Genomic DNA, 70948 nt, shown 5'->3' on the forward strand with positions numbered 1-70948 from the left:
GCTCTCAGAAGCCAAGATGCTAGTCTGGAAGCTATTGCAGGAATCTACAGCTTCCTGGAACTGTAAAGTCAAGTCTGCCTCCACAGACGGAGTAGACAAAGCAAAACCAAACCAAAACAAACCCCACCTATCCCTGCTGCGGCCAGGAAGTCCTCCCTATTCTAGGACCATGAAGACCCAGGTCTGTTTCCTTTTCTCCTAGGGTCAAAGGCCTCAGCTTTCTTAGAGGGCTCTTTGTTCTTTGGGGGCAGACATTCTATAGACAGGAAGTAACTGCCTGACTTGGGTTGTAGGGTAAGAAATGCTCTCCTAGGCGGGCCTCCTGCTCCTCTCGGCCTCTCCCAGGGTCTCCATGTTGAGCCTTTGTGAGCATATGACTCACGCATCCTGACATTTCCCCAGGCTGTGGTATCAGCTTTGTGGTGTCAGCTTGAAGTTTGAGTTAATGCCAGCAGACTGTTTTCTGCTGCCAGAGTTTAACCTCACATTGCTTTTAGGACGGGTAGGTTCCTGGGGTATGACTCAGTCTTTGCAGGTTCTACTTCCTTTTCATAGTTAAAGGTGAAGTGGATAGAGTGATGGGCCACAGAGGCAGGTCTCTGAAGACTACACTGAAGTCCCAAAGCTTCCCAAATAGTGCAGACAGGTTGGTGGCCCTAGCCTTTAATCCCAGCTCTTGGGAGGCAGAGGCAGGTGGATCTCTAAGTTCGAGGCCAGCCTGGTCTACATAGTGAGATCCAGGAAAGCCAGGGCTAAACAGGGGAACCCTGCCTTGAAAAATCAAAAGAACTAAAGAAAACCCCCACAAACTCACAGTAAAATTAGCCTTAGAGCCGGGCGGTGGTGGCGCACATCTTTAATCCCAGCACTTGGGAGGCAGAGGCACGCGGATCTCTGTGAGTTCGAGACCAGCCTGGTCTACAAGAGCTAGTTCCAGGACAGGCTCCAAAGCCACAGAGAAACCCTGTCTCGAAAAACAAAAAATAAATAAATAAATAAATTAGCTTTAGAACGGACAGCAAAGAAAATGATGGCGAACTTGCTCATAAGCCTCACCAACCTCTTTGAGTTTTAGTTCAGAGACTAAAATTGGGCTGTTAGAAAACTCAGGAGAAAAACGTCTTTCAGTGCCATAACCACTTTTTATGACTTTCTTAGTTTTATACGCCACTCTAAACAGTCAGTTGCATCATGAAACTGAGTCGCTCTGGCTGGTTGTGAAGCCTTTCTCAATTTCAATCTCCCTCCGTCTCTGGAGTGCCAGATTTCAGGTATGTCCCACCATGCCCAGCTACGACGTCGTGTAATGTAAACAGTGATAATAATACATCAGAGAAACCGGGGCTCATGAGAGGGCCCAGAGTCAAACTCTTTTCAATAGGACACCTAGTCACTCGGCCAATTCTCAACTCCTGGATGTCTTCATTCAGAAACTGAAGAGCTGCCTGCGGATGCTGTTTCTTATCTTAACTGCTTCATATACCCGCCAGCAATGTGAGGAACGGTGACCTGTTCATTCTGCTCTAATTCATTTTCCTCAGCAGGAACAGCTAAAGGCACAGGGACATTTTCAGGATCCAGTCAACTATGCCATTCACCTTAAATTTTGGGTTATTTCAACACTACCTTCTAATGTGCCTTTTTTTTTTTTTTTTTTTTTTTTTAGACAGTGTCTTACTATGTAACCCTGTCTGGCCTACAACTTGCTTGCCTCTGCCTCCTGAGTGTTGGGGTTAAAGACAAGGGCTACCACACCTAGCATACTTATTCTTTTTGGATGTCTGGAAATTTTATAGATTTATAATTTTATAGATTTTATATATATTATATAATTTACACATAATTTTATAGATTTTGTATAATTTTACAGATTATCACTGAGAGCAGCAACCATTATCACAAATGTGTCAGCGTAGGAAAATGTCAGACGTTAGATGACTCTTCAAACTTGTGATCAGCTGTTCTCAGCAGTTCCGGACACACCCAACCTGCAGACTTCCTGCACCACAAAATAAGGAATTTGCTTGCTGTTAATGGAAAATAAGAGCCTCCCCCTCACACTCCCCAGTGGCTGTGATTCCTACTAAGGAAATGCTTCTCCTTCATGCCCTCTAAGTTAAAGCTTGAGCACGGCCAATATCCCCAGCTGTCACACGCTCAGGAGAGAGAAAGAAGGAGGCTGTGGCTAGGTCATGAAGATATTTCTAGCGGCTTATTTCCAGCTCAAAGCCAACATTATTTATGAATTCTACCCTGCAGGCTAACTCTCGCTCCTTATTATTTCCCAAGCCCTCTGCCAAATAAAGATCTTTTCTCTTCCTGCTGGGCAAGATGTGGGCTTTGGCAAACCAACAGGCTTTCCCTTTCTAGCCTGAGGCTCAAGAGACCTCAAGGGACTGGGTTATCTGGAACTTTATTTTTGATCTCCAGTACTTGAAAGGCAATAAGCAGCTGCTTGGGGAGGCAGTGAGGGAAAAGACAGGAAGGCAACTTGATAGCTGGGCGGTGGTAGCACACGTCTTTAATCCCTGCACTCGGGAGGCAGAGGCAGGCAGCTCTCTGTGAGTTCAAGTCCAGCCTGGTCTACAGAGCAAATTCCAGGACAGGCTCCAAAACTACAGAGAAACCCTGTCTTGAGAAACAACACAAAACAAACAACAATAACAACAACAACAACAAAAACAAAAAACCCCACAGAAACGAAAGACTAATGGAAATTAAAGAAGAGGAGGTAAGATCTGCTTAGCATCAAGGTCAGTGTGACCTTGCACTGGTGACCATTTTACTGCTGCGCTGTAAGGCAACAGGTTACGGTAATTGCCTTTAGCATCCTAGACCATTAAATCCCTGACCAGATAGTTTCTGGAATGCGACCCAGATGACGCCAAACTCAGCCCTTCTTATAGTTTCCAGCTCTGGTTCTTTTTTTAATACTGGCTAAGACAGTGGCCTTGGACACTCTCTTCTGGTCGTAAGCCAGGCCCAGGGCAGCCATGCAGTCGATGAAGAATGTCGTGAAGTTGACGTGCCAGCGGTACTCACTGGCAGAGTAGTCGTAGGGGAAGGCGTGATGGTAGTTGTGGAAACCCTCGCCTAGAAGAGAAGCAGGGGGAGCAGTTAGGGGGCTCGGTGACTGCAGCTTCCTGATCTTCGCATTCCTCTGACCTGTTGTGTACCTCAAACCTTGGAAAATCCTGATGTTGGTGAGTAGACCCGGTACTTTCTACTCTAGAATAATGAGTTGCCATCCCATAAACAAGGATTTCAGAGACCCTGGTTACCCATGACCTGTCCTGGATCCTCGTGAGACGAAAGAAAGTTTCTATCAAAATATAAAGGTGTAAAGGAGAGATTGGTTCCGCTAGAAGAGCTAAGGCACTGGAAGAATCAGGGAGGAGGCAGATCAGAAGAGAAATTATGGGTAAAACTCAGAGAGCTGCCTGCCTCTGCCTCCTGAGTGCCACCTGTGCCACCACCTCCTGCTTTTTTTGGTTTTTCGAGACAGGGTTTCTCTGTAGATTTGGTGCCTGTCCTGGAACTAGCTCTTGTAGACCAGGCTGGCTTCGAACTCATAGAGATCCACCTGCCTCTGCCTCCCGAGTGCTGGGATTAAAGGCGTGTGCCACCACCGCCCAGCAAAAGCAACTTATTTTCCCATAGCACTGGTGTTCCCTGTAAGATCTCCAAGAGAACGCACGGGCAGCACCAGCAGAGAGTCAGAAAAAAAGGCAGCTGTCCAGTGGCCAAGGAGCCCCTTCAGCCGCTGCAGGTTCATTGAGGGCTGCTCCAGCTACTGAGTCTCTCAGCCTTGACCCTTTGATGGGGGAAGTGACGTTAACCAAAAGCACTCTGGGCGCAAGTGGTGGAGTACTCGCCTTCATGGCCAGCACACACCCACGAAGCCCTGTATTCATCCCTAGGTTGTATGGATAGGACCTTGTGCACACCTCTAGTCTGAGCACTCGGGAGGTAGAAGTGAAAAGAAGGTCTTCAGTTACGTGGCCAACTTAGAGGCGTTCCTGAAGTAGAAAAGACCCTGTTTTCTAAACGGAAACAAAAACCCAGAACCACTCTCAGAAGTCTTAAAAATTCCCTCTAACTGCGAAATTCTGAGAATTCTCAAAGTGAACTCTTCTCTCCGCTGAAAGGTAAATAAAGTTGTTCTTGCCTCAAGACAGTTGGCACCACCGGGGACAAACGCGGAAACTCCCCACAGGCTTGCCAATGATTGGCAGCATTGCTCTCCTTGAACCTATTCCAACACCAACAATGCTCAAGGCTTCTCAGCTTAGGGTAATCAGCAGATAATGAGACAGATAGTGAAACAAAGATACCCCCAGCTAGAGGAGCAAATACAGAAGTCAATAAGGAAGAGAAAGAAATCTCTTTCTAGTTTCTAGAGGAAACTCTAGCCAGGGCTTCTCAAGGTCTATACTTCTGGTTTTCCTTGTGAGGGCTGTATGACGTAAGAACATGCAAAATGGGGGAAGGTGTCAGAAGCTAGAGAGGAGAGTCATAAAACAATGACAAGATGAAAATTATTCCAGAGTGGCATGCTTAAAGAGTCTTGAAGTATGTCTTAATTATTTTCTCGATACACTTTAAAGCTTAGATCAGTAGGAAACACCAGAATGGGGTACTCTCTAGCTGATCCTGCTGTCCTATTCATCCACCTCCTTCCCCCAATAAGGCAGCAGCCCAGGTGACAAGAGAGTGGCATTTCAGAGGCTAATGTAAGTAGCATCTGATGATCGGTCAAGCCCTGGACTTGTCCTCGTAGAAGCACTGGTTCTGGCTTCCCTAGCTCACTCTATCCCTTTTGACCTCTGTCCCTGCTTCCCCATACTAAGGAAAGTCTAACCCTGGGTGAGTGCTTCATTCAGAAACCCTTTCTTTCCTATCTGCACTGGGCAGTCTCTCTACCCAGTGACCTCTCAGGCAGACAGCCTTGTCCACTGTACTGTGGCTGGTTTCTTTGCCCACCTTCTCACACACGGTACACTCCTGAAGGGAAGGAGACAGTGACCTTCACCACAGTGTCTGTGTCCTTCCTAGTGAGGGAGGAGGAGTTAGATTCCTTGATAAGCAACTAATGGGGTAGAAGGGCCAGGATAAGGTAATGAAGGCAGAAGACTTTCAAGCTCTCTAGCTTAGCTTCTTTATAACCTGACTTGAGACAAAGGTTTTCTATGTAGCTTTGGAGCAAAATTATTTATTTATTTATTTGTTTGTTTGTTTGTTTGTCTGTTTGTTTGTTTATTTTGAGACAGGGTTTCTCTGTGTAGCTTTTGGTGCCTGTCCTCGAACCAGCTCCGGTAGACCAGGCTGGCCTCGAACTCACAGAGATCTGCCTGCCCCTGCCTCCCGAGTACTGGGAATAAAGGCGTGCACCACCACCCCACCACTGACAGGTTCCAGGATGTGTTTTCACAACAGTTATGGGTTAATCAGCCAGCGTGTCTTTGTTTAAACTGACCAACCCTAATTAGGGGAGGAGGACCCTTCAAAGACTTAGCCCTAGCTGCCAGAGGAGACTGGATTTCCAGACTCCGAGACCCCTATCTGCTTGGCAAAGGTCTCTCTCCCCATGCTTGTGGTGCCCTCTCACCCCTAATAAGAACCTTTCCTCACTTGTTCACTGCTGACTCTGTTTGTGTTGGAGAATTTCCCTGCTGCTCCTGTCTCACCTGAGGCTTTTCCTGTCTTTTAATTCTTTAGCTGGCAGAGAATACAAACTTGATTAAGAGCCCTAAATGGGGACACCAGGTCAGTGCATATTTATGACATTTAATTCATTAAAATAGCTTAGAAAAGAACAGAGCAATAATCCACAAGCCATGAATCTGTTCTCTCTCTCTCTCTCTCTCTCTCTCTCTCTCTCTCTCTCTCTCAGAAAGTTTGAAAGGATGATTTTTGGACCAGTGAGCTAAATAAATCACTCAGCTATTGTTTTGTAATTTCTGAGAGGAAAAGCAAAGACTGCAAACCTCTGGCTCCCTCTTCCTTCACTCTTCTCCGTGGAACAGCGCCAGTTTTTCAGCTTTCTGGTCAACCGTGTTCCAGCAGCCAATTCGTGTGAGGGCAGGGAGGGGGTGGGGTCAGAGCATACACAGTCTTTTCTCCCACCAGTAGGACCCCCCTATCCCATCCTCACCCCCTCCACACCCCACCCCCACCCCAGTGCGTTGGCTCAGCGGGTAAACGCTCTTGTCATCAAGCTTAAATGAGCTTGATTTGATCCCTAGGATCTGTAACACCCGATTCTGTGTTACCTCCTCGGTACAGTTCGCGCGCCACTGTACCATAACGCGAGTCGGGCAAGGGCCTGGAGATTGAAAGAACACACAAAGAGACCTGGATCATTTGAAAGGAGATCAGCCGAATGCCCTTTATTCAACTTTGGGGAAATCCTTATATACCTCTCTGCTGCACAAGAATTTCCGTCCAAGCGGGCGGTGGTGACGCACGCCTTTAATCCCCACCCAGCACTTGGGAGGCAGAGGCAGGCGGATCTCTGTGAGTTCGAGACCAGCCTGGTCTACAAGAGCTAGTTCCAGGACAGGCTCCAAAACCACAGAGAAACCCTGTCTCGAAAAACCAAAAAAAAAAAAAAAAAATTCCGTCCAGGCAGGTGGGAAATTACCACACCAAAGATGGAGTCAACAATGCCCTACAGCTAATCACCAGGAGGGGCAGAGGGAGCACAGGAACAAACAGAATGTTTTAGCTGGCTGACCAGAAACTGTCCTCAAGATGAACCCCAAGAACAAGGGTAGACCCGGGCCCTACAGGATCTACCCAGTAGGAGGGCGCTATCCCCCATGAAATGTCCTCTGACCCCCACATGCACTCTGTGACATGTGTTCCCCCACAAATAAATAAATAGATGGAATTTTTAAAATTAAAGGGCCGGGCGGTGGTGGCACAGGCCTTTAATCCCAGCAGTCAAGAAGCAGAGGCAGGTGGATCTCTGTGCATTCAAGGCCAGCCTGGTTTACAGAGTGAGTTCCAGGACAACCAGGGCTGTCACACAGAGAAATCCTGTCTCAAAAAAGCAAAACAAAATTAAAGCAGAGGAGGCCAGGACAATAGTTTAACAGTTAAGAACACTGGCTGCTCTTCTAGAAGATCCAGGTTTAATTGGCAGGACTCATAAGGTGTAACCTCGCCGTCTATAACTCCTGGAGGATCCGTTGCCTTCTGACCCCCAAGGGCACCAGGCACACACCTGGCATACACACACACTCGCAGGAAAAACAGTCACACACATGAAAATAAGGAAATCTAAAGAAAAGAAAAGAAATTTTGAAAAGAAAAATATACGACAGGAACTGTGTTTCTGTGGTGGACACAGTGTTCTTAGGTCCACTCATAAACACTTTTCTGGAGAGACCGAGAAGAGCGGAAATGCTTTCCTGGGAGAATCCAAGACGTTTGCGAGGCCTAGGCCTCCCATCTCCACTACAGACAGTCCCTGAGACTCTGGATCCAAAAGAGGCTTGTGGTGGGGCTGCCTACCTACTCACTTGTCCCTGAGGGTTGTGGAGAAAAGCAACCTAAAGTTCCAGAGCAAGGGAATAGCTTTGCTACTTCAAGAGACTGCATGGTGGGAGGAGAGTCACAGCTCTCAGACAGTTCTTTAAACAAGAAGGTGGAACTGTGTCCGAGGGCACTTACTAAGCCCTGAGCAGATAAGGTTCTTGCCACCTGAATGTTGCCTGTTCTTTCTAGTGGATTCCCTTGGGAGTCACAGAGTAGGTATTTAAACAAGGGAAGCTCTGTCTCCATTCCCTCTGAGCTGGAAAGATTTGCTACTTCTGTTCAGGTTTCGATAGAGAGCATCCCACAGACAGGATCTGACCACAGCCTGCATGGAAACACCTTAGTGAAGCTTGAACCCGGCAGTCACAGGAGGAAAGAGAAGTCTTGGAGCTAAGTGGAAACCTAATGTTGAACTCCCCAAACCACTGACAGGAGTTTCCTGCTGTACAGTACTCTGATGCAGCCTGTTGTCCTGATGGCACCTGGGACCAGAATCCAGGCATTCTGGTGGCTGTTCTAACCACAGCTCTCAGGCGATGTCTCAGGTCATTTAGCTTTTCGTTCCTTTTCTGCAAAGGAGAGGCTGCTAGGGGCAACACCAAGAGTTAAGCAATATTTTGTAGCATTGTGCTCAGAGGGTATCCGAGCGGCAGGGCAGACCCACTTCATTTCTTCCCTCTGGGCTTTTCCGAGCAGCTGCAAAATGTAAGGCAAAGGCTAGACCAAAGTCACTTTTTCTTTGGGATGTCACAAAAAGAGGCCCTAGCCTAAAGGGGGGTGAGGGGTGAAGACAGTCAAGCTGAGCCACTTGCCCTTTGTTCTGCTGTAGAGATCTGGAACACACATCTCTTGATTGCCACTCTCTCAAGCTAGCTGCTCATCAAATAACGTAGGCATGTAAGTAGGTCACCGTGCAGGCTCTGTGTGCCAACATTTTCCCCAAAGACACAGTACATGCCATCAACAGAATGCCAAAAGGTAGCGAGTGCAGTCCTGGCTTTGGGACAATGTTCTGGTCCCTGTCCTAGTTGCTGGGGTTGACCAAGCACAGGCAGTCTGATCAAATCTGGCCTGAGACCTACAGGAAGGGGTTATAGGGAGATAAAAACCACATGTGAAGACCCCCCTCCTGGGAAGGAGTGGAGAGATTGTCCGTAGACTGCTGCTCTGGCTCTGGGTGTGTGGGGCCTATGCTCAGCCTCTGGGCTGTTGCTCTGGGTGCATGGGGCCTATGCTCAGTCTCTGGGCTGTTGCTCTGGGTGCGTGGGGCCTATGCTCAGCCTCTGGGCTGTTGCTCTGGGTGCATGGGGCCTATGCTCAGCCTCTGGGCTGTTGCTCTGGGTACGTGGGGCCTATGCTCAGCCTCTGGGCTGTTGCTCTGGGTGCATGGGGCCTATGCTCAGCCTCTGGGCTGTTGCTCTGGGTACGTGGGGCCTATGCTCAGCCTCTGGGCTGTTGCTCTGGGTGCATGGGGCCTATGCTCAGCCTCTGGTTTCTCAGAGGAGCTAAGGAACAGAGCTGTGCCTCCCCATCCATCACAAATGGAACGGAGGAACGGTCGACCTGCATCTGGCCTGCTCCCACCATGGTCCTCTGTGGAAGTGACAATTTAACTAAACCAAAGTGATTTTTCTATTCCAAAACAACACTCTGTTGATTATAATAGGCATTTGGGAAAACTGCTTCCCTGAGAAAGGAGATTTTCTCAGTTTCATTTGCTGGAGTGTCTGAGGGATTTCCCGAGGCAAAGTTTAAAAGGACCAAGCCATCCTACCTCCAAGTTCTAAGAGGTCCATGTGGGACCCTCACCCCTTATTCTCAAAGGGGCCAGAAGAAATTTCCTAGCAGAATGTTTTCCCAGGAAGATAGTGGCCTTCCCCTCTCCTACGCGGGAGATTCCGAGCACAAGGTCACTTAGTCCAGTCAGCCAGCCACCTGGTGATAACAAGAAAACAAGAGAAAGCTGACTTAACAGGATGGGAGGGAGCAAAAGTCCTTGTACCGGTGCCAAAGCAGCTTCAAAAAGCCTCTTTGTAGCTACACCTTTAAAAGCTTACCCCAGCCGGGCAGCACTTGGGAGGCAGAGGCAGGCGGATCTCTGTGAGTTCGAGACCAGCCTGGTCTACAAGAGCTAGTTCCAGGACAGGCTCCAAAGCTACAGAGAAACCCTGTCTCGAAAAACCAAAAAAAATAAAATAAAATAAAAGCTTACCCCACAGAGGAGATACAACTCCTCTCTCTACCTCACTGTAACCGGGTCATTTGGAGACAGGGGTTCCAAACCTGTTTGCATTATGCTGACTAAACCTTGCTTAGTACCGTCTGGGCCTCTCTGGTGGTCTCTCTGGGGGTGGTAATCCGGGCACAGCAGTCCTGAGATATCTTACCAACTGGCCGGTCACGTTTCCTACTCCACCACTCTCCAAGACAAAGCTACCGGGGTAGGAAACTCTTTGTCTTCTGGAGGTGTCCAGCCTGGCTCTCTGCCGGCCAGACAGCAGCAAGTGGTCCTGGGTCTGTAGAACGTCCTGATCCCCCTTTCTGATTCAGTCTTCGTGGGTCAGAGGTGAAAACATCTGTAGGCCTTCAGACAGCTGTGCCAGCTTCCCACACCATGAGCCTCCAAGGAGCTAATTTAGGACAAGTGGATGGCAGAGTGACAGTTGTCTCTCTTAGTCCAGCATCTTGAAGACGAGGGCTGTTAAAGGCTCTCTTTTCTGGCCTGTCCCTGCCAAGGATGGCTGGAAGCAGCCAGTGAACACTGACATTTGAAAGGACTCAGTCCTTGCTACCTCTTGGCCTCAGTAGACAACGGCAAGAGGAGACTAGATAGGGAGTAGAACATGAGACATTTCTGCTGCCTTATTTCATTCTAAGAATATTTTGTGAAGCCAGGCAGTGCAGTGGTGGCACACACCTTTAATCCCAGCACTCAGGAGCAAAGGCAGGTGGATCTCTATGAGTTCTAGGCTAGCCTGGTCTAGATTGAGTTCCAGGACAGCCAAAGCTACACAGAGAAACTCTTGAAAAACTAGGGGGAAAAGAAAGACAAGAATATTTCGTTGCCTGGCATGTGTTGCACCCTGGAGGCCTAACCCGCACAGCAAAGCTACACATCTCTCCACTTGAGATCAACAAGAGCCTGCTTCCTCCAGGGCACACCAGCTGGGACTGCCCAGTGGGTGAGGTCCAGATAGCTTTGCGGATGACTGCCTACTGTTCCTTCCTTTCAATAGTCATTCCTCTTCAGTAGGCTCCTCCTGCTCTGTCTTCTGTCTAAGCTCAAAATGGCAGTTGGTTCCCATGCCTCTTAGCTGGGGACTCCATTCATTGTAAGAGGCAGAGCTAGGATAGGCAGCCAGACAAGGGACTCACACAGAAAAGGTCACTCAGAGACACCTGCTGCTCTGTCACAGGTGCACCCACACAAAGGCACTGACACTCGGGCTCAGGGCTTGCTCCCCGACACCCATGTTAAAAGACGCCCCCATGAACAAAAAAAAATCCTCACCGTCTTGCACGCCAATCCCATTAATCTCTACTTCTAGCCCAATTAGCCTTATAGACCAAAGAGAAGAAGGTAGGAAAGCCTGAACAAAGGGCCACGGCCTCATGAAACTATCCCATCGAAGGGCAGTGAGAAAACTGAGGTACTGCCTCTGGACAAGGATCTGGTTAGCCTAGAGCCAAATGTAAAACTTGCAGGCACAACCAGTGTGGTCCCAGGCAGAGCTCCTACAGGCAGAAGAGCCACAAGGGTGGTGATTCATACTTCGCCTTGGGTGGGGCCCTCTCTCTCCTCGCCCCTGTAGTCTTGTTAACAGCCCACACATATCTTTGATTTCTGCGTGTGTGTCTTCTTCAGAGTCACACAGCATCTTCTCTGAGGGACAGGTGTTGGGAGAGATGTATATTCCACAACAAGAGGCCATTAGAACAATCTGCATGCATGTGTGTGTTATTAATGGCTCAGTATGCTCACTGTTAACGGCTTGTTGTTCTGAGCTCATCTAGTCCAGGGGGCACCTGGAGGAGTACAGAAGCGATGCCGCAGGTCACTAACAGACTCAGTGTCCTGAGTCCTGAGCCCAGCTGTGCAGAGATACATTAACGAGAGAGAGGTGCAGGAGATGATAAGGGGAAAGGTGGCAAGCTCAGGGATGAGGCTAGACCACCTCATCAGAGGGACAAGACCTTTGGAATGACTTTGTCCTGCTCCTTCACAGCCTGCTGTCCAGAGATGAAATGTAAGACAAACTTCTATGTATCAACACATTGCCTCTCTGTAAAACACAGCTTAACGACTCAGTCCCCATCCCTGCTCACTGGTGTTTGTGGTGACAGACATCACAAGCTGATTCTCTGGTAACAGAACCCCTTTCTTCCACCCTTCGGGCCCTTACAGGGAGACACTGTAAAGAAAAGGGGGAGTCCTGTAAGAACTGAGAGCTGCAAGGAGCAGAATGGGGGAGCAGAAGAGAGCAGATGCAAGGAACCAGAGGGAACATTGATCTGTCACACGGCTGGAGGAAGGCGGAAGCAGAAGCACACACCTTGACCCTGTGTCCAAGTAACAGTGAAGGTGGGGTTTATCTCCTGATGGCCAGTGTCTGAGAACTGTATAGGTAATGTTGGGAGTGAACCTCACTATGAAGGTGGGGTTTATCTCCTGAAGGACAATGTCTGAGAACTGTATAGGTAATGTTGGAAGTGAACCTCACTATGAAGGTGGGGTTTGTCTCCTGATGGCCAGTGTCTGAGAACTGTATAGGTAATGTTGGAAGTGAACCTCACTATGAAGGTGGGGTTTGTCTCCTGATGGCCAGTGTCTGAGAACTGTGCAGGTAATGTTGAGGTGAACCCCACTATGAAGGTGGGGTTTATCTCCTGATGACCAGTGTCTGAGAACTGTGCAGGTAATGTTGAGGTGAACCCCATTGTGAAGGTGGGGTTTATCTCCTGATGACCAGTGTCTGAGAACTGTGCAGGTAATGTTGAGGTGAACCCCACTATGAAGGTGGGGTTTATCTCCTGATGACCAGTGTCTGGAAACTGTACAGGTAACGTTGCGAGTGAACCTCGCTGTGAAGGGGCAGAGGAGTGAGATGAAATATGAGCACCACTAGTGACAAAGGAAACCCCAATGCCTATATAAGCGAGTACATGTTCTTTTTGTCCTTGCGGCCAATAGGCTTTGTTGCTGCAGGGCTCTGTCACCTACCTTACCCAGCCTGTCACCTCCCAACTGAGTTTCCCCATTGCTCCTGTTGCAACATCATATTACAAAATAACCTTTGAAACCAGATCGCCAGGAAAGTAGCAAAAAAATAAAATAAAATAATAAAAGAAAAGAAAAAAATACCAATCTTTTTTTTTTTTTTTTTAGGGTGTCTAGAGACATGTTACTTGAAGAAATCAAATTTTATTCAAACCTGGTCTGGAAGACAATGATTCTCTAAACTTCACACCTCTATGTTGAGGGAACTTGGTGCTTTAGAATTTCACAGGAAAAAAGAAAAAGATTAAGGTAAGATGATGGGCAGGAAATCTACTTGCTGGACTCAGTGGTAAAGGACTTTACCTAACATCCTTGAGACCCTGGGGTCAGTCTCCAGTGCATGCACACATGTGCACACACACACACACACACACACACACACACACACGCATGTGATGGGGGGAGTACACTTGCTAAACATTATAGCACAGGAAATAGTTGCCATGCATCCAGACACACTACAAAGGACAATCCAAGGGTGTGGAGAATGTCGAGGTGCACTGACAATATGAACATTAAAACCCCAGCAGACAGGTACAAGTCAGATACTTTAAGCCTTCTCGTACAGGTACTTATAGGGCCAGTATAACACCAGTGCTCTCGGAAACACGCAGCAACAGTGGTAGACATCTATATAGGATTATATTTCCGATTTCGAAGTAGCTAAACCATTAGAACTGGGCACCATAGCCTATGTAATGAGCTGGGATTCTGATTTACCGGATGACCCTGTAGCAGCAGGTGTAGACAAAGGTTTAAGTACAGTTATTATTGGGATGCTTGCTCACCTTTCCAGCTGAAAGACTGCAGGCATGCTTCCTTCTAAACAAGAGAAGGTAAGAGGTTAAGGGAAGCCCAGCTCCTGTTTAAAGACACCAGCCGGAAACAAAGAATTGAGAAACAGAGACGCTATTCACGGCTATAAAACCCATGGGTGAAAGTCTATCTACCCTCACAGGAAAAGCAGGCAAGGGACTCATACAGCAAAGGTCATTCAGGGACAGCTGCAGCTCTGTGATAGGTGGACACGCACAAGGCTCCCCAACACTCATGTTAAAATACCTCCCCCTAAAACAAACAAACAAACAAAAAGCAAAATCCTGAGAGTCTTGCATCGGGATCCCTTTAGTCTCTATTATCAAGTAAAATCAGGATTCTCTGGCCAGTTAGAGTCAACAGAGTCGAAATAACTCACGTATTTATCACTGTTCAATAAATTCTGACACTGTGGAAAGACACAGGCATATCTGTCTACCTTTCTGACACAGTCAGCTCACAGCCATGAGCAGAGAAATGTCTTCGGAATGCTCAGCATTGGTTAGAACAGAAGGAGAATTTTAAAGACCGGCCTGGATTTACTAGGTAAGTGACTTTGTTACCTCTGAGGTGTTTAAGGCCAGCTCAACTCCCCTGAGCAGACACACAACAAGAACTAATTTCTTAGAGTGTTTCACTTCAGGAGATAGAAAAGAGGCAGGAAAACCAACTTTAATTTCTTCTTCTCTTTGCTTCTGAAACACTGATGCCAATGATATACCAAAAATAAGTGCAAATGATGGCAAGCCTTGTTTCCAGGAGAACTTAAATCATTTCCTCTTTAAAGTGTTTCTTTTATTTTTTGAGATTATAATATAAATACATCATTTTGCCTTTCACTCTCCTTCCTCCAAATCCTCCCATATACCCCTCTTTAATAACTTTCAAATTCATGGCCTCTTTTTTCATTAACCATTGTTACATAAATATATGTATATACATACATACATATATATATATATATATATATATATATATATATATATATATATATATATGTATATGCCGGGCGATGGTGGCGCACGCCTTTAATCCCAGCACTCGAGAGTCAGAGGCAGGCGGATCTCTGTGAGTTCGAGGCCAGCCTGGTCTAGAAGAGCAAGTTCCAGAACAGGAACCAAAAGCCACGGAGAAACCCTGTCTCGAAAAATCAAAAAAAAAAAAAAAAAAAACCAGCCTGCTCAGTCTACAGAATGTTACTTATATGCATATTCCTAGGGCTGACTGTTTGGTATTAGATAACCAGTTGGCGTGCTCTTCCCCGGGGGCGATTTCCCCTGCTCTCAGCATTTTTTTTACTGCCTCTAGTTTTTTGTGTAGGGTTGAGGCCTCTGGGCTTTCCCTCAGTCCACATTAGCACGGCTGTTGCTGCTGTTCAGCTCTCTTCCAGCTGTTGGTGAGGCTTTCAGGGGTAGCTCTGACATTCCTAGGAGATGTAACCCTCCCAGCACGGCAGACTCCTTGATCTTTTGCCTCTTCTAATCTTTTCCGCCTTCTTTCACTATATCTGCTCGACAAATCACTTCTCAGCGCTGAGCAATTAGGTGAAGGACTGGAGAGATGGCTCAGTGATTAAGAGCATTTACTGCTCTTGCAGAAGACTTGGATTCAATTTCCAGCAGTCACATGACTGGGATCACAACTGTCTGAAACTCTAGTTCCAGGGGACCTAATACCCTCTTCTGACTTCAGATTTTTGTGTGCATGTGGTACATACACACACACACACACACACACACACACGATAAATAAATAAATAAATAAAGACAATGAACAGTTAAGTAAATGAAAAAAAAAGATAAATGTTTTGCTTTCGTGGCTGTTGTTTTTGTTTTTCAAAACGGGGTATCGCTATGTAGCCCTGCTGTCTCGGAACTCACTCTGTAGACCAGGCTCTGCCTGCCTCTGCCTCCTGAGTGCTAGGAATTAAAAGCGTGCAGCACCACCGCCCCGCTCCCACTGCCTCATCTTAATAAGGATTTTACTTAAACCCCGACAATCATGCAGCCTGAAGTCATCTGATATTATTTGTTTCATGTTGAACAAACAAATCCAACTCCCCAAAGAAAACACAAGATTCAGCTATTGACCAATAGACGCTCTTGCTGTATTTTAAAGAATGGGGGCTGCTCGAAACATACATTGCAAATTAAGGCCAACTATAAATGAATTTGCTATCATTTTGATTTTTAACAATCTTAAGAGACAAAATGCTTGTCCTGAAAGCACAACGCCCAGATTTTGATCCTTAGAACCCAAGGAAAAATTGTGTTGTTGCATACATGTACCCCCAGTGCTGTGGAGCTGGGGGACAGAGTGATCCCTCGTGCTTGCTCTAGGCCAGTGAGAATGGCTGGAGCAGTCACACAGCAAATAGAGAAACCATGGTAGTGCCCACCACTCATAATCCTACCATTCTCCCAGGTACATAGGAAGAGAAGCTTGGCTGTGGTTTTGGGCCAAGGACATAGATGTAACCTGTCTTTCTAACAGGCACTCCGGGCAAGGAACAGGAAAGGTAATGGCATCCTAACTCCCAAAAACCCAGGGTGCCAGACCTTTAGGAGCTTGGCCAAAGGTAGACACACATTCTGTTCTGCATGCTAACATGGAATCACCACACCCACGCATGTACTGGGCATGCTTTGCGGGCACGGACTTTTAAACGAACTAATGGGTGTTAGTCCCCATTGGTTCCCATTCTCTTGCTCATACTTCCAGAACACCGGAAGGACGGCAGGCAGTCTCCTGTTTATCCACTGGAATTTGATTGGTCTTTCGCTGTGACCCTAAGAGGTGGGTACTACATGGAGAATAACAATATGGAGAGATTCAAGAACTCACCCATGGGGTGGGCAAGATGGCTCAGGAGGAAAAGGTGCTTGGTACAAAGCTTGGTGACCTGAGTTTCATCCCCAGACCATGCATGCATGGTGGAAGGAGAAAACTGGCTCCGACAATTTGTCCTCTGAGCAGGCATTCCTCAATCCCACCACATTTTTTTAAATATAATTTATTTAGATTCATTTTATGTGCATTGGTGTGAGGGTGTCAGATCCCCTGGAACTGGAGTGATAGACAGTTGTGAGCTGCCATGTGGGTGCTGGGAATTGAACCCAGGTCCTCCGGAAGAGCAGTCAATGCTCTGAACCACTGAGCCATCTCTCCAGCCCCCACCACAATTTTTTTAAAAATTTTATTTTCTGTTGTTCTAGTTGTTTTGTTAACCCAATACAAGCTAGAGTTATCTGAGACGACAGAATCAAAAACTGAGAAAATTGCTCCCATAAGACTGGCAAGATTGTGGGGCATTTTCTTAGTCAAGGATTGATGTGGGAGGGCCCATTCCCTCTGGGTGGTGATCCTGAGGTGCATAAGAAAGCTGGCTGAGCAAGTCATGAGGAGCAATAAGCAACTTTCCTCCATGGCTGTGCTTCAGTTTCTGCCTTGAGTTCCTGCCCTAACTTGCTTTGATAATGGACTGTTATGTGGATGTGTAAGCGAAACAAACCCTTTCCTTTCTCAAGTCGCTTTGGTAAATTATCACAGCAATAGAAACCCTAAGACACATGTATATGGCTGTTTCACCTGTACGGATGTCCACTGTACACCTTATGGCCACAAGGACAGAAGACAGCATCAGATCCTTTGGGACTGGAGTTGTGAGCCACTGTGTGGGAGCTGGGAATCAAATCCTGGCCCCCTTGAGGAGCAACCAGTGCTCTTAACCACTGAGTCACCTCTCCAGCCCCAGAGAAATGTAATTTAAAAAAGGAAAAGAAAAAGAACTCACTCCTAATTGTACCGATGCTTTTGTAAAGGGGCTAGGAAATAGGCAGGCAGCCTCCGATTGAGGCCGGAAGATTACAGACTCAAGGCCAGCCTGGGCAACTTAGTCAGCTCCTGCCTTATAATTAAGAAAATAGTGAATAAGAAGAAGCCTGGGGATATGGCTCAGTGGCCCAGTGCCTGATTAGCCTGTGTGGAACCTAAATTCTACACTTCAGTACTGGGGGAAAAAAATCACAAGTAAATCAATATCACCCTGTCCCTTCTCCTGCTCTGTGTGCACCTAGTTTTATGTCACCTTGACACAAGCCGGAGTCACTAGAGGAGAAAATGCCTCCACAGGATCCAGCTGTAGGCCAACAAGCCTGTGGAGTATTTCCTCAATTAGTGATTGATGGGGACAGCCCAGCCCATTGCGGAGCGGTCATTCCTGGGCTGATGGTCCTGGGTTCTATTTGAAAGCAGGCTGAGCAAACCATGGGGTGCAAGCCAGTAAGTGATACTCCTCCAGGGCCTCTGTGTCAGTATCAGCTCTGCCTCCTGGTTCCAGCCCTATTGGAATTCCTGTGCTAACTTCCCTCAATGCGACACGGAAGTGTAAGCCAATGGGGTCTCTCTCCTTTTCCTTCCTTTCTGTCCTTCCATTCTTTCTTCCCCGCCTTTCCGTTGTGGTGGTGATCAGTCCAAACCAACATTGAGTAAGCAAGGCATGTGTCTTCCTGTTGGCGGACAGAGGTGCCAAGAATTGGATCCTGAAGGGACTCTCGTCCACTGGCCCTGTGGCTCTGGTGGGCCTGCTCTTCTCTCCCAGTCCCTCTGCCTTGGCTAAAAAGACTAAATTACGTTTCTAAAGCGAGCCACCAAGGTCTATTCCCTTATTTGGTCACTTCCTCCACCTGAGGCTGACTACTAAAATCCAGCAATCAGAAGGCCTCTTTGGTTCACCTAATTATCAAGCCCAATTAAAATTAAACACCTCATCCTAACGTGGGGTTTCCCCTTTGTGGCCATTTGCCTGTCCTATGTCTGTCTCCTCTCTATCCTTTGTCCCTCTGGGATAAATATCCCTGCCCCCTTCCTTTGTTCCTGTCTCCTTTACCACACCACCCTCGCCCATTCTAACACAGACCTCCCCTTTCCTCCTAAGTGTGACACCTACAAGGTCTGAGTCACAAAGCAGCCACTTTAACTTCTCTTCCCTGCTCTCTGTGAAAGCAGGTGTTTGGTGTGCTTTGTGCCTAATCCGGGATCTGGATGGGACCCCCACTGTGTGAGAGTCCTCTTGAGGTCCTACAGTGCATGTAGGTGAGGGGCCTCTTCAGAGCATTGCCTGGCGTGCTGGAGCTGGAGGGTGGTAACGCCAAACATCCACGCGGAGAGCCGGCCTGGTATGAGGTGTCGAACTCCAATACGGGAAAGAAATTGAACATTTAGTTCAAGTTAGAGGATTTTTAATAATTAATAATTTTAATTTAGTTCATTTAGGGGAATTTTAAAATAATTTCCAGGACACTTCTTTCTGGAAAGATCTAAAGCCTGGGGGACGGGGCGATCAGCTCTACCCACTACTTATAGCTGTAGAACTTTGACCAGTGGGAGAATTTTATTTTATTTTTTTTTCTTTTTTTTTTCTTTCTGATTTTTATTAATTAATTAATTTAATTATTAAAGATTTCTGCCTCTTCCCCGCCACCACCTCCCATTCCCTCCCCCTCCCCCAATCAAGTCTTCCTTCCTCCTCAGCCCAAAGAGTAAGCAGGTTTCTCTGCCCTGTGGGAGGTCCAAGGACCACAGTGGGAGAATTTTAAATTAAGACCCAATCTTCAAGGTTGTGGCATAAGGCAAAAGGAAAAGCCACACCTTTGTCTTGTATTTAAGAGTGTTATTAGTTTGGGGTATGGCTCAATGGAAAAAGTGCTTGCCGTGCAATTCTGAGAACCAGAGTTCAGATCCCAGCACCCACATGAAAACACGGTTTATTTATTTATTTATTTGTTTGTTTGTTTATTTATGGGTTTTTTTTTTGAGGCAGGGTTTCTCTGTGGTTTTGGAGCCTGTCCTGGAACTAGCTCTTGTAGACCAGGCTGGTCTCGAACTCACAGAGATCCACCTGCCTCTGCCTCCCGAGTGCTGGGATTAAAGGCGTGCGCCACCACCGCCCGGCTGAAAACACGGTTTAAATGGAAGCCCGCTCAACAGGCTGACTTGAGATTCCTGGGCAAGCTAGCTGGACTAGCCTCGCGAGACCCTGCTTCAACTAAATAAAACAAAGAACAATCGAAGACACCCTGTCAACCTGTGGCCTCTACACACATCGGCTCCTCACACATAGGCCAAACTAGCTGACGTGCGAACATTCTCGACTACTTTCATCCCTGGTGACATCAGCCTGGAATGCTCCTGAACACTTGGCTGGCGTGCTTTCTCACACGCTTTCACGACTCAACCTTTGCTGTGCTTTGCTGAGGTGGCACTCTGCCTTCTACGTGACCGCTTTGCCCTGCCCTGTTCAGTCTTGGCCCGAGACCTCCATGGTGGCGGTGGACCAGAGCCCACACCCGAGACTTCCTTGGCCGAGAGCAAGGCGGGTGGGAGAGTTACAGCATCCCGCAAACGCCCTCCCTTTGATCCGAATGGGAGGGAGGGCGACCGCAAGGTGCGCGCGCATCTCCTGGGCCAGGGGCGGTGCCTTTGGATTGGCGCGGGCCGAGCCGCGGCGCGGCTGCTGATTGGCTGCACGGGGTCAGGCGTTGTGGGCAGAGTGGACGCCTGTGACCCCGGGGGCTGTGAGGGGTGGGTGGCAGCTTGGGGCGGCTCCTTGGGTTGGGCTAGGTGCGGACTGGCGGAGGGCCAGGTAGGGGTGTGAGCGCTGGGTGCGGTAGAGCAGTGCCAAGGCCAGCCGTGCAGCCTCCGCCTTCCTCCCTTAGGATGCTTTGAGGGCCTCAGCGGGGTATTCAGTCCGCACCGAGTGCTGAAGGGCCCTAGGACCGGGATTAATGGAATACCTGAGGTCTGTCCCCTTTAGGGACTTTGAGCAGGTTGCAGCCTGGCCTCCCTGCTCCTGCCCACACTTCCTGTTCTGGAAAAGGCAAGGCGGGAAGCTCGTGCTTTTGACAGTCCTGCCACTGAGTTGCAGATTCTCCCGCCCTGTATCTCAGGTGTGAGGGGTCAGCAGAGTGTGTGTGTGGGGGGGAGGCTTTCCTGGAAGAAGGAAAGGGATTTTTTTGAAGAATAACCAAGCGCAATGCTTAAACATTCCTGGTGGGAAACTAAAATGGTCGAGACATGGAAAGCAGCTTGGTGACTCCACAGAAAGCTAAGCGGAATCCCGTACAAGCAAATTACTCTTGGATATGTACCCAAATCGAGAGAAAGTCGATGCCCAAATATTTGTGGGCAAATATTTGTAAGCGCTTTTCACACTTGCCAAAAGGTGGAGCCAGTTCATAGATGAGCTAGTGCCCCAGCTTTGGTTAGCTGAATGCAATGGGGGCATGATGACTCACTCCCAGCTATGGTTGAGGAGAAGGTGTTTACTGTAAATATGAGGGGAGTACAGCCAGAGGAAGGGTCCAGAGCAGGGAGAAAGTAGACCAAACATGGCCAGCCAGGAGAGAACCAGGTCATAGAGGAGAGAGGTGGGGCGAGCAAGAGACAGGGCCAAGGGGATCAAGAGCCAAGAGGGCAGGGTTATAAAGGAATGAGAAACTGGGAGAAAGGAAGCCGGGAGCTGGAGAAGTTTAGGGCAGGGACCGGGGTGAGGAGAGCTCAGAGGAGCCACTGTACTGAGCCTGGAGGCCAGCAGACTGTTTGGTATGTCAATAGGCACACACTATACTTAGACATTTGTCCCAAGTTTTCTTTTGAACCTCACCCTACAGGTTTAGGCTACACAGTGGGTGATTGCTCAAAGTATAGTGCGGGGAGTGGGATGGCAGGCACGGGTCTAAGTTGTGTAATTCCGAGGCACGTGCATTCACATTGGCTGTTACAGGGTGGGGAAAGGCTGGCTTGTGGGTGATAAGACTAGATGTCACTGCTGAGTGGTATTAAGAGTTTTGGGTAATGAAAATGTTTTAGAAAAATACGGTGGCAGCCAGGCGGTGGTGGCGCACCCCTTTAATCCCAGCACTCGGGAGGCAGAGGCAGGCGGATCTCTGAGTTCAAGACCAGCCTGGTCTACAAGAGCTAGTTCCAGGACAGTCTCCAAAACCACAGAGAAACCCTGTCTCGAAAAACCAAAAAAAAAAAAAAAAAGAAAAGAAAAATACGGTGGCTAGACGATTCTGAGAGCGTACCCAATGTACTGAATTGCTCGCTTTGGGCTGCTTTTGTGTCGTGAAATTCCACTTGAGTTCAGAGTAGAAATATGTGAAATAAACAAAGTTACCTTTTATATTCCCTTCTTTTCTCTGGTTTCTTCAGCGGTTCACAGTGTTTGTTATGGCCCGGCCTGGCCTGGGCTACTCCTGCTCCTCTATGAGACATGGCCCGGAGGGAAAGGGCCTTTTTGTCCTTTCTGACCAGGCGGTCCCCTGGGCCCACAGCCAACATGAGTCAGCACAGCACACTCTGCTCCTTTAGGAGTTCTCTGTAGCTTGGAGAAGCCCTGAGTATCCCCAGTGGGAGGGCAGGATGTGGGGGCAACCGCCTCTGCCTCTGCAGTCCCAAAATAGAGTCTCAGTTCTTTAGATCCTGGACCCTGTGGCATTTGCCCACGGTCAGTGTTCAAGAATCAGCCTTTTGCTAATACCCCGGGAACTGAACTGCAGTTGTAGAATAGACCCTGTGGCGTTTCTCATAGTTTGTCCTGAAAACATAATGTAAAGAAGTCATGAGATGGGGCTGTTGAGATGACTCAGAGGTTAAGACTGCTCCCCCAGAGGTTCTGAGTTCAATTCCCAGCAACCACATGGCAGCTCGTAACCATCTATAATGAGATCTGATGCTCTCTTCTGGTCTGCAGGCATACATGCAGACAGAACACTGGATACACAATAAATAAGTTTAAAAACAAAGTCCTTGAGATCTCTGCTTCACTGAGTGCTGACCATAGGCACAAAGAGACCTTTCTAGTAGATTAAGATGCATATGAAGAGCCCGGAACTGTACAGGAGGTTAACATAAATCCCGACCCACGGGATACGAACGGGGGGTCCCTGATAAACCTAGTGGAGAGGAATGAAAGGAGACGAGACACGAGAAACGACGGCAAGACAGGATTTCTGATCAAGCCGTTCCGTTTATTATTTCCTCAGAAGCTGTTATAAAGCAAACGGGCAAAGGGGGGAAGGGAAAGGTGTCAGGGGGAAGGGAAGGGTGTCAGGAAGCTCAGGTCTGCTGGAACTCAGGTCCGGGGACATCCCTAGCTGATAAGTAAATACTGAGGGTCTTTAATTGTTGACTAACCAAGGAGAATGCTAATAGGTTCCGGAGTCTGGTTCCTGCAGATCTCTGCTAGGAGATAAGATACCAGGTTGATTTCCTAGACCTTGCAGAGGGGATAGAGGTAAATATTTTTCTTAACTTATGAGCTTAAGATGGCTGTAACCAAAATGCAGATCTCAAAATACAGGCCTTTGCTTCCGGCAAACATATGGTGGGAAAACTAGAGAACAATGTCGGGTTAGCTTCTGTGCTTTGAGGTGGGTGCTTGAAATCAGGTGCAGTTAACGTTAAGACAGGTATTATAGAACCTTGTGCTGGGGTCCTGGTCACAAGTTCAGCCATTGCCAGCCTACAAGGAGGGCTCTGCCACCAGGCTTTGCCTTTGGGTATCACTGGGTGTGTCAATTTGACACAGACATCTGAGACGAGGGAACCTCAATTAAGAAAATGTCTCCATAAGTGGGTTGTAGGGCTACAGAGATGGCTCAGTGGTTAAGAGCACTGACTGCTCTTCCAGAGGTCCTGAGTTCAATTCCAGGCAACCGCATAGTGGCTCACAATCTATAATGGGATCTGATGCCCTCTTCTGGCATGTAGATGTACGTGCAGGCAAAGCACTCATCCCTTAAACAAACAAACAAACAAATAAAACAAATGGGCGGTAGGCAAGCCTATAGGGCATCTTCTTAATTAGTGATTGATGGGTGAGGGCCCAGCCCATGGTGGGTGGTGCCATCCCTGGGCTGGTGGTTCTGGGTTCTAGAAGAAAGCAAGCCATGAGGAGCAGCAAGTCAGTAAGCAAACTCCTCCATGGCCTCTGCATCAGCTCCTGCCTCCAGCTTTCTGCTCTGAGATTCTGTCCTGACTTCCTTCAGCAATGGACTACATTGTGGAAGTGTAAGCCAAATAAAACCCTTCCTCCCCAACTTGCTCTTTGGTGGTGGTGTTTCACTGCAGCAACAGAAGCCGTTACTAGGACACTGGGTGTCACTGAATAGCAGATTCTGGTCGGCCCTTTGTTCCACGCCCAGGTTAGCCAGGAAGCAAAGCTGCAGTTCTAGAGAAGCAGTGCAGCCCCACCTTCACCCTCCCACTGTTTCTGGGGTGGGAGGGGGTGGAGCGTGGATTGGGGACAAGGACGACCCTGACAACTCAGCCATCCTTGGAGTGAAGGTCAGGGGATCACTGCTGACGTTGTAAGAGGGCACTCAGCTAGCCTGCAGCATCCGAGCAGAAATGCTGCCTTTGGTGTGCGTCTTCTTCCATCTCGCAGACTCCGAGTGTGAGTCTTCTGCTCCTGGGAAGCTTCGGTTTGTGCGTTTGCAGTGCTTTTTCACTGACGCCGAAGCTGGAATCTGGCTTTCTTTCAACCATCATGATTAGGTGTAACAAGATGTCTTCTCATGGGAGTCCCTGTACAGTGTGGGACCGAAGAACTTACTCTCCGCAGTGATGAGAATATCGCATGCTTCTCATAATGAAAAACTTGAACTTAACCCACACTTCGTTAATTCATTTGGGTTTGGGTTTCAACTACAAATTATGGTAACAACAATGAAAGTACAAAATACTTTTTCCTCATGCAGGCTTTGTGACAAGTTGGGCAACCACAACAGCGATTTAACTTGAGTAGTTTCGTCAGTCCCTGTAAAACAAAGTCCAGCTATCAGTCACTTCCCTTTCTTTTGTTTTATAGCCCATGGCTACTTTCAATCTGTTAACTGACTCTTGATTTGTGTATTCAGGACATTTCATATAAAAGCAATTATACAACACACTGACTTCTGTGCCTTTCTTCTTGGCCTCAGAATGGTGTTTGTCCGTCCATGTTATGCCATGTATCAAGACTCCATTCTTTTCTATGGCTGAAGAAAATGTCAGCATATAAATGAATTTCATTGTTTATTCAGTTTGGATGGATTTTTGTGTGGTTTTTGTGCTGGGTCATTCGACAGTGGAGCAGTGGACATTTTTGTACATGGGTTTTTGTGGATTTATGTTTTGTTTTGGTTTGGTTTTTCGAGACAGGGTTTCTCTATGGCTTTGGAGCCTGTCCTGGAACTAGCTCTGTAGACCAGGCTGGTCTCGAACTCACAGAGATCCACCTGCCTCTGCCTCCCGAGTGCTGGGATTAAAGGCGTGCGCCACCATCGCCCGGCAGATCTATGTTTTTATTCTCCTGGGTCTACCAAAGAGTGCCACATGGTACCTTACATTTTAACTTCCTGAAGAATGGCCAGTGTGTTTCCCAAAGCAGCTATGCCATCTTAGATGCCCCTCCATCAATGGGTTCCAATTTTACCATATCCTCAGCAACACTTTCTTTAAAGTATTATAATTACAGCTACTCTAGTGGGTGTGGAGTGCTAACTCTGTGAGTTTCTGACTTGTATGACCTGGGTGGTTACTGACATAGGGCTCCTTTTTGTGTAATTATTGGCTATTTCTGTTTCTGCTTTGCAGAACTGTGAGGTCCAACACCTTTGCCAGCTTAGAACTTGACTATTTGTCTTTTTATTGCGAAAGTATAATAGTTGCTCTTGTATGCCGAGGCCTCATCCATCCCCTATGAGACACACGCTCTGCACATGTTTTCTTCCACTCCACGGCTGCCCTTCCTTCTGCCTTCTTTTTGAGGCAGGGTCTCACCATGGAGTTGAGGCTGACCTCAACCCTGTGATCCTCCTACAAGTCTTTTTTGTTTGTTTGTTTGTTTGTTTGTTTTTTAGTTTTTCGAGACAGGGTTTCTCTGTGGCTTTGGAGCCTGTCCTGGAACTAGCTCTTGTAGACCAGGCTGGTCTCAAACTCGCAGAGATCCACCTGCCTCTGCCTCCCGAGTGCTGGGATTAAAGGTGTGTGCCACCCACCGCCCGGCTCCTCCTATAAATCTTTCAAGCAGAAAGGGCATCCAAGGTGGGGAGAGGAGAGTGCAGAGGACAGAATGCCATACCAAAGCTAAGGCTTCCTTGCTACCTTTCAGGTACCTGCAGCATGGCTGGCTCAGAGCTACATCATCAGCATTTGGATTGGTCAAGACTTAGGGGAGAGAAGCTGGCTGGGCCAGCAATATCTCTAGAACAGTTTTGCAGACAATAGTTTGGGGTCATCAAGATGCTAGAAGCCCCAGAGGTGGATGTGCAGAGAGGGTCTGGAGGCCTGGGAAGGAGACAACCAGCTCTGCCTGCGGAAGACAAAGAAGAGCTCCATAGTGTTGTGTCCACAGGAGGGGAGCTGCAGGGATGCAGACCCTGGCTGCCCTGAGCACACAGTGGTGGCTTCCTGGGTGGGGAGAGACAGAATGTACCAGCAGGAAAAAGAAAGGTAGAGTCCAGCCAGGAAGGACTGTGAGTCAGAGGGTCCCACCCTACCCCCAAGGCAGCCATGCAGGGCGAGATGGTTCAGAGCAAGGAATATGGGAGAAGAAGCATAGCATTGTGGGCAGAGACATAGAGTTTATCATTCCAAGAAGCAATTTGGATTAATAAAGGGACCTGGCATTGAAAATGTTTCAGTTGAACACCAAGCCCCTGCTCAGGAAGCTGATATTCCTCTGGGTATCTGGTAGAGTCTTCTTCCAGGAAGTTACTTCTGAGAAACTCTCCCAACACTGCCCCTCAGCCTCTCTGCCTTGGAATGGGAAGGACAGGTGGTTCAGACATTTCCTCCGCTGTCTACTTTGTGTCTCCTTATGACCCTCCTTCTAAGGTAGAAACTTCAGTCACACTCAGAGAATCAGGTCACCACCCGTTCTGGTCAGCCCAACTCTACTTTCTACTCCTTTCTTGCTTAGGGAGTTCACAAATCCCACAGCATCTTACTACCATTAGAGGCAATCCCAGAGATGGCCGAGCGGAGAAATGAAGGAAGTTGGGTGAGCAGCATCTCATGGACTGCTCAGAACTTTAAGAATGTCTTACTCGCCTATTCTGAACACGCCCTACCTGAATACCTCTTGTTCTATGAAACAGGAGATCTTGTTATAACAGAAAAACAAATTCCTTTCCCAGCTGAGACTACTTACTACATAAATGGGTGTTTCTGACCTTTACTCAAGAATATTTTCATACTGGATTTACAGCTATGTTCTGACATTGCCAAGCTCTGGGGCTCAGGACAGAAAGGAAGTATGCTGTGTGTGTTATATTGAAGCACGAGTAATAACAACTCAGGGAGAGAAATTGGGGTTCAACCTAAAGATCCAAAAAGCAAAACAGCCAGCCACTGGCTCTTACCTCGACCTCAGTCCAAAATGGTGATCCTGACTCCAGGAATCTCAGAATGAGACCGTGTCTGAGAGCTGTCTCCTCCCATTTTATAATCCTCTCTAGTTCTGGGATTAAAGTCATGCACTGCCTGGTTTCTATGACAACTAGTGTGGCTACTGGGATTAAAGGTGTGTGTTACTATTGCCTGGCCTGTAAGGCTGACCAGTGGGGCTCTTTTAGTGTCCCAGTACCCAGGCAAGCTTTATTTATTAAAATGCAATTGAAATGCCATTACAGTGTGGTATGTGTATAGTATGTGTGTGTGCGTGTGTGATATGTGTATGTGTAGTGTGTATAGTGTGTGTGCACGCATGTGCATGCCCCATGTCTCCTTGAGAAGCAGCCAGGTCTGATCACAGAAAGACTTCCTTATAACTCACTTCATGCAACGCCATCCCTGCTTAAGAATCACCCTGGCATGGTGAGGCCCCCATTATACTTTGCCTGCTTTGCAAGCTCTGTCAATAAAGTTCTTTTCCTCTCCTGTCTAGCAGACACAGATTCACGACAACTAAGACTGTTGCATCTCTAGATTAAGCCACCTACCATGAAGTACAGGCAGTTCAGTGAGAGTTTCCTGAGGCAAAGACTTTATCACTGGCCTACCCAAAGGTTAGAGAAGAAAGGACTTAGGAATGACCCCGTGAGAAATGACAGGATGAGAAGGTAAGTGTGTCAGTTTAGCGTCATAAGGGAGAGGAACTGCCTTTTGATACTTGAGCATTTTTTATTTTTTTTATTTTTTTATTTTTTTTTTTTGAGCATTTTTTAAAAGAGTGTTATGCACAGCAGGGCTGTGGTGGTGTGGTGTGGTGCACACCTTTAGTCCCAACACTTGGGAGGCAGGGGCAGGTATCTCTTGAGTTCAAGGCCAGCCTGCTCTACGGGAGTGAGTTTCAGGACAGCCGGGGTTATCCAGAGAATCCTCTTAGTAAAAAGGAAGGAAGGAAAGCAGGAAAGAAGGACGGACAGTACAAGAGTAGGTTAAGGTCATCTTCTGTTCTGTTTTGTTTTGTTTTGAGACAGTTTCTCTGTGTAACAGTTATGTCTGTCTTGCAACCCACTCTGTAGACCAGGCTGGCAGATCCGCCTGTTTCTGCCTCCTCAGTGCTGGGATTCCAGGCATTTGCCACCACTGCCCGGTGGGTTAAGGTCATCTTTGGCATCCTTGTAACATTACTCTAGAGTTACCAGCAGAACCTTAAACTTCCGCTCAGGTGACATTTGAAGCAGGAACTCAGCCATTGCAGCTCCCATCTCCAATGCTTTTGATCCTGGCCTTGGACACTCTATTCTGGTCGTAAGCCAGGCCCAGGGCAGCCATGCAGTCGATGAAGAATGTCGTGAAGTTGACGTGCCAGCGGTACTCACTGGCAGAGTAGTCGTAGGGGAAGGCGTGGTGGTAGTTGTGGAAGCCCTCGCCTGGAAGAGAAGCACAGGGAGCAGTTAGGGGGCCCAGTGACTGCTGCCTCCTGATCTTAGCACACCTCTTACCTAGAAGGTGCCTTGAACCTCAGAGAACTATGCTGCTGTTAACTGAATAGATGACCCTGTGTCTTCCTTCTATCCTGAGGAAATAAAGCGACCTCAGAGGCATCGTAATATTGAGTGATCTCACTTACTGATGATGTGTGGAGGATTTAGGGGAAGGATGTTTCTCTTGTGATAAATGGATGAGGGAAGATGATTCTACTGGGGAAAACCAGAGCAAACATAAATTCTGACCCGAGACCCCACGGGCTCTGTGTCTGTGTGGGGAGGCTCAGGGGTCTGGTGGGGGAGGGGAGGATATGGCTGCTTCTAACAAAGGTAAGCCAGCTCACACTTCCCCACGCTATTGGTGCTTCCTGTTCAGTGTGAGAGATTCCAACAGAAAAGGCAACAGCAGCCAAAAGCCAAAGGAAGAGAGGCCAAGGCCCAGAGTCCCCTCTGCTCCAGGCAGTTCCCTGGGGGCTCTGTCATTCTTTGATTTTAGGGGAGGGAGGGACTAATAATTCAGAACCACTCTGAAAACACTTAGAGATTCCTTCTAACTGTGGATTTCTGGGCATTCCTGAGACGGGCATTCACTTTGAAAAGTCGATACACATTTTTAGGTTCAGGGTAATGACTGTGCCGGATACATGAAAACTTTACAGACCTTCAGCTGTAGGAAGAACCTGCCTTTCTGACGATTCCCTCAATTACAACAGCACTACCGTCAGCTTTAGCATAGAAAACAACTAGTAAGAGAAGTGAGAAGTGAGGAACCCCAGATAGTTAGGGGTGATATGAACCAGAGGCAGGGAAAGGGATTTTGGATCCGAAAAGGCTTCTGACAGGGCTCCTGGTGTTTAAGAATTCTATCTGCATGCCCCGTCGTCCACAGTGTAGACTTGGCAGGGAGTGGGGGGGATAGGGGGTGGGAGGGTAGGGGGTGGGGGGGAGGGCACCTGGTTAAGGCTGCTGACAGACGATTCTAACTTCTTGATTCGAGGCTTTGAGTGTTAGATTTAAAACAGAATGAGGCAAGGGTTGCATGTAGCAACTGGGGCATCAAAAAAGACGTCTTCGGAGATCAGCTTTCTCAGATAACTCGAGCATATGACAGTGGGGGAGGAAATTCAAGATGCAATGAAACAAACAAAACACAAAAGACTAAAGTGGCAGGAAACAGCTGGAGAAGAACCAAGGGTGAGGTAAGCAGACAAAAGACAAAAGACCAGATAAGAGGTAAAGAAAGAGGCTGGCAGCCACTCTGGACAACAAGTCCCGAGGACATGAACTGAAGAAGCACATTTCCAGTTACAAGACAGAACACAGCTCAGGCCATGCTCGCCTATGAAAATCTAGTATTGTAGAGGGAAAGTGATTTACTTCAGGAGGATCAAAGTAAGAGCATCTTCAGAGGAGGAAGGCACCCGATGGAGAAAGCTGGGGCAGGAAGATGAAGATCCACTCAGAGAGGAGCATTGAGTGAACCCTATCCGAGTCCCTCTGCATTTACATTGCATGATTGAATGCAAGACGCTGAGCTTCACTGCCTGCCTGGTCGACCCTGCTTTTCTATTCATTTGTTTCTTCACCCAAGTGAGAGCCTAGCCAGCCAGAGGGCACAGGGCAATGGCAAACTTAAAAGGATTTGATGTAGGCTAGGTGCAGTGGCTCACACCTTTAATCCCTGCTTTTAGGATGCTCTGACACAAGGAATCTCTGTTAGTTCAAGGCCACTTTGGTCTAAATGGCAAACTCCAAGACAGTCAGGAAGCCCTGTTTAAAAAGTGGCTTGGTTCACATGGCATTTGGAGATCGTTTTGGCACCTGATGTTTTTCACCGTTTCTTTTTTTTTTTTTTTTTTTTTTTGGTTTTTTTCGAGACAGGGTTTCTCTGTGGTTTTGGAGCCTGTCCTGGAACTAGCTCTTGTAGACCAGGCTGGTTTCGAACTCACAGAGATCCGCCTGCCTCTGCCTCCCGAGTGCTGGGATTAAAGGCGTGCGCCACCACCGCCCGGCTTCACCGTTTCTTTTTTATAGTAGGCATGTTGCCTGACTTTCATATGGGTTTCTTATATAATACCTAATTGGTTTAGCTTTTTGATGTTCTATTTATTTATTTTTATTATGTATACAATGTTCTGTCTGTGTGTATGCCTGCAGGCCAGAAGAGGGCACCAGACCTCATTCCAGATGGTTGTGAGCCACAATGTGGTTGCTGGGAATTGAACTCAGGACCTTTGGAAGAGCAGGCAATGCTCTTAACCGCTGAGCCATCTCCCCAGCCCGATGTTCTTTATTTTTGAGACAGGGTCTTACTATGTAGCTCTGACTGGCCTGTAACTTGCTATGTAGACCAGACTGGCTTTGTACTCAGCTAATAAACTCTAGTTTTAGACAGAAGAAGACACAAATTATCATGGAAAATAAATTTAGGAGCCACATATGCTGGCTCATACCTGCAATTACAGTCTTTTGGAGGCTGAGGCAGGGATACTGTCGCAACTCTGACGCCAATCTGGGCTACAAAGTGGGTTCCAGGTCAGCCTGGGTTACAGAGTAAGATCCTGACTTAAAACAAACAAACCTGGTCAGGTGGTGGTGATGCACATCTTTAATCCTAGCATTTCGGAGGCAGAGGCAGGTGGATCTCTGTGAGTTTGAGACCAGCCTGGTCTACAGACTAAGTTCTAGGACAGCTAGGGCTGTTATACAGAGAAACTCTGTCTCAAAAAACAACCAAATCTTCTCTGGTCTTTCAGAGGGCAGAGCATCCTGACTAGCAGACTGATGGATGCACTCATGCTGTAGACAGCTGCTTTCCTCAGAGCTCCCACTGAAGTCGGCACAGTCTCTCAGGCTCCAGTGTTCTTGTTATGAGGGCGATACCCGTAAAGGCGGGCAGCTCTGTTCCCCAGCCAGGTGGCACTGAGCACCAAGGCACAGCTCAGTAAAGCGGCAACAGAAAAGCTGTGTAGAAAAGTTTCACCCCAGCAATACCAGGGCACCAGTGTGGGCAGGACGAGGAACATGAGCAGGAGGCCGGGCTCGTAGTACCTACAAGGAGAGAGCACATGCCGAGTATGGAGAGAGGACTCTCACAGCCACGGGAAGCATCCACTCCTGCAGCGTACCTGCGCTTTTCCTCCTACCTCTAGAGTATGGGGGAAGGACGAGGGCTGAAACCATCAGGACAGAGTGGGGTAGACATCTGTTAAAAACATGGATATATATATATATATATATATATATATATATATATATATATAGTTTTTGTTTTTCGAGACAGGGTTTCCCTGTGTAACAGTTCTAGTTGTTCTGGAACTAGCTCTTGCAGACGAGGCTGGCCTCGAACTCACAGAGATCTGCCTGCCTCTTGCCTCTGCCTCCCGAGTGCTGGGATTAAAGGCATGCACCACCACCACCCAGCCTTATATAATTATTCATTTATTTATTTATTTATTTATTTATTTATTTATTATGTATACAATATTCTGTCTGTGTGTATCTCTGCATGCCAGAAGAGGGCACCAGACCTCATTACAGATGGTTGTGACCCACCATGTGGTTGCTGGGAATTGAACTCAGGACCTTTGGAAGGGCAGGCAATGCTCTTAACCACTGAGCCATCCCCCCCCCCCCCATATAAATTTTTAAATGAGGCAATGTGGACACATTTAAGGACTCTCCTAGGATCCCACCACTAGAGGCCAGTGTGTCAAGTCCAGGACTGCCTGTCTTCTGACAAGAAAGTCATTATTCTTTTCCTCAGAAGCACAAAACTATGTTCATCAGACAGATGAGGGCTAAATCACAACCTCAGCCTCCAAGATCTGTTGCCTGGGTTCTTGTCCATCTGCCTTTGAGTTCCTTTCCCCCTCTGTATAGCCCTGGTTATCCTGAAACTCACTCTGTAGACCAGGCTGGCCTTGAACTCACAGAGATCCACTTGTCTTTGCCTCCCAAATGCTGGGATTAATATTTTGTATATTCTCTCTTGTATAATGATTATTTAATACTACTTGCTTTGTCTCTCAACCTCAACAGACTATACGTTCCTTGAGGGAAAAGACTCGGCTGTATTCATTTTTATGTTTATGCCTATCTAGTTAGTGATAGTAGATCAAATTGTATTTAATTGCATTCAGGAAAATTGCTCAAAGGGCGTGGAGCTGAACAAAACGGTAAAGTATCGTTATGGCCTCTGAGCCATTAAAATGGGTCTTTTTTTTTTTTTTTTTTTTTTTTTTTTTTTTTTTTTTATATTGTCTTTTCTTTTTTTAATATTTATTTATTTATTATGTATACAATATTCTGTCTGTATGCCTGAAGGCCAGAAGAGGGCGCCAGACCTCTTTACAGATGGTTGTGAGCCACCATGTGGTTGCTGGGAATTGAACTCAGGACCTCTGGAAGAGCAGGCAATGCTCTTAACCACTGAGCCATCTCTCCAGCCCTAAAATGGGTCTTGAACGTACAATCTCTCAGCTTTTATTTATACATTAAATAAGAGGAAAGGTGGGGCCTCTAAACCGCAGGTGTTCTGCACCCCATGCCCCCTTCACTCACCTCCTCTGGAACATGACCAGCTTCTCGGCTTTTAGGTCAGACATGTCCAGTTTTCTGCCCTTCTCTTTGACGGCCGGGTGTTTGCGCACGAGCAGCCAGCCCATGTGAGAGAAGAAAAAGCCACGCCGGGAATTGTGAGGGTCAGCGTGTGTTTCTGTGAACTTGTGGTAGGCGCGGTGATCTCGGACCCATTCATACACGTCATTCTGAGGGAACAGGAAAGAGAACCCCCTTACTGAGAAAAGAAGCCCTTCTGGGGGAATGCAAGGGCCTAGGTGTGTGCCAGGAACTGGAACTCAGAGATTCCCAGGACTGTCTCCCAAGGGCCTTGTGGAACCCTTCTGCACACTTGCCCCTGAGAAAAACTTATAGTTTCAGACTCAGGATATAGCACTGTTGCTTCCTGAGAGACTGCGGTAGGAAGAAGGCAGATGGGTCCCTGCCCTCAGTTTCACTGGCAAAGAACAGCAGTTCTTCAAGCAAAGAATGTTGGACAGGATCCTAATGGACAGCCTAATCCTTGAAGACGGGGACTAAGAAGCAGGTGGCCTTGGGGTCTGGAGTGCTGGTCGGTCTATGACTACAGATGGGGGAAGCTCTATGTTGATACTTTCACAATGACAGGTTACTCAACTAGTAATAAGAGCAGCATGTAAGTTATGAGCTTGGGCACATTTCTTAAGGACCTCTTATGCGGGACTCTTTCTAACCCTTCAATTATGCACCAATAATACCACCCTCTTCCCTATTGCCCACAGAGAGCAGGAGGGTTCAGGGTGTAAACCACCAGGACAGAGATGATCGTACACACAGGTTGGGAATCTCCAATATTACATGCAACAAAAGAAATGAATTTTGTTTTCTGTTTTCTTCTTATCCTACTATGAGCCCCACTTTGATACCCTCTCCCCAGAAGACGAGCTATCTGGTGCCAGTTGCTGTCACCTAATCCCAGTGAAGTCTCCTTTCTCTAATTCCCTTCCTTCTGTCTCATACACTTGTGCCTCGAAGACCTCAGGAGCTGACTTAGCCAGCACGGCAGCCGCAGGTGCTATCCGAACACTGCTCGATCAAACTACTTATTAACACAATTTCCCCACCTGAAATGAGGGATAATAACAGTCCCCACCTCTGAAGACATCCTGAAGACTTAATGAGTGTATCTGTGCCAAATGCGAGCACAGTGCCTGCCACAGAGACCCTGCCATTAGAAATGTTTCCATTTGCTATCTGAAACAAGAGTTCTTGGGGCTGTAACACTTCGTTCTCATTCCCATCGTGGTGGAATCCTAAGGCAGGCATCACAAAGGGTAAGTTCAATGTAGGAGACCAGGGCCAGCGCCTAACTGATGCAGGATGGCCTTTTATACTGAAGGACCAAATCAGCCATACTGTGTGAAAGCATAGGAACTTGGTCAAAAATGACTCAGTAGTAACTAGAGACCCTCTCCTCCCGTCTCCCTAGCCAGAGACTCGGAAGTACCTCATGCTCTCTGGGCCTCAGAACACTTTAGATGGCCACAGAAGACTGGGGGAGGCAATGGCTGCCCCTGCTGCCTGCTCTCAGGGTGCTGATTCCCTCTGGTCTGCCCTGGGCCATCAGTAGAAGTGATGCAGAGAGTGGAGCAGGTGCAGACGTTCACTGGACAGCCATGGTGTTGGCCAGGATGAGGAAGAACCTCAGCACAGCCATGCTTTATAGGTTCGGTGGCTTCACAGGCGAAGAGTCTTGGCTGTGAAGCCCAGGCCAGTAGACACATGAGACACACACACTGCAGGGAGAGACAGTGGAGATGACCAACAGGAAAGCGCCTCTGCTGAGAACGTTAGGACACCTTTCCGAAGCTCCATTGTGTCTTTGTAAGGCTTGGAACGGGGATCTATTTTCTCGTGAATCCTAGGGATGTAAATAGACGCAGGACCCTTCAACACCAAAGCACTAGAGATGAGACACATCCCAAGATGTGGGACATGTAGGCAGGACATTCATGACTTGTGCCGCTCTCGGAACAAAGGAGAGCCAAGCCTTCCCTGATTGGCTGGAGTAGCAGCTCGTGGGCACAGGGACCCACTGTCTTTCTGAAGAACCATAGGAGCCTATGCCGGGGAGCTGCCTACATACCACAAAGGAGGGGTATAAACAAGCACGCGCCATGCCCTCAGCCAGGAGCCAGCTGGAGGCCCAGGGGTTTATTTGCCTCTGTCATATTGGAGTGTTTCTGTCTCAGGACGCTTTGTTCCCTAAGGCTGAAGAGAATACCCTCCCCTCACAGACTGTCCACCTAGAAATGGAGACAAGCTAAGGAGGGCCAGGTATTGAGGATGCAGGTCAGGGAACAGGGTCCCAGCCGTTGTCTTTGTGCTGGAGCATTATTCCAGGCCCCGTGTCCTTTGACCTTCAGCTAACTTTCTCTAAAGTGTTGAAGGCCATCGGCTATGCCCATAGTGCTAAGGACCATAAAAGTGGGTGTTTATGAGCCAGATCAATCTGGACACTGCCAGATTAGAAGGGACCCAAGTGGCAAGGGACACATGTGCAGTGCAGAGCTGGGACGATACAGCAGTCAGTACAATAGCGTATCATCGCTGTAGTAGAAGGGTGACTCTATCAGGTCTACAGCCTCATGTGCACAGAGGCTCAAGCTTTGCAAGGATGTTACTATTCTTACGTTCACTGTATGCCTTGAATGGGTTAGGCACTCCTAGCATGACATCACAGTTTAGGAGGAAAGTGGTTCTTGTTTTTCTAGCCCTACAAGCCCGGCAGAAGTGGAAGCATGGTTCCCAGCTAGGGCTTCTGGCAACAATGTATTCTGGCTCCTACTCTGGCTTGTACTTCCAGACAACAGAGCACCCCAACACTGCCCTGCTTCACTGACTTCAGAGACTACACAGCTCAAGAGACTTGGCATAATCCACGATGGGCAAGGGGACACTGAGTGTAGCCATCTGTCCCTGTGATTGGTAGCACTAACATAAAAGCTGGGACCTTGGTTAAAAAAACAAAAACAAAACAAAAACTATATACAATACTTTAGAGGTCAGCTGGAAACAATGGACCCTCAAAGGCTGCAGAACTTTAAGACTGGAGATCCCACACATTGTATAAATGCCCCTATATTCATCAAAAGCCAAAAATGACAGATTGCAAATGGAAAGATACCAAAAAGAAAGCAAACACAGCCTTGGCTCTGGGGTCATTCCACTCCTGGCACTAGCAACCGACCTGCCAAACACAGTTTGGTCAAGCTCAGAACTGAACCGAATGAGGCCTTTAAGGAGGGCCCAAGTGGAAGGGAATTAAAAGGGGCCGAAACTATTTGAAGACCTCCCTCCTAGCAAGGAAGAGAGAGGGCGTTCATAGCCTACAGAGGAATGCTACCCATGTCTGGGTCCATTATGCTGCAGCTCAAGTTTGGAATTCTCAGAGGAAGAAGAGGACAGACAGTACCCAGCTGCCGCAGCAGGACCACGCTCCATGACCTATGGATAAAGCACCCTGTTATATGTGGGAGTTGGATACCATGTGATGAGAACAAGCTATTCCCGCCCTGAAAACATGCTTTAGGCCACACTGGGACAAGACCCTAAGGAAGGAAATACCCAGCTGCATTTCCCTGAGGAACCTGGAAAAGTTCCAAGACGAAACTCCAGAGTCCAGCTCTCACCACTTAGAAGACCCAAGAGGACTGGGTCAGATGCAGCTAACATCTGGCCAACTAGCCTCTTTTTTACCACTACCCTTCAAGAGAGAGGAGCCAGAAAGAACCCATACCTGACGCCGCTCTAGACAACGTCCCAGCATCCTCCTGAAGAGAACCTGCCAGAGCAAGTGCCTCTGCATGCACACAGGTCCTGCTTGCTCTCCCCGTTCAGGCTTCAGGGGTCACAAGTGACAACACCTGCAGAGCACACCTGTAGATGCCAGGGACAGCACCGCCATCAGCCCAGGCCATGAGCCCCTGAGGGCCTGAGCTAAGACAGGCCAGGGACACACTGTCTCTCTCAGTACAGCAGTCGGTACAGTAGGTTGGGCTCCTCAAGGGTTCTAATGTCTGCCAAAGAACAGTGGTCGGAGACAGGGAAGACGTGCTAGATGGTGTAGCATCCACAGCATCCATCAGTGAGATGAGCAGCATCAGGCTGGATGGGGAATGGAACAGGAGACACTTCTGCAACCTTCCTTCATTCTAAGAACATCTTGACCAGCATACGCTGCATCCTGGAGACCTACATGGAGTAAGGGAGCCAGACACCTGAGCACTTGAGTCGTACTGGAACCCGTTTCCTCTTCCTCCCAGGCAAACCAGCCTTGTCTGGATGGGGGCGAGGTCCAAAGAGTTGTCTGCAAGTTCCCTGGGGAGGACAAGCAGACAAGCAAGAAACCCACACAGAAAAGCTTGCTCAGGGACAGTTGCTGCTTTGTCGCCTGTCTATTCCTCCAAGCCACCACGCATCCACATTAAGGGACTCCCAGAGCTGACAGTCTTGCATCCTGATCCGGTCGATCCCTCGGGAGCCAAAGGGAAAAGGATGGAGACTCCCATACAGGACACGCTGCTGACTTGGCTTAGAGTGGACCTCATTAAGGAGAAGGGAGACACCAAGACACTGGCCCGAGTCAAGGGAGCTGCTCACCGAAGAACCAGGTGTAGAGTTTGCAGGAGGGAATCAGTGTGATCCCATACAGGGCTCCCAAGTGCAGCAGGGCCATGAGGATAATGTTTCTCCAGACAGTAGCAGCTTGGGTGGGGGCCCCTCCTCATCCTGGTAGCTGGGGTCAGGTATATTTTCCTTCATCTCAGGGTGGATGTCTTCTCCCCATTGTTGGAGAATCTTTTCTAATTTCTCCCCTTCATTCATCATCCCTAGTAGGCAGCAAGGGAAATCTGTGTTCTCCAATGTAGGTCAGGGAAGAATGGAGTACAAGCATAGTCTGGGCCTCCGTGCCAGGTTAGGTGGGGTTAGCTGCAAGGGATTCCCATGAAACTATGAATCCAACTAGGAACAGACTGCACAATGAAAATAATTCGCTCGATACAACTTAGTCACAGAAGTAGAAAGCAGAGGAAGTCGCGGTATTTACTTCATGCTTTTTATGACTGGAGGAATTATTATTGTTTTCTTTTTTAGATGAGGTCTTGTATTATCTGACCTGCATCTTGGAATCTCACCATCCTAGCCTCCCGAGCATTGGGATTTCAGATGAGTGCCACTGGGGTCTGCACCAATATTTATGATAATTTCCAGGAATGTCATGAAATAACTCAAGCCTGGAGTGGCTGGCTATACCTGTAATCTCTCTACTCTGGAGCCAGAGACAGAGTGACCATGAGCTCACAGTCAGGACGGCCTAGATGTTGTGGCTCCTGGCCAATCTGAACTATGGGATGGGATGTTGCAATGCTATCCCCTCCTCAAAATAACAAAACCCAAATTGGGAGATGTGCAGCCTTCCTTTCCATGGACAGTAGGAAAAATTGTTAACAATGAATTAATTATGTGAATGCAAGTCAGAAAAATTTTATAAAGTGAATTATTGTTCTTCAACACAAAGTCTCAAAGTTGTGTGATATTAAACTCATTTTTGGTAGAGAGTAAAATTATGCTTCTGCTGCGGAGTATTCCTTTACACGGTGTGGAGATGTGTCACCGTGATTGGTGGAATAAAGAGCCGAATGGCCAATAGCTAGGCAGGAAGAGGTTGGGGGAGGGAGTACGAGACTTCTGGGGACAGAGAGGACTAGGAGAGGAAGAGTGCAGCTAGATGCAGAGAAAGCAGTGTGGGGAATATGGAGAGATGAGGTAACAAGCCACGTGACAGAATGTAGATTAAAATAAATGAGGTAATTTACGTTATAAGAGCGAGTGGGACAAGCCTAAGCTATGGAGGAGCTTTCATAATTAATAACAAGGAGCTGGCAGGGCAGAGAAAGATTCAATATATATATATATATATATATATATATATATATATATATTTCAAAGCCTTCTTGTTAGGAGATTGAGTCCCTCATTTTTTTTTCTTTTTTTTTTTTTTTAAAGATTTATTTATTCATTGTACACTGGTGTTTTGCCTGTATATACTCTGTGTATATAGGGGTGTCGGATCCCCTAGAACTAGAATTACAGACAGTTGTGAGCTGCCATGTGGGTGCTGGGAATTGAACCCAGGTCCTCTGGAAGAACAGCCAATGCTCATAAACCACTGAGCCATCTCTTCAGCCCCGAGTCCCTCATCTTTGTTTTCTTCCTGTGGGTCCCAAGTATTTCCAGATGTGTCCATTTCAATGTCATCTCACCCAGTCACTAAGAATAAGAATGGCTGGGGTCCTGAAGCCCCCAAGTGAGAGCCGAATGACTCTCTCCTGCCTGATGCGTGGGCCACACACAGCATTCACCAAAACATCTTACATAAGCAGAGATTTCATCATACAGCGAAGCACAAAGGTGGCAAGTTTGCCTTGTGGACAGAGGGTCTCAAATTTTCAGCACGAAACTCTTCACCATAATGAAACTCTTACCTTGGGTTCTGTCTCCTTGCCACACCTACCTCTTTCACTTCACAAGATATTGCGGTGCAATTAATATTGGAGTCAAATATTGATCTGTCCTATCAAGCCCAAATATTCCCAGGACCGTTGGTCTATCTGACTGAGGTGGTTTGGCTCATAGGGAACTCAGCTAAGCAGCACGTCATGGACTCACTCAGCCGCTCGTACTAGTGGTCCCATGCTTTTAGAGCCCATGTACATGGACAGGAGTCACTGCGTGGAAAAGCCCCTTCTCTTTTTGCAAGTATGCTGACTCCCAGATGGCCAGGACTTACCAGAGCTGAGACCACAGAGTAGAATCCAGTGCTTCCAGGACTGAAGCTGGATTTTTGCTTCAGAGCGTAGGGCTGTGTAGCAAGTCAGGTGCTGAACTTGGAACCTGCGCTGTGCTCTATATATACATTGGCTGTCCGGTCTCAGCCTCACTGTGTAGGCTGTTGCCCAGAGCTGTGGATTTAAAGGCATTGGCTGGCTGGGTCTTTTATATCCTCATATACCTTTATCCCCTGCCAAAGGGGTCAAGGTGTGCAGAGGCAGCTGGCCTACGTGGCCCCAGGCAGAGATGAGGGTAGAAGAGTGGAGGGGATAAAAAAATAGGCCCTGGCCAAACGGGAGCAATATGACCGCAATATCACTGCGGTCTTAACATAACATGACCCCAAATCCTGTCCCTGTCTTTCCCCATGAGAAAATGCTGAGTGGGGCAGAAGAGAATGCTCAGTGATTGAGAGCACTGGCTGTTCTTCCAGAGGTCCCGGGTTTAGTTCCCAAGGTCCACATGGTGGCTCACAACCATTTGTAACTCCAGTTCCAGAGGATTCTACACCCTCTTCTGGTCTCTGAGGGCAGTAGATACTCAAGGGGTGCACAGACGTACAGGTAGGCAAAATGCCCATACACATAAAATAATCTTTAAAAAGTTAATAATACATTTGTCAATTCTGGCCTCCTCATTGGCCAAAGACTATCTGATGTTACCTCAGTAACCATTTCCCTGGCTCAGCTCCATCTTCTGTCCTCCATGCCACCACCTCTCTTCTCTCCTTCCCTCTTTTTTTCCTCCTCCTTGCCTTCTGCCATTCTCCTGTGGGCATGGGAACACTTGAGATTTCATTCTGGAAAGCAGTATCTAGTTTAGCAATACAAGCCCCAGGACAGCCTGGGACATTCCACAGGAGAGAACGGGAAAATCATGGTGGCAATGCCTGCTCACAACTCCACCCTGCCTACCCAGTCTCCTAGGAACGTGAGAGGGAGAGAATGGCAATAACCAACGACTCAGTGGCCCTCATCTGTAGAGGAAAACCCATAGCTCAAGGAAAAATAATGGCACTGGCCTTCCCACCAACTCTGAATGCTATCCGAACCCTCCAGCACCACACACACACACACACACACACACACACACACACACACACATACGCACACGCGCGCGCACGCACGCACGCACGTGTTCTCTCACACCTATGTGCATGCACATCCCATACTTAGGTAATGGGCAGGCTCCGCAGGGTAAGGACTCTGCCAGTAATCAACGGGCATTGGTTCCCCCCTGAGCCCAACACCTATGCCTATGCCCTCAAAACATACTGGGCCTTTGTTTCTTTTTCGAGAAGGGGGTTTCTCCGTGCAGCTCTGGCTGTCCAAGAACTCGCTCTGCAGGGCAGGCTGGTCTCAGAGATCTCAGGATCTCAGAGATCTGCCTACCTCTGCCTCCTGAGTGCTGGGATTACAGGCATGCACCACCCCTCAGCCCCGGCTCATACTGGAATTTTTGAGAGATTCTTGATGCCCTCTGTAGAATTTTGAGTTGTTTTGTGTAAGGCGTAGGCAGGCGATGGAATAAGAACAGAGAGCAGATATCGAATGATCCCTCTGAGGTGGCGGCTACTCCATACTTCCGTTTTAAAGTGTCAAGTGGAATAATCAAACAGCTTGGTTACAGTCACAACAGCCAGTTTATGGTAGTAGGAGGCGTTCAGGGCAGAAATGTGATGCTGATGCCCAAGTTCCCTGAAGCCTAACCCTATTACTCAATGCCTCTTGCCGGTTGGCGGTGCGTTTCCCTCTTACGGACAGTGAGCAGCCCCTGCAACTCTCCCTAGCCTCCACCTAGGCCGACAACTTCCCGGAGCAAACTGCAGGGGCGGCGCCTCCTGATTGGAGCGGGCGCGGGCCGAGCCGCATCGCGGATGCTGATTGGCTGCGCGGGGTCAGGCGCTGTGGGCCGAGTGAACGCGAGTAACCCCGGGGGCGGTGCTGACCGGGAGTAACCCCGGGAGGGGCGGCTCGCCTCTCCCTTTGTCTCCTCCGGCGTGGGGCGCGGGGCGGGCAGACCTGCCTGGGCAGCGACAGGGCGTGGGAGCGGGGGCGGGGCTTGGTGCGCCTGAGCAAGCACCCGCCACCGGAAGACTGAAGCGTTGAGCGCAGCTGCTTCCTCCTGCCCCAGGCCCCAGCTTTGTAGGGGTTAAGTGTGGGGTTCTGTGTGAGGCCGAGTGGAGGGTTCTAGGAAAGATGGCTGTGGAGATCCCCGAGGGGATGTGGCGAGTGTGCCTTAGTGATTTTGGAGGACAGGCTGCCACATCCAACAGGCTTAGAGTGGAAAAGGCTAGAATCACTTCCCCTAGCCCGTATTTCATGGGGAAGGGGTCCGGGACAGTTTTGATAATGCAGAGTCAAAGTCAGGGGTGCGGCTAAACACTGCTGGTGGGGATGGAGAGTGGTTTGTCCTCTGTGGAAAACCCAAGGAGGATTGGAGAATTACCGCAAGAGCCCACAGCTCCATTCCTGTTACACACCCAAGTCAGAAACAAATGCTCCAGTAATTGTGTAGTGTTCATAGCTGTGTCACCGGGCACACAGGGCCATAGGCTTGCCACCTCAGTGTTTTCATTGTAATTAATTTTAACTGTCAGCCTGACTGGATTGAGAATCACCAAAGAGATAGACTTCTTGAGTATGTCCGAATGGACTGACTGAGGGAGGGAGAGTCGCCCTAAATGTGGGTAGCACCTTGACACACGCTGGGGTCTGGACTGAATTAAAAAAGGCAAAAGGAGGTCGCTGGGAGCTGGCCACGAGCCTTTCCTGGCAGACACAAGGTCACCTCACGCTCCTGCTGGTGGAGCTGGAGCACCTCCCTGACGCACCTTCCCGTGTAAGTCAAAAGGAAAACTTCCTCCCTTAAGTTGCTTTTGTCTGGTAGTTTATTAACGGCAAGGAAAAGAACCTGTATTTCTAAGGAATTAGGAAATAGACGTTGGGAAAGGAAAACGGACCTGTGTACAGTTTGACCAAAAATGTGGGGATCCGCTTCCTTCCCTCTGGCTGTGCACCTGACAGTCTGTAGAAAACCGAAGAGACAGAAGCTAGACTGTACGCACATTTAGCTGTGAAATTTAACTGGGGAAAGGAGACTGCTCCCCACGATAAAAGAGGTGCTGAGAAGGGGGCTCAGTGCATAAAGTCTTTGCCAGACAGACTCAAGGTCCTGACTTCAAATCCCAGAACCCAGGTGAAGCCGGATGCTGCAGTGCGCATCTGGAATCACAGAACTCTTCTAGGGAGACGGGGGAGGGAGAGACAGATGGCTGCCCAGGAGTTCCCAGGCCAGCTAGTCCGGCGGCGTTGGCCACACTGAGGATGTCTAGGCACAATGAGGTGCTAATAGGAAAAGTGAAAGGAGTCAAGTGCTGATTTGTGCTCCGCTGTCAGCAGATGGACAGAACATGCTGGAAGAAGGCCAGGCCTATGACTCTATTTCTGTGAAATACTACAGTAAACCAAGAGCGAAAGAGAAATTGTTGCCAGGAGTAGGGGATGGGCGCAGGAGGTGAGAGAGGAGGAGAAGAAGGGTCAGAGTTAGGGTGTAGTGTCTCTCTGGAGTGAGGAAAATGTGTTGGCTTCATAACCATGTGAATGTACAAAATACCTCAGAATCCTTTGCTTTAATTTTCTCATTTTTACTTTATTTTTTAAAGATTTATTTAATCTACATGAGTGCTGTATCTGCCTGCATGTACAACCCTACGCCAGAGAGGGCATCAGACCCCACCATAGATGGCAGTGAGCCACCGTGTGGGTTCAGGGAATTGAACTCAGGACCTCTGAAAGAGCAGTCAGTGCTCTTAACCACTGATTCATCTCTCCTGCCTCCTCACTTTTACTTTATTTTTTTATTTTTTATTTTTCAAATATATTTATTATGTATACAATATTCTGTCTGTGTGTATGTCTGCAGGCCAGAAGAGGGCACCAGACCTCATTACAGATGGTTGTGAGCCACCATGTGGTTGCCAGGTATTGAACTCAGGACCTTTGGAAGAGCAGGCAATGCTCTTAACCACTGAGCCATCTCTCCAGCCCCTCACTTTTACTTTAGAAGAAAATTAAATGATTTACAGTTAGTGTAGCTTGTACCAGAGTTTTAAGGAGGATGGAGAAAAGAAACTTGCCGAGATAAAATTGCTAGGATCGTAGCAGGGCATGTTTCTGAGTATCAACAAAGCACTGACTGTATCCAGACCAGTGGATTGACTGAAAACCCACGCACACCAGGACTGCTGCAGTGTGGGGATGTGATTTAGCCTGTGTAACTGTCCACATTAAGGTGGGTAATGTTGTGGAAATCCACATCATTTTAAACGGCTATACCAAGAAAAAGTGTGTGTCGGGAATTTTTTTAGGTCATCTAGCATTCTCCAAGAAATAAGAAGAGGCGCTGTGAGCATTCTTGCGCCCTCTACTGGAATTAGGGAACAACTCACCTTGCTTTCCCTGACCCTAACTATTACTGCTTCCTTTGAGAAATGGCCTAGAATGGATACTCTGTAGGGATTTCTGAGCAGGTCCTCATGTGGGTCCAGACCTACCAGAAGTCAACACAGCCCACCTGCTCCTTTACAGCTTGGGTAGAGAAGTCTGGGGAGGGTCGTGGGGCGGGACAGAGAGGAGTGTCCCCAGGAGGAAGTTCTTTTTGCCTCCAGCCACTCCAAGGCACACTCTCTATTTCTCGTGCTTTGTGATTATTATCGGAATCCCTTGTGCCAAATCCATTTAGAAAAATAAGTTCTTGCCTGCATCATAGAAAGCTACTACGGGTCACACAACTGGACTTACTTCATACTCGGGTGACACCTAGCATGTTCTGTAGCAGAGATAGACCCAGACACCCCGAGAGTCTTCATCTCACTGAGCACTGACTGCCTAGTCACAGGGCAACTTTCCAGCAGGGGAAAGCTCCCTGGAGGAGCTGAGGATGGAACAGGGTGAACTGTGGTCGGAAAAAGTCAAGCACATGACAGACCTGTCAAAACTCAGCTGTGGTGTAGTGTTAAGATGCTCTAATGATTCCAAGCACTGGGAGGCAGAAGCTCTTCTCAGTGAGTCCTCTGTGAGTTCAAGACCAGCCTGGGATATCTAGTGAGCCCCTGTCTCAAGCAAGCAAGCAAACAAACAAAGACAAATGGTTCTGTAATAACGACTTCTGCACTGATATGACCAAATAAAGAAGTCAGCTTTTTTAGAAACAACTTGAAGGAGGAAGGATTGATTGGGGCTCTCAGTTTCAGAGGCTGAGGTCCATCCCAGAAGGGAAGGCATGAGCTCATCTCATCATGGGGACAGAAAAGGGAAAGAAGCTCTTGGTTCTGGAATCCTGTTTGCCTTTCTCATTGACTGTGAGTCAAGCATCTCCAACACAACTAATAAAGCCAGAATTGTCTGTGGCGATGCAATGTTTTCCAGAAGAGACCTCAAACACCTATGTCGAAAACAGAAAATATACTTCTTCAAGGCCAGAATGCTTGTAACCTTGTGGCCTGGCACTCCCATCTTATCCCTGAATCAAAACAATGTGCCTCATGAAACCACCCTTCAGTTTCACTTACAAAAGATTCTCCAAGATAAGGAAAATAAACCAGCTCATGGAATTTTAACTTTTAAACCATGTTAAAAAAATGTAAGCCTCACTTGGTCTTCAAACCTTGTTGTAAATTACGTCCTTTGAGGAACACCCTTAGAAAGCGACAGAATCATCTATACAGTCATTGCCAAGACCGAACTTTCTGGGTCTTCCTAGGGCCTCTGTTACCCTCTCTCATTCTGCTATTGTTCTTACTCAGTTACTTTATTTCCCCAGCTAGTCTCCTTCTACCTTCAAGTCTTTAAACATATTTATGTATGTATGGTGTTTTGCTTGCTTGTAAGTCTGTGTACATTTATGCAGTACCCACAGAGGCCGGAAGAGGGCACCAGATCCCCTGGAGCTGAAGTTACAGACAGTATGAGGGGCCCTATGGGTGCTGAGAAGGGAAACTAGGTCCTCTGAAGTGCAGTGGGGTCCTTAACCACTCTTGTAAGTCATCTCTGAAGAGAGCCCCCCTTCTATTTCCATGTCTTTTATTTTTACTTTTGTTTTTATATAGTCAACTGATTTCATGAGAATTACTTACATGAGCAGCTTCGTTTACAGAAGTGCAGATGCTTTACCAGTGTCTCCACCAAGAAGAGAGAGAAAAGGAGGGAGGGAGGGAGGGAGGGAGGGAGGGAGGGAGGGAGGGAGGGTGGGTAGACGGAAAAGCTGTCCGTCTCTGTCTCGTGAGCCCCACTCCTAGGCATGACATGATGGTGACAGGCCCAGTCTTGAATAGATCTTTTGCAGGTAATCAATCACATCCGCCCCAAGTTCGAGAGTGCACAGGCCATGCCATGCCTGGAAGACAGTGTTCTGTGCCACCATAGCCCTGCTCTCAGATGCAAACACTGTTTCTGCCGCTTCTACTATGATATTCCCCGAGCGCTGGAGACGTTGACATGGGTGCTGCTTTCGGGACTGAGCACTCGGTCACGTAGTCTCACTACCAAGACAAACCGAGTCTCGGAAGCTACTGCTGACCACTGTGAAAAGAGCCTTCTCTGACCAGAGCTGAGAGGTTTTGCCCAATCGGACAAAAACAGAGTTGTTCAGAAGGTAACTTGATGGACACATTATGTCCAGCTAGGAAAACAATAGTAAGTGCCTTATTAAGGCTTAGGAACTCCACAGCTACAGGCTTTAAAAATTTAATTGAAAAGTTACTGTCATTATTTGTGTGTGTGTGATAATTGTGTGGGGGGTACACACGCAGGTGACAGGACAACTTTTGGGGTCAGTTCTTCCACCTTGCTTTGGAGATAGGATCTCTCTTGCCAAGCTACTCCCAGCTAGCAGGCCAGCAAGCTTCTAGGGAAGTGTCTCTGTGTCTCCCATCTCTCCATAGGAGTACTGAAATTACAGAAATGTACCCCTTTTTTGAGCTTTTTGCTGGTCTCCTGGGATTGACCTTAGGTCATAAGGCTTTCACAGCTAGCGCCTTTATCTGCTGAGCCATCTCCCTGGACCCCAGCCCCAGGCTTTTCGATGGTGAATTCCCTTCCGGTAAGTGGGTCTCAAGTCTACCCAGGTAGCAGTTGGTTACCCCCAACAGACTTGCTGCTGTTGTAGTGGCGAGCACATTGCCTGGCCAGTCCGATTGTTGAGTACAGCTCAGGAAGACTGGTGGAGAATGTTCTCCATGGCATCTTCCAGCTGTCTCCTATAACTTTTTTTTTTTTAAAAAGATTTGTTTATTTATTTATTATGTATACAACATTCTGCCTCCATGTATGATGGCACACGCCAGAAGAGGGTGCCAGATCTCATTACAGGTGGCTGTGAGCCACCATGTGGTTGCTGGGAATTGAACTCAGGACCTTTAACCACTGAGCCATCTCTCCAGCCCCCCAGCTGTCTCTTTAAACCAAGCATGTGCAACAAATGTTCGCTGACCTAGGATCATCACGAACATAAAATCTAACAGGAAGGAACGAGGCAAGGAGAAAATGCTGTGGAGGGTTGCCTGGATTTTATCAATCCAAGGAGCAACCTGGACTAATAAAGGGACCGGGCTTTGAAACTGTTGCAGAGAGACATGGAGTCATCCGTCAGAAACTCTTTGATCCAAACAGCTTTCCCTGGGAAAGCTAACTGTGAGTAGCTGCCTGTCTCAGCCTCTTCATCCCTCTCCATCTTGAAATGGGAAGAATTTCCTTGCCAAGTTCTAGGGCACAGGACAGAAAGGAAGGATGCTCTGTGGAGAGGCTGGTGTCTGCTTGGGCAGACGCTGGGTCCAATCACAGAAAGAATGTTATAACTCCTTCCACGTGACACTGCGCCCATGTAAAGATCACATCCAGCCTGCTGACTCCCCTGGTAGTTTATCACAGTGCAAGCCCTGTGCCAGGGAAAGGGTTTGGGTTTCGTTTTTCTGTCTGTGGTAGTTTTTTTGTTTGTCGGTTTTTGCCTTTTCGCGACGGTAGTTAGGAGGATCTGGTTGGAGTCTTAGCTTGAGACACCTCCATTGACGCTCAAGAGAGATCAAGGCAAGAGCGCTGTCCATGGAGTCCTTTAATTTAAAACATTTGCTGAGTTTTCAAAGGTCTCTTCCTACCTACTACTAACCACAGCTTCCCTGAAGGCAATAAAGTACGGAGGGAGGGGAGGACTTAGCCATGAAAAGGCCCTTGGAGCAGAAGACTAAGAATAAAAGGGTATCTGCTTAGACCATGAAAGAGTTTTTACCTTTTAATATTTGAATATTTTACAATAACAGTGTCTTGAAACAAGACTCTTTAGAACATTGATGGCATTTTTTACTATTTGAGCCACACTATTAAACCTCTGGTCAGCTGGTTTTGGGAATGGAAAAAAAAGGTGACCCCAAACTCAGCCACTCTTGTGGCTCCCATCTCCAGTTCTTTTAATCCTGGCCAAGACAGCAGCCTTAGATACTTTCTTCCGGTCGTAAGCCAGGCCCAGGGCAGCCATGCAGTCGATGAAGAATGTTGAGAAGTTGATGTACCAGCGGTACTCACTGGCAGAGTAGTCATAGGGGAAGGCGTGATGGTAGTTGTGGAAGCCCTCGCCTGGAAGAGAAGCACGGAGAGCAGTTAGGGGGCCCGGTGACTGCTGCTTCCTGATCTTAGCACACCTCTTACCTAGTGGATAAGAGAACATTTTGCTGTTTTTTAGTGAATGGTTAACCCACTGCCTTCTACTCAGAAGCAATGAGTTCAGAAGCCCTGATTGTCCTTAATATTTGAAAGTATGTTGGAAGGAAACGTGTCTCGAGCCCAGTAGGGTAAGAATCTGATTATTCTGGGGAAATACTTTACATTGGAAAGTGCTGGAATGTCAGTATGCTCTGAGATGCTCTTGGCTCCTGGACTGTATATGTGTTCTCAGGAGGGGAAAAGCCTATGGAAGATCAGTGTCTATGCTTCTTACGAAGGTGAGCAAGCAACAACCCTTTCCCCGTGGGGCTTGTGTCCCCAGAAAGTGTAGACAGCTACAACAGGAAAGGAAGAGAAACCGGGGCCCAGCCAAGGTGGGACTTCTCTCAGCCATTGCTAGTTCACACAGTGGCTGCTATTTCTTAGAGCTCGGACCCTGGTGCAGGGGGATGCTCGTAAAATAGACCCCTTTAATAAAGGTTTCTTCTATCATATGATATTTAATTTTTTCCTGAAATTTCTGATTTTTGAATGACAGTTACTTTTATAGTAAATAAAACTGAATATTTAATGAAATATTTACATAAACATATTGCAAGAGATACAAGCTGTTGGAGCCAGCCTGGCAACCCAAGTTTGATGCAGAGAAGCCATCTGCGGATGGAAGGACAGAACGGACAGTACAAAGTTGTCCTCTGGTCAGCACACAGGCACTGTGGCAGGGCTACCCTCCCCCGTCAGCCACAGGGCCACGCTCACTGTAATGACTATTCTTTTTGGGCGGGGTGGGGGGTGGGGGGAGGTGGAATTGAGACAAGGTTTCTCTGTGTATCTCTGACTGTCCTGGAGCTCCTTTGTAGACCAGGCTGACCTTGAACTCAGAGATCCTCCTGCCTCTGCCTCTAGAGTGCTGGGGTTGAAGGCGAGCAACGTCATGCCCGGCTTGTGATGGCTGTTCTTGGTTGTGAAGTTTACTATATCCAGAATTAACTAAAACCCCCAAATGACTGGTGCACCAGTGTGGGATTTTTTTGTGTAACCAAATCATTTGAACTAGGAGGACCCACTTCTAGTCCCTATCTTTGGTGGGAAGACACACCCCTACCTGGGTCCTACTTTCTGCTGGAAGCCTAGGAATGGAGGAAGGAAATCTTTCTCTTTGCGCACTTGCTCTCACCTTCCCTCGCTAGCAAGTCTTTCCCGTCACTGGCCCTACTTCTTCAGGCTTCTGGCTGTAAGGAAAACCTGCTGAGACATCTGGGCTAAGCTGCTACTGGATTGTGGGCCTTCCGTCCACAGGCAGCCTTTGATAACTAGCTGGACCACAGCCTGTTAGTCCTTCTAACGTGTGCGTTCTATAAGTTCTGTTACTCTGGAGAACCCGACGGACACACACACAACCTCTCTAATAAAGGTTTTCTGTATAACGTGATACTTAAAACATTTTTCCGAAATTCCTTATTTGGATGAAAATGTGTTATTTTTATGACACTGAGGATTTAACTGAACATTCACACAAATTTATTACAAGAAATATAAACTGTGACTTCAAGAAGTATAAAAATCACCAGGCGATGGGGCACGTGCTTTTAATCCTCCTTACTCTGTGAGTTCGAGACCAGCCTGGTCTACAGAGCTAGTTCCAGCACAGCCAGGGCTACACAGAGAAGCTTCATCTCAAAAAACCAAAAAAAAAAAAAAAAAAAAAAAAAAAAAAATTAAAATCTAACTTCCTTTTACAATTTCTATGTATACATATAAAAATATGTAGGAATAACATCAAGATATAAGGTGCTAAATTTTATAGAGAGGACAAAACCAGAATGATTTATCATGAAATATAACAAAACAGATGAAGCCTTTGACTGTGTGGTCTGGATTTATACATTGTTACTTAGCTCTGGCTGTGATCCAAGCTACCTAGAGGCTGACCAGGAGACAGGAAGTTCAAGTCTGGCTGGGACAAATTAGAAAGACCATATTTCTGAGGTAAAAATAATAATAATAATAATAAAAAGAACCGGGCAAATAGCTTATTGGTAGAAGTTCAGCGTCAGCCTGGGCTACAGAGTAAGTGCAAGGCCAGCCTAGACTACATAGTGAACACTTGACTCACACTGTGGAAACTCGAAAGAGGGCTTGGGGACTTAGCTCAGAGAGGGAGCATTTGCACAAGGCTGTAAGTGTAGGCCCTGGTACTTCGGGAGGATCGGGCTAAAGGAAGCAGGGAAGAGAGGGGGGAAGAGAGAGAGAAAGCAAAGGGAGAGGAAGGGAAGAAGGAATTGAGGCTAGGCTGGCAGGAAGCAGGAAAGCAGAAGATGAGGTGGGGGAGGATGAGAAGGCTTGGAGAGGAAACGCCTAGAGAGAAAAGCAGGGTGCTGGCTGCTGCTTCTAGCAGCCAAGTCCTAAAGTGGCTGGAGATGGAACTTTCACTATAGTTACATTTGCAGAATTCATCTCAGGCCTTGGGATCCCACTTCTATGACGGTCTAAGAGTTGTAGGCTATAGCTTAAGTAGATAAGATTGACTTAAACATTGGTGAACGGAAGACCTCACACAAGCAGTGGTGTAGGGTGCCTGAAACTGGATGGGGGCAGAGGGAGTGCATTAAAGACATCCTGGAGATGAGCCAAGGCTCTGAGAAGGGCACCCTTCTGCTTGTTTGTTTGTCATGCATACAGTGTTCTGCATGTCAGAAGAGGGCACTAGATCTTATTACAGATGGCTGTGAGACCATGTGATTGTGGGGAATTGAACTCAGGACCTTTGGAAGGGCAGTCAGCTCTTAGCTGCTGAGCCATCTCTCCAGCCCCCAAGAATGGCACACTTTTAAGTCCACTGAAAAAATCATGGCTTTCCTTTTCTTTATATAGCATGGCTAAGCATGACACACTAGGTTTATTGTGTTCTCCATTGATACTGCTATTATAGCTATGAGTCTTCTGACCTAAGCAGGAGACTCCAGCCCAGTCTAGAGAAGTGAGTCAGAGTTGACTGGAGAAAGGGAAACTTAACCAGGATCATTTAGAGGTTTTTTGTTTGTTTGTTTGGGTTTTGTTTGTTTGTTTGTTTGTTTGCATTTGGGTTTTTTGAGACAGGGTTTCTCTGTGTAAATAATCCGAGCTGTCCTGGAACTCGTTTTGTAGACCAAGCTGGCCTCAAACTCACTGAGATCCGCCTGCCTCGGCCTCCCAAGTGCTGGGATTAAATGTGTGCGCCACCATAACCTGGCTTGTTTGTTTTTTGACCTTCCAATCAAAGATAGTATTTTTAATCCTTCCCTCTTTTACATGGAACGTCTTGCCTGACTCTCATGTTCTCCCCAATTTCACAACCCCTAGTTTTAAGGTGGGAGACATGAAACAGATGGTACAGATGCTTTGTGTCTTCCTCACAGCTCACCAAATAAGGAGAATGGAATGGAAAAAAAAAAGGAATAAAAAAGGAAAAGAAAAAGACACGACTGTTCCTCAGTGTGATGGAGAAGGAGGTTCACTGTGGATATGTGGGAGAGCCTAGCCAGAGGCAGGGACACCTGGGAGAGTCCATAGGAAGAATAGCCTGGTCCCCTGAGCAGGAGAGTTCAGGACAGGGGACAGGATGTGGCAGCCAGGAGGGCCCTGTAACAAGTAGGGACTGAGAGATACAAGGGAGAACCCGGCAGCCAGGTCTGCTCTGATATGTTAAATAGGGACCTCAGCCATTAGTCCCAGGTTCGAAACCCAAGACCACTGAATGCCATAATGCTATAGATGGCTTACTCACCCAGAGTTCCCATGGAAACCAGGGGATTCTCCCGGGGGTCAATGTTCTTGTCATATGGGCGATAGCCGTAAAGATGGGCAGCACTGTTCACCAGCCAGGTGGCGTTGAGGGCCAGAGCGTATCTCAGAAAAGTGGCAACATATAGACTGTGTAGGAAAGTTTCACCCCAGCAATACCAGGGCACCAGCGTGGGCAGGATGAAGCACAGCAGCAGGACGCCGGGTTTGTAGTACCTACGGGAAGAGAGCATATGCAGAGTTGGTGGAGCAAGGATACCTTACCTAGATGGGCTCTTCTCAGTGGGAGGGGCTGTTGTCCTCCTCTTACACTGAGTGCACATGTGGGCTGGGAGCCCCGTCCAGAAAGAATGGGGGTGGAAAATCCTTTCAGAACAGAATATCTTTATCATTCTCAAGGTAAGTCTACGTTGAGCTGAGACTGTCCCAAGATAATCCCACCAGTTGCCCGTAGAACAAGGTCCCTATTCTTCTTCAGGACCAAACCACAGCCTCAATCTGCAAGGATGCCGGGGCTGGTTTTCATCTGCCCCTGAGCCTCCTTTCTCTCTTTCAGGGTCTTTGACATTTTTCCATTTCCTGCTAACCTCCTCCCTCAAAGCCTGCACGCTGCAAAAGCTCCAGGAAGCATAACGAGTGTCCTCGATCTTCCGTGGGTTCTGTCCCTCTGGAAGCCTTGTCCCAATTTCATTTGCACACAGACCGACCTCTGATTTCCCGAGAGAATTGATTGGTGCCCATTCAGCAGTCATGTCTTCAATTTTTGGGTCACGGGTGCGGCCTGCATCCAGCTTTCCCATTTCTTCCCTAATCTGGGTCCTCTGTAGGCTAACTTGTGTCCTCTTCTCACCTCTTGGGCTCAGTGTCTTCTTCACCTGACTCACCTGGCCTCACCTGACCCAACCTTTAAAGCACAGCTACAACAGCACCACATGCTTTTGGAAAGACAAGCTGTGTTAATCCCATGTGTGTCTAAGACACTCGGGATGACATTAGTCTGTTTGAAATGATAATTTGTTTGTTTTTATTCTTCTTTTTTTTTTTTTGAAACAGGGTCTGACTATGTCGTTCTGGCTGTCCTGGAACTCACTATGTATGTTTGAAATGATAATTTGTTTGTTTTTATTCCTTTTTTTTTTTTTTTGAAACAGGGTCTCACTATGTCGTTCTGGCTACTCACTATGTAGACCACACTGACTTCAGACGCACAGAGATTCACTTGCTTCTGCCTATCAAGTACTAGGACTAAAGACCTACGTGCCACCCCTTCTGGTCAATGGACTTTTTTCTTTTTTTAAAGATTATTTTTATTTATGTATATGTGCACATGTCTATGGGAGTAAATGCCACGTGACCATGTGTGCCTGTGAAGGCCGGAATTGAGTGTCAGGTTCTCTGGAGCCGGAGTTGCAGGCGTAAGCTGCCCGATATGAATGCTGGCATCTGAGCTAGGGTCCTCTGGAGGAACAGGAAGTGCTCTTAACTGTTAAGCCACCTCTTCGGTCCCCAGAGGATCTTTGTTTTTTGAGACAGTCTCATTATGTGACTCTGGCTGACCTGGAATTCACAGAGATCTGTCTGCCTGTGTCTCTCCGGCACTGGGATTACAGGCGTACACCACCACACTTGGCTTAAATGACAGTTGTGAGCATATAAACCCAGAAATTCATCCAGCTATTCTAAGTGCTAAGAGAATGTGTCAGTCTTGAAACCCTACTTCCCAAGCTCCATCCCTCTCACTCACCTCCTCTGGAACATGACCAGCTTCTCGGCTTTTAGGTCAGACATGTCCAGTTTTCCGCCCTTCTCTTTGACGGCAGGGTGTTTGCGCACGAGCAGCCAGCCCACGTGAGAGAAGAAAAAGCCACGCCGGGAATTGTGAGGGTCAGCGTGCGTTTCTGTAAACTTGTGGTGGGCGCGGTGATCTCGGGCCCATTCATACACGTCATTCTGGAGGGACAGAAAAGGGGACACCAATATTGAGAAGAGAAGCCCTCCTGGGAGAATGCAAGAGCCTAGGTGTCTGCCAGGGCCTGGAACTCTCAGTCCAACTCATTATCAGAGTCCCGAGCCTCTGATTCCTAAGGAGGACGGGAGGAACACTCTCTCCAGTCGTTTACTCCCAGAGCTTATGTGGAAAAGCAGCTCAGAGGCCCAGAGCACAAGAATGGTACTGTTGCTTCTCAGGGGTGCATGGTGGGAAATGGGAGTTGAGTCTTAGTGCTCAGACAGTTTCTCTGGCAGAGAACATGGTGACTCTTCAGACAAGCAACATGAGACAGGGTTCCTCTGGCGATGTCTGAGCCAGGGGCAGAGGTTGTGACGCAGATGACCTTGGGCTCGAAGGTTCTGCTCTGTAGTGAAGGTGCAAAAACTCCACGTCAGCTCCTTCATGAGTGGCATGTCACCCGATCCAAGCGGGGCAACATGTAACTGACAAGCCTGAGCCCATTTCTGAATGACCTTGGGACGTTTCTGGACTTTATCCATCTCTTCAAGAATGTGTCAGTGTTTCTCTTCTTTCTCTTTGTCCTCCAAAGACAGAAACTGGGAGCCTTCGCCAAATACATTTTCAGAGCAGAGGTGATCACACACATGTAATAAGAACCTCAGATATCAGAGAGTCAAAATAACTAATCTCTTTTCTGAAACCTTTTCCTCAATCACCCAAGTCAAGTCCTAAACTATTAGCAACAGCCTATGGCGAGGTGAGTCTGCTTCCCTAACTTCCTACTGTCTACCCACTAGAAACTTCTTGCCATCGTCAGTGCTTGACCTACATCCATCATGCTAGCCCTTGACAGGACAATCAGGTTCGCTTATTTAATGGTGCGGTGACTCAGTTTCCTTATCTGTTCAGTGGGTAGAACAATAAGGCCTACCTTCTGGCATGGTTGTGCGGACTAAAGGATTTAACCTGTGCCAGATGCTGGCACAGTGTCCAGCACGTGAAACTACAGATATGTTTGCTCTTGCTATCTAAAATGAGAGTGTTCTTGAGTCTTAGACACACCCCACCCCAATCCCGTTCTAGTAGCGTCCGAAGACAGAGAAAAGCATGAGCTTTTGTTGACTGTTTAGGAAACCATCGTTAGTTTCTTGATGATGGTGTTCTATGGTCCTTTACCCTATAGGACCACAGCAGTCATCCAATGTGAGAACCCAAGGAACTTGGGGTTAAAAGAAAAGTTATGCCTGGAGAACCTGTTCTATTTCCTTCCTGTTTCCCTTCCCAGTGACTCTGAGGTGTCCCATGTTGTGGAGAGCTCTGCACTTGGGAGGACCACTGAAGGTAGTGGTCCTCTGTGGGTGCCAATGTTCTCCACTCTGCCCTGGATCAGCCATCGAGTAGAGGCACAAGAGTGAACAGCACCAGCTTCTCACCTGGAAAGCCATGGTGTTGGCAATGATGAGGAAGACCCTCAGGGGCAGGCGTGCTTTGTAAGTTCGGTGGCTCCACAGGCGATGGGCTCCGGCTCCAATGCCCGTAATACTGACCACATAGTAGATATATGCTGCTGGGACAACAGAGGGGTCAGCCTACTGGGAAGTGCGCAACCAGGAGAAGTGTATCAGGACACTCGCCTGATACCAGAGTGTGCTTCTCTGGGTTTGAAGGAGCGCATGGGTTGGTCTTTGAGACACCATAACATCCCATCATCATCACCTCAAACCTCTTCACCTAGGACTCGGGGGGAACCACTCCACCTAGGACTCGGGGGGAACCACTCCACCTAGGACTCGGGGGGAACCACTCCACCTAGGACTCGGGGGGAAACCTCTTCACCTAGGACTTGGGGGGAACCACTCCACCTAGGACTCGGGAGGAAACCTTTCCACCTAGCAATGGATGTGTGTCGAGAAGACCCAGGCACAAAGTGGACAGAAAGGCAGGATTCTGGAAACACTGTCTAGCTTTCACCATCAGATCATAGGAGCATTTTTCCAGGTCCTGTACCCTTTGAGCTGAAGATTTTTTTTTCTTCAAGGGATTCAAGGGGTTCACTACTCCTCTTGATCTAAATACCCATAATCAAGCATCTTTGGAAAATGGCAGTCAGAGCTCAATGGAAGGACCATTAGTTGAAGGGGAGACACATAGGACCCAGAACCTGTTCACCTGTTGAACTGCAGCATCTCAGGGTTGTAGCAGGTCTCAGGGCAGGTCAGGCCTGCACAGCCACATGGACACGAAGGCTCAGCTTTACTGATCCTTACTATTATTACAGTCAGTGCACATCCTTATGGCTTGGAGTCTACAATACCAAGTGTGAGGTGCCATGAAGACACCATGCTGAAGCAGCTGTGTCCTCAAGAGCAGACAGAGCTGCAAGGGTTCTGCACTTGGGTACGTCTTGTTTTCAGAGATGTCTCTTGAGCGAGTATGCAGAAGTTAAAAGCTCTAAGTGTTTATCCAGGGCCACAGGCTGGGAGAGGTGGATCCACAGTTTGAGACTAGGTTTTCTACCAAGGCTCTGTTCCAGTTCCGGGCATATTATACATCCCCTAGTAACGTAACACAGCACCCCAACTTAGAACCTACAAGATCAGAGGGTACCTCCTATCTAATGGGGAGAGGACACTGGGTGTACCTGTCTGCTCCTCTGATTGTAGCACCAGGACGTGGGACTGAGTCCTTGTTAGAAGCAGTGTAAGATACCCGAGGGACCTCTGCAAACCAGGGAACCTCAGGGGCTACAGAACTTAGCCGACACTGGGGACACCAAACATTACACGAACCGCCATGTGTCCTCTGCACCAAGAGGTGACCATTTTCTTTTTTTAATTATTATTATTATTTTTTTTTTTTTTGGTTTTTCGAGACAGGGTTTCTCTGTGGCTTTGGAGCCTGTCCTGGAACTAGCTCTTGTAGACCAGGCTGGTCTCGAACTCACAGAGATCCGCCTGTCTCTGCCTCCCAAGTGCTGGGATTAAAGGCGTGCGCCACCATCGCCCGGCGAGGTGACCATTTTCTAAGTGGTCTCTTTCCTCCTCTCTTCTGCCTACTGTGTCCCATTCTGTTTCTTCCATAGGAGCCCCAGAACGACAGAGACAGCATCTGTCCTCAGGAAAGTGCTGGCCACATTCTTCTGAACTGGGATGCGGCCTCTGGCTGTGTGGTGATTGAGATCTTCCCATATAGAGGATCCGGCTGTACGTGTAGCAGAGAAAGCAGGAGAGGACAAGCCCAGAAATCCCAGGAGAAAAGGGAAGACTTTGGACAGAGCAGGAGGACCAAGAAAGTGTTCAAATTTGCCTCGTGCTTCAGATTGCCCAGGTTTGTTGGCTCCACAGACAGTGCCATCTTCACAGGAAAACGGGTGGGATTCCTCATACCCCGAATCATGTCCTTATTCTGCCAACGGCTTAGGTCACAGAGATACTTTCTCTGTCCCCAGAAGAGAGATTATAAGTGTCCACACCAGTGAACGGCTTTCCCCTCAGGGGAGGGTTGGGAAGGTTTTGTGCTTTGGCTCCCAGTGTCGTCAGAGAGGCCTCACTCCAGAGGGCTCTACCGAATGGCTCTAAAATGAGAGAAAAACTCTTCCAAGTCCCCGAGCCAGGAAAATGGCACAAATACAGTTAGTTGTTAATTATGCATTTTCCTTTGGGATTAAACAATAAAAGCCTCTAAAACCTAAAAGAAGGAGAAGACTCCACCGAGACTTCAGTCCTTCTTGTTCCTGGAGAGCTTTGCTGACCCGGGTCTCGCAGCTACCATGCCGAGCTAATCTGCCAACCCGAGCCCGGGGACAAGAGCGAAATAATTTCCCTTGCAGGTCGGTGCGCCAAATTTCCTTTCCAAAATCATAGCACACACCAGAGGGCAGGGGCCCACGAGACAGTAACCATAGTCTTGGCTTTGGATGGTATCCTTTCCCTGAAGTAGCAACTGATGCCAGCCAAGATCAGGCAGTTCGATCAAATGCAGGCCTGAATGGAACAAGGCTTGTGCAGAGAGTACTCAGGCTGGAGAGGGAGGAAGCTTGCAGGGAATCAAACTGCTTTGAGGACTCCCCTCACCCCCAGGCCTCCTGGTTCTAATAATGCGTCATTGACTCAGTAGGTAACTAGAAAACCCGGGATCCCAAGAGAGGGGGTTTCCTAAACTGTATTTCCTTGGGACAGTGGATGGATTTCCCAAAACAATGCTTAAGGGCCCGAATCTCACCACCTACGAGATGGAAGAAGCCTGGGACAGACAGGGTAAAACCAGCTCTACTACACAATACATTCCGAGGCGCGCGGGGGGGGGGGGGAGTTGTCAAAGAGTCCCAAAACCTGACTCTGTTCCCCCAAACTTCCCAGTACTATCTGGGAAAGAAGGGCCGGCTCATCAGCCCTCAGAGAAAGCAAGGGGCCCTAAGTCTGTCTGCAGGACTCCTGGAGTCAGGGCTTGTGCAGACCAGAAGCCTTCTTCAAGTCTATTCTCTAGCATGCCTGTTCCTGCCCAGGAAGGATGGGTGGAGGGTAAAGACAGCTGGTGTTAGCAGGTGTGAGCCCCATGGATGATATGGCTTCAGGAGAGAGGGACAGCTGCAGACTGGGTAGAGACTAGATCACGAACCATTTCTGTAACGTAAATACTTGTCAATATCTTGTTGACTGACATGTGCTGTACTTGGAAGACCTGTCTGGGGTAGCAGAGCCATGTGCCTGTACCCTTGGGCATTTGGGGAGCCTGCTTCACCCTCCTCCAGGGCAAGCAGCCTGGTCCTGCCAGGGGTTAGGTCCTAATGGGTGTGTGGGTAGCCATTCCTCTTTTCTACTTTTCTTCCCAATGGCTCCTCCTCCTGTGCAGCCTCTCCCGCATTCCCTGACTGAGCTTCACCACCTGAGTTGGTAAGGTTCCTTTTCCTCATGTCCCCTAGGTAGGGCCTGGCTCTCCTGTGGCAGAAAAGGCGGGACAGGCAGCCAAGTACTGATTCACACAGAAAAGCTTATTGGGGCTGGTTGCCTCATTGCCACAGTGGTACCCTTCAGTGAGTCCTGCACATGGTTTCAGGGCTTGGTCCCCAACACTCACGTTAAAGTACCCCCAGGGGCTAAGGATATGACACAGTGGTAGAGTACCTGTCTAGCATGCCCCATGTCCTGTGTTTAATAAAGAACAACAAATTACCCCAAATCACTTTTGCCAGATATGGTAGCTCAGAATATAATCTCAGCAGGCTGAGGCAGGAGGATTACTATGGGTTCAAGGCCAGCCTGGACTGCATAGAGAGTTTAAGGACAGCCTAGGTAACAGAGTGAGATTCTGAAAAATCAACCAACAAAACAGTTGTGGTGATGGACACTAGTGCCTGCACTTGGGAAGTGGACCCAGAAAATCAGAGACTCAAGGTCATTGTCTGCTACGGAGTGAGTTCCCAGCCAGCCTGGACTGCATGAATGAGAGCCTGGCTTGTTAAAGAGAGAGAAGAAAACAAAACACAGACTTTTGCTCCCCAATCCCACTGGGGTGCATTCAGTTAGTTCTATCAAGAACCACGGAGAAAAGTTAGGGAAAGCTGGACCTAAAGGGGCCACTGCCCATCGCAAGATGCCCTTCGTTAGAGGTAGGGGAGAAACTTGAGGCACTGGCCCAGAACAAAGAAAGGTGCTTACCCCAGAGCAAGGTGTAGAACTTGCTGGAAGGAACCAGTACAAGCCCATACAGAGCCCCCAAGTGCAGCAGGGACATGAGGATGATGTTTCTCCAGACGTACTGCAGCTTGGGCGGGGGCCCCTCCTCATCCTGGTAGCTGGGGTCATATATATCCTCCTTCATTTCAGGACGGATGTCTTCTTCCAGGTAGAGGGGCACCGTCTTTAATTTCTCTCTTCCTTTCTGCATGGCTTCAGAGCGGGGTGACATGATGGTCGTGGTGGTTGTACACGAAGAACTCATCTACAAGGACAGGGAGCGGAGAATTAGAAGGGCAGACCCCAGGAGGCACTCCCCTCGGGCATGCCGCTGGCAGAAGGGCGCATTAGTGGTCCAGCCCCCATCCCGGCATCTGGCTTGACTAAGGGCTGGTGGGAGAAAAAGTCTGCAGAAAGTGTGCAGATTGGTTCTTGTCAAACCTCCAGGTGAAGGGGCAGTGGGAGAGGAGAAGGACCCTCTTATGCCACTGGCAAGCCAAAGAAAGCTCTAAGATACCCAGAAAGGCACCAGCAGGACCCAATTAGCCTTTAAAGCTTGAGAGACAAGAATTGGGAAATCCCAAAATGCCATTCACATCTCTACCAATTGGTGGCAGTACAACCTTGAAAAGACAATAAAGGAGGGGTGGGGAAGACTATCAGAGACTAGATCCATTGGGACAGAAGGTTAAGACTGAACTTGGATTCATCGTCTTTGCTCTGATTCTCAATTAAAACCCTGTCTAGAAGAAACCCAGGGAAGCAGCTTTTGCTCTGCCTTCCGAGTGTGGACTCTTGGAATAAGACAATATTTAAAGATTTAATTCCTGGGTTTTATTTACACAAAGAGCCATGTGGACCGTTTACATGTAGTCTGATGACCAAAGGGTGACCCAGGTTGACTCTTTAGATTATTTCCTCTCTTGCCAGGACAGTTTAATTTTCCCTCTTTAGACAGCTGGATTAGGGAGATTTGCTGGATTTTCTGTCAAAATTTCTGAAATATGTCAGTTTCTGAAACAGATATAAACGGAATAGAAGTGGGAGCCAAGGTCAGGGCACATTAAATTTGTGTCTGATAACCATGCCCAAGATTCATTTCCGTACACAGAGCCTCTTGGTCTTAGTTGCTTTCTGTAGAGTGGCATGCGTGCCTATTTTTGTTGCTGGCTTTGAAGTGGGGTCCTGCAATGAAGTGCGGGCTGGCCTCAGACTCAGCCTCTAGCTGGAGTCTCCTAACTTCCCAGACTGCAGGCAAGCGCCACCATGACCAGCATAAATTCATTTTGATTCCGAAAGCTTCCTCCCTGGTTTTTGGACAACTATCTCTGGAGACATCCTGACTAACTAGTGGTTTGGTTTTGGCCATCCCATGTTTCCAGATCTGTCCTTGTTGGTTTGATCTGACCTCACTGGAGAGTGTTTGAGGTTTATGATGATGATGATGACGACGATGTCACCCTTCATCAGATTGTTTGTCGGAATCTCTGTAAGGCATTTCCTTGATTAATGATTAATATGGGAAGGCTCAGCTTACTGGAGGGGTCCCAAGTTTTATAAGAAGCAGGCTGATCAAGCCATGAGGAGCAAGCCAGGATGCAGTGTTCCTCCATGGTCTCTGCTTCAGTTCCTACCTTCAGGTTCCTGCCTTGACTTCCCTCAGTGATGGAATTTTGGTCTTTTTTTTCCAATCATAGCAATAGAAACCCTAACACAGGGAGTGACAGATATTAAGGAATTAGTGTCAATAAAACCCCCTCTAATGTCAAATTCAAGCAACAAATGATTTAGAATGCTCTTAGGTCAGCCTTAGCTGGATTCATTTTTGACTTGAATTCTGTGGTGTGAGTTATATTTTGGCATCTTTAAAAAGATACTATTTATATGCTTTTGTTAGAAGTAGTGGCTTTGTACAATATCAATAGACAGGAGTCACAAAGTTAGGTTCTGTCTGTCTATCTGTCTATCTGCTTGTCTTATTTCTGAGACAGACTCTCAGGCCAGGTTGGCCTCAGACTCACTATGTAGCCAGGGATAACCTTGAACTTCTAATTCACCTCCGTCCATCTGCTGAGTGCTGGCATTACAAAGACATACCAATACATCCTGTTTGGGGGGTATATAGAATAACAAAATGTTTCTTTAACTAAACCGAATAGCTGTGCACCAGGCTTTCAAACAGCAGGACCACCTACATGGCAGATCCTTTTTCATCTGAATGTTATCCAGGAAAAACAGAAATAGACAGAAACTCTGGAGTTAAAGACATTGTAGATCAAATTGACCTAACACATCTACAGGATATGAACACACGATCTTTTTCATTAAAAGCAATAAATTCCTTCAGTGTATGTTGTAATCTCTCCTCTTTTTAATCTCTAAACTATTAATTTGGATTCTCTCTAAGAGTTAATTTTGTTAAAAGTCAAATTTGTTAATCTTTTCAAAAATCAGCTTTTATCTTATTCATTCTTTGTGGGTTTTTTTTTATTTCCTTAATTTTAGCCCTGATTTTGATCATCTCTTCTTATCCTCATTTTTAGGGCATTTGTTTTTGTTTTTCTGAGGCCTTCAGGTATGTTATTAAGTTGTTAATTTGTGGGCTCTTGAATTTTTTGATGTGGCCACACAGGTTGTAAGCTTTCCTCTTAGGATTGCTTTCATTGTGTCCCATACACTTTGTTATGTTGTGTTTTCATTTTTATTCACTTCTAGGGTTTTAAAATTTTTCTTCTTGGTTTTTATCCTGGGCTCATTTAGCATTCGATAGTGCATTGCTTCGTCTCCATGAGTTTGTGCACCCTCTGTAGTGTCTACTGCTCTTCACACCCAGTTTTCTTCCATTGCACTCAGATGGAATGCAGGGTGCCATTTCAACTTTCCTGCATTTGATGAGGCTTCTTTTGTCTCCTAAGATGTAGCTATTTTGGAGACATTTCCATGGGCTGCCGAGAAGATCAAGCGTGTGCATGGTATATCCTGTCTATTTGATTTATGTTTCTGTTCTATTTTTCTGGATGACCTGTCTACTGTTGAGAATGGGGTCTTGAAGTGACCCACTATTGCTACATTGTGGTAACCCAGTGGTTTTTAGATCTAACAGTATTTTTTTTAGAACATTGGGTGCTCCTGTGCTTGGTGTATGTATATATGCTTAGGGTTGTAATATCCTGTTGGTGGATTATTTCTTTAACGAGTATGAAACTCCCTACTATTTCTACTGGCTAGTTTTGTTTTGAAATCTATTTCGTCAGCTGTTGATAGCCATGTCTCCATGTTTCTTAGTTCCATTTGCTTGGAATATCTTTTTTCCATCCTTTTACACTAAAGTGGTAACTATCATTGATGGTGTGGTGTGGTTCTTGGAGGAAGCAAAAAGATAGATCCTGTTTTTTACTCCCATGTGCTATTTCTGTGTCTCTTGGAGAGTTGGGAACCATGAATATCAGAAACTATTGTTGAGCAGTGTTTATTATTTCAACCAGAATAGCTAAGATAAAACCAAACCAAAAAAATGACGGCAAATGATGGCCATGGAGTGGGGAAAGGAGGGCACTTACGCATGGGAGTGCAAACTGGTGCAGCCAGTGCAGAAAATCAGTGTGGTAGTTCTGAAGCTAGAAACAGATACAACACATAGTCCAGCTATATCACTCGTGACCATATTCCCCAAAGACTCTATGTCCTCCTACAGAGACTCATCCGTGTTCTCTGCCGCTCTATTCACAATAGTCTGAAAACCCAAAGAGTCTAGATGTCAACAGATGAGTGGATAATGAAAATGTAGTATATTTACACAGTGGAGTATTATTTAGATGCTATGAAGAAGGGAATTATGAAATTTGCAGGTAAATGGATGGAACTGGAAAAAATAATTTTGAGTGAGGTGACCCAGATATCTAGATACAGAAGACAAATGTTGCATTCTCTCTTTCTCTCTCTCTCTCTCTCTCTCTCTGTCTCTGTCTCTGTCTCTGTCTCTCTCTCTCTGTCTCTCTCTGTCTCTCTCTCTCTCTCTCGGCGTTAGATTAAAATCTTTAGAGATGTGTGCTTCATTTGGAGTATCCACAGAAGTCAGGGAGTTGGGGGGCTCCACAGGGAGGAAGGTAGTCACAGTTAAACCAGGGGAAAGGAGAGTAATGGGCCGGGCTGGCTGACTCAGGTGACCCATCCCAAGCAGCATTCCTGCCGGAGCCAGCTGCGAGGGTAGTGGCCACAGCAGAGCTTGGCAGCCCAGGGGAGAAGGTGGCCGACAGTGGCTGAGCCTAGACAGAGGAGCACATAGCCGAAGGGGAAAACCCTGACTTCTTTAAATACTACCCTTTTTTTAAAAAAAAAAAAAAAAAAAAACCAAAAAAAAACCCCAACCTGTCCCAAATAACCCAGCAGTTATACAGGCAAATGTATCCACACTAGTAAATCAGACATCTACAGGGATGACACTGCTTCCTCCAACGGCTTGGTCTCACCCTTCTGTACCTGTTTTGGGGAGCATTTCTCTAATTACCTGAAATCCCTTCAGTGTATCCAGGGTGGGTTGTACCCCTGAGATTTAGAAAGGCTTTAATATGCCACATGGACTCCCAACACACGCGTGTGACAAGACCTCCTTATAATGAGAGCAAATATAATTTACAAATTAATTGGAACCCATCTCCTGGGTGCTTGAACCTACAATAATGATAGTCTGGCTATGGCTCGATTACATCCCCACATCCTACAAGGACTACCTTTAGCCATTACTGGTTATTTCTTTTTCACTCTTCCGGGCTGGTCTAACGCCCTTGTGACTATCAGGTAAAACCTTCTGAAACCTTTAACTTAGCAGCAGCTTTCACCAACCCCAAGACTAAGAATGTCATCAGACAGCATCTGGGACCTATCGCGGTTCTCCGCTTTGCGTTTTCACCAATGTATGTAGAAAGGGTCTTGATTTACGACTTTTCTTTTCTTTTCTTTTCTTTTCTTTTCTTTTCTTTTCTTTTCTTTCTTTCTTTCTTTCTTTCTTTCTTTCTTTTTGTTTGTCAAGATAGGGTTTCTCTATAGCTTTGGAGACTATACTGGAACTGGCTCTTTTTTTCTTTTTCAATTAATTAATTAATTAATATTAATTATGTATACAGTGTTCTGTCTGCATGTATGCCTGCAGGTCAGTTTGTAATTAATATAAGCCTCTGTGTGTTTATTTGGGACTGAATGGCTATTGACTGGGCGGGACAGAAACTTCTGTTTACATGGATGTACATAACAAATATCGATCCTTTAACCTTTTGAGATGTGCTGCATATGACATTTAAAATGTTTAAATTTTCTGCAGTAAACCAAGGCCATTCCTAACAGTGATCTTTGACGTTTCCAAAAGGACGATGGGGCCCCACAAAGACAATTCCACCAGGATTGTGGTAACACCACTAAACTTAAAAACACCATCTAAAAATTGGTTTTGGACTACAAATTACTTAGGTCAATTTCAAGGTGGCTAGCTAAGATGGTCCAGCCTCACAGACTACACTAGCCAGGATTTGAGATAAGTCCTACATTTTGCCATTACACAGAGACTGGACAACCAATGATATAGCTAGCTCTCCCAGGATTTGACAATTAATCAAAACTCTTTCAGGATTCCCTAAAAATGCCTAAGACAACAGGAAACAATTTTAAGAACATTATGCCCTTTTTCCCCAAGAGGTGGGAACAGGTGGTTTTTGGTTGTCCAATGGGTTATGAATATTTCCTGTCATTTAGGTGGGTTGGTAACAGGTTGTTATTGGTAATGGCCAAGGAAAAAGCTGAACAAAGGAGATTAGATTCAGGGATCTCATTCTAAAAAGAAAAATGGGGGATATAGATATGATAGGATAATAGGGTAAATTATTGAATAATCTACTTTTAAACCAAAAAAGTAACTACTAGTTTTAAATATTTTACATTGGCTTGGATTTTTGTTTATTGATACAAATTTAATATTATTTTTGTTATACTGTATACATGTTACAGAAATTATTGGATAAAAAGGTAGTTTATTGAATCTACTTTTAAACCAAAAAAGCAACTGCTAGTTTTAAATACTTTAAATTGATATAGATATGGATTTTGTACATGGATACAAATTTAAGGTTATATTTGTTAGAACATACCATGCATGTGCAAACATTTCTACTCTTGTGTAAAGTATTGTAACTATACAGCTAATTTAACAATGTAATACAAATTTCCAGTCATTGAGAGTTATTATTACAGCTATTTAGGATAATATAGAATTGCAGGTTAATAGTCACCTATTACAATCAAACTTGTCTTGTTAGGTTTGCTTTCAAACATATATTTTAGATAGACAGGTGATCTTCAAACACTTTAGAGATTTATAGAATATGGTATTTAAGATGTTTTAATAACATAGGTTCTTTTTTTTTTTTTTTTTTTTTCAAGACAGGGTTTCTCTGTGGTTTTGGAGCCTGTCCTGGAACTAGCTCTTGTAGACCAGGCTGGTCTCAAACTCACAGAGATCCGCCTGCCTCTGCCTCCCGAGTGCTGGGATTAAAGGCGTGCGCCACCACCGCCTGGCTGGTTCTTTTTTTTTTTTTTAAATGAAAATGAGGTATGTCTGCTCCTGGCAGCACCAATCTACTTAAGAGAAGATAATTGGCATCAAAGAAATTCCACATGGGATTCACTTTCTTTGTTTTAAAGGTTAGTCATTGGACAAGAAACTGCCCTTGCCTCAAATGTTGACAGTATCCTATCCAAATTGGACAAGCAGGACACACAAAAAAGTGGCTGCCTAACTTTCCCAAGTCAAGGTAAGACAGCCCTTTAAAATATCCTGCTTCACAAAAATGTCAGATATTCTAGGCCTGTAGGTCAAAGATGGATGCCCCAATATAGTGGTATTTTATTTGTATTTTAAAAAATAAAGCTTTTTTGAGGATCAGAGTGCAAAACTAAGCTACTAGAGGTCAGGGAGTGGGGGCACACAACTTTAATCCCAGGTCTCAGGAGACAGAGACAGATGGATCTCTGTGAGTTCAAGGCTACTCTGGGAAACACAAGATTGATCCAGAAACAGATCCAGGTGGTGGTGGCTCACAACTTTAATCCCAGCACTAGGGAGGTGGAGACAGGAGTGATATGGCTGGGCAGAAAGAGGAATATAAAGAGGAAGAGACAGCAACTCACTGGTATGTGGAGTCTGAGATTTGGTGGAGGCACAGTACAGTCTAGAGACTGTGAGGATCCCCCCTTTGGTCTGAGCATTGATAGAGGTAAAAGGTCTCTCCTACTTACTGTTAGCTTATTGCTCTATTTTCTGATCTTCAGCATTAAACCCTATTTGTGTCTCTGGGTTTTATTATTCATGCTACACTCCAATGTTACAGAGAACCTTGGGTGACTGTTTAGGCAACCAGCTGTTTCTCTTATTTCTCACATTTTTTGGAAGTCATTTACATGTGCTTCCTGCTTCTTTGTATGTAGGTATTATAATTTCCTTCTCAGGTCTCTGATGTCATTGAAGACTAAGTAGCTATAGTTATAGTTTTGCCTTGTTAAAAAATTCAGGAAAGAAACTAACATAAAAAGAGGTTTAAATTGTTTAGGGTTGAGAGTCATCAAAAGATAGTTTGGAGTTGGTAATGCTAGTGTGGATAGAAAGTGAATTAGGTGCAACATTTTGAACTCACCAAATAGGATAGATAATGGAGTATTTTCTCTGAATTTATCCAATGCTAATGGACTAGCCATTGTTCATGTAATTATTGCCTACATATACTTGAATATAGTTAATGTACTTATTGTTTATAGTTTTTCTATGTTAGTTATAACCCTTTTTATTTTAGACAAAAAGAGGGAAATGTGATATTTTGTTTGTGTTCTGATAAATAAAGCTTCCCTGGAGACCAGAGGGTGGCCTAGCCAGTAGTTAAGAGTAGAGGTCTGGAAGTCTGTAACAGGAAGCGACAAGGCTGAGTGTCGTCAGGATCCCAGCCCTTCTGGGTCTGAGCAGTCAGAGAGGTAAGAGGTGGCTGCGATTGGTCCTGTACTCTGATCTTTCAGTTTTACCCTATATCTGACTCCAGATCTTTATTACAGAGACTAATTAGGATCATACTTCATATTTATATCTAAATAGAAAGAAAGAGGAATGCATGCTTAAAACAGTCCTAGTTAGGTGTGATTCCCCCCAGCAGCACTGACCCTTGTTGTCAACACTGTGTGAAGTCTCTTCCTAGGAGACAACTTTTCCCTTTCCTCTGCATGGGATTCCTGGAAAGTTTTTTTTTCCTTTGGGGTACATAGCTAAAACAAAGGACAACGTTGCATCTTTAGTGTATCCCCTTTTTGCCGGGGTATTTACAAAAATAAAAGCCTGAAGTTGAGGCTTTTCTCTAAAATTCTGGTATCAGAAATGAGTCTGACTGGTTAATATTGGATAACTACTTAAATGCCATCAGGCATGGAGGTCCTTGTGGTTGGACCCTTCCTCAAAAATAGCTTGTAAAATCACAGACTAAAGTTTCCTGATTCTGATTATTGGCCAACACCAAACCAACCAAATAAACAAAAAATCAAGCTCTGAGTCCTATATCTGGTCCTCTGTGGAGATGTGACGTGCTGAACTGTCTGGTTGCCTGCTATAGACGGCTACAGGGCAAGCCAGGACAGAAGTCCTTGTGTTCTTGCTGCGGTGTTTCAGGGTTAGCTACAATTTGATCTCCTTGATGGTGAATCCCATGGAAAATTACCCAACTCTTTTCTAGGAGCCCAAAGTCAGGAAACTTATCTTAGTTTCCCTTAGGCTTCCTGCTTTAAAGGAACTCCCTCCAGCTAACTGTCTATCTTAGCTTCTGTTAAACGGCGTGCTTCTGTGAAGGAGTAAGATGCCAGGACATGGTTTCTGGACACACTGTATTTCAGTCTCGAATGCCTGAATACCTGAGTGTTCTTCCAGTTGGTTGGAATAAAGACTTTCATTGGTTATAAACTGATAGTTATCTGGGGGGAGGGGAAGGGTGCTCCCCAAACCAAGACAAATACTTAACTTTTCCACCCTGAGGCAGGGTCTCTTTATATAGCCCTGGCCCGGCTGCGCTGGCGCTCACTATGCAGTCCATGCTATCCTCTCATCTACAGAGATCCGCCTGCCTCCGCCTTCTGAGGGCTGGGAGTAAAGGAGTACATCACCATACACCCAGCTAAATCTTATTTTCAGATTTTTATCTAGCCAAAGGCTTTCTGTCTAAGAAGGAACAAGGGCAAACTGTTCTTTCCCAATCTTAATGACCTGTAACTTACCTAGATAGGTAATCACCCCTCAGAGAGAGATTAGGATTTAGACCTACTCCCTGGTGACTATACAGATAGGGAGGGGGCCATGGCAAGGTAATAAAGATGGTGAATTTTCAAGCTGTCCAGTTTCTTCCTCACCTTCCTAATTTGAGACTTAAAACCTGGCAGCTTAAAGCAAAGGCACTGGTTGTTGGCTTTTGTTCCCCAGCACCAGGCCCTCTGCTGATGCACCGGCAAATTCAAGGCAAGATCAGGATGTGCTATGCAACACATGGAGCCAATCAATCCTCTTTAATCACAGCAATAGACTCTTCAAGATAGAATGTGTCTTGCCCTTACAAAGGACTGCCAGTTGTCAGGGGACGTCAGGAGGCTCACGGTTGCTTGCTATTCTACCTCCAGGGGATTTGATGCCTTCTTCTGGCCTCCATCAGCACTTGGAATACACATTAACTTACTCCACATACAGACATATACACTGAAGGCGTATTCGACCGGTACGCTTAAATAAACAGACCAGCTCAAAACAACAGATATAATTTAATAATTGTGAACTGGGAAACTCACACTACTGGAGAAGGTCCGAAGTCCAAATGGGCCAGGCAATCACTCCTCACAGAGAGCCAGCGTACCTGGATCTCCAGGTTTTTCTACCTGGCCCCAAGCGGCCACACCCTAGCCAGATGTGATTGGCTGAGCTTCCCCATCAATACACATATATAAATAAATATTTTTTTAATTTTCTATGGTGATTTGAAAGAAAATGGTCCCCAAAAGGAGTAGCACTATTAAGAGGTATGGTCTTGTTGGAGTAGGTGTGGCCTCATTGGAGGAAGTTTGTCACTGTGGGAGTAGCTACACCTAGTGTCTCAGTTCACTTCCTGTTGCCTAGGGATTAAGATGTAGAACTCTCAGCTCTTTCTCCAGGACCATGTCTGCCTATATGTTCCATGCCACCATGATGATAATGGACTAAACCTCTGAAACTAAGCCACCACACCTAAATGTTTTCCTTTTTAAGAGTTGTATGGTCATGGTGTAGACTCTTTGAAGCAATAGAAACCCTAACTAACTAAGACATTTTCTTAAAATTTTTCTTAAAGACTGCTGTAATTGACCATCTTGTGGAATATTTCTTAGCATTGTGTGAATATATATTGCTGAGATTGGCTTAATCAAGAAGCTGACTTGCAAATAGCTGAGTAGGATAAAATTAGGGGGGAGATCTAAACTGAAAATGCTGGGAAGAAGAAGGGTGGGGTCAGAGGAGTCACCAGCAGATACAGAGAGAAGCAAGATGGGCATGCTGTACTGAGAAAAGGTACTGAGCTTTGTGGCAAAACATAGATAAGAAACATGGGTTAATTTAAAAATGTAAGAGTTAGCTAGTAACAAGCCTGAGCTATTGGCTGAGCATTTATAATTAATATTAAAATTCTCTGTCAGTTATTTGAAAACTTGTGGGCGGGAAAGAAGCATCCACCTATACCATCTGGGTATTTAACCATCTTACTAAGACACTGAGGCCAATGAGGATAAAGGAGGTAAAA

The 70948-nt window shown here is 46.9% G+C and overlaps 2 protein-coding genes across 2 annotated transcripts; both read right to left on the reverse strand.

Annotated features, from left to right (window-relative positions):
* Positions 1–2890: 2890 nt before the first annotated feature.
* Positions 2891–37834, reverse strand: LOC130879261 (stearoyl-CoA desaturase 2-like). Its single transcript, XM_057777565.1, has 6 exons — positions 37759–37834; positions 37355–37476; positions 33121–33326; positions 31541–31608; positions 28327–28500; positions 2891–3093 (listed from the first exon to the last, which is right to left on the reverse strand). The coding sequence occupies exons 1-6, from the start codon at positions 37832–37834 to the stop codon at positions 2891–2893; spliced, it is 849 nt and encodes a 282-aa protein (XP_057633548.1).
* A 10583-nt stretch (positions 37835–48417) lies between these two features.
* Positions 48418–60378, reverse strand: LOC130879751 (acyl-CoA desaturase 3). Its single transcript, XM_057778546.1, has 5 exons — positions 60096–60378; positions 55872–56002; positions 54232–54437; positions 52471–52703; positions 48418–48617 (listed from the first exon to the last, which is right to left on the reverse strand). Exons 1-5 carry the CDS (start codon positions 60376–60378, stop codon positions 48418–48420), a joined length of 1053 nt encoding a protein of 350 aa, XP_057634529.1.
* Between the last annotated feature and the right edge of the window lie 10570 nt (positions 60379–70948).

Source organism: Chionomys nivalis, chromosome 8 (assembly GCF_950005125.1).
Source record: "Chionomys nivalis chromosome 8, mChiNiv1.1, whole genome shotgun sequence".
NCBI classification, from domain to species: domain Eukaryota; kingdom Metazoa; phylum Chordata; class Mammalia; order Rodentia; family Cricetidae; genus Chionomys; species Chionomys nivalis.

Excerpts from the sequence above, each read along its gene's own strand:
- LOC130879261 (XM_057777565.1), bottom strand. The coding sequence starts at position 37,834 with ATGGCCCTGCTGCACTTGGGAGCCCTGTATGGGATCACACTGATTCCC. Across the intron at positions 33,327-37,354 it reads GTCTGGCTCCCTTACTCCAT|AATGACGTGTATGAATGGGT; the intron begins GTAGGTCTCCAG and ends CTGTTCCCTCAG. Across the intron at positions 31,609-33,120 it reads CTGGTCATGTTCCAGAGGAG|GTACTACGAGCCCGGCCTCC; the intron begins GTGAGTGAAGGG and ends CTCTCCTTGTAG.
- LOC130879751 (XM_057778546.1), bottom strand. The coding sequence starts at position 60,378 with ATGAGTTCTTCGTGTACAACCACCACGACCATCATGTCACCCCGCTCT. Across the intron at positions 56,003-60,095 it reads GTTCTACACCTTGCTCTGGG|CATATATCTACTATGTGGTC; the intron begins GTAAGCACCTTT and ends TTGTCCCAGCAG. Across the intron at positions 54,438-55,871 it reads CCAACACCATGGCTTTCCAG|AATGACGTGTATGAATGGGC; the intron begins GTGAGAAGCTGG and ends CTGTCCCTCCAG.